Source organism: Talpa occidentalis, unplaced genomic scaffold, assembly GCF_014898055.3.
Source record: "Talpa occidentalis isolate TD23 unplaced genomic scaffold, MPIMG_talOcc4v2.1 talOcc4.10, whole genome shotgun sequence".
Lineage (NCBI taxonomy): Eukaryota > Metazoa > Chordata > Mammalia > Eulipotyphla > Talpidae > Talpa > Talpa occidentalis.
The window spans coordinates 89,836,892-89,908,245 of NW_023600993.1; the positions used below are offsets into that span (position 1 = coordinate 89,836,892).

Genomic DNA, 71,354 nt, shown 5'->3' on the forward strand with positions numbered 1-71,354 from the left:
GAGCAGTCTCTGTCCCCCCTCCCCAGTGTCCATTCCTTCCATACCCCTCCATTCTACCCAAACTTTTCCTGCCAGATCAGAGCTCCCTGCTTTCCCATGGAACCCCCCTTCGGCTGGGTGCCCCCTTGGGTGTTCTCTCTCCCCTGAAAATAGGAAGGAAGCATGGCCTGTCTTCAGGCCCTGGGGCAGTTGTTAGAATAACAGTCCACCTGAACCTCAGTTGTCTCCATGGGACTCGAAATATTGTAAATGCCCAATAATCCAAAGTCTGCACAGCGGCCCGCAAGCCCCTGCCTCATGCCAGGGCTCACCACATGTCTCTCTCCTTGTTTCCCACTGCTCCCCCCCATTCACTTCCCTCTGGCCACATCAGCCTCCTGCATACTCCTGTCATGTCACCTTTGTACATACTGTTCCCTCTGACATAGAATGCTCTTCCAGTAATCTGCATTTGGCTGATGCTCTTACTTCCATCCGGTCTCTGCTCGAGAGTCACCTCCTTGGAGAGGTTCCCAAACTGTCTATTCTAAAATAGTACCTACTCCTTCCTTTGCTATCCTTTCACGCTTATTATCCTTGGTAGAAGTGATGTTGCTTGGACTCGCATGATTTCAGTGTCTATGGTTTTCTTTGTCTTCTCCTCATGGACAGGGGCCTACTAGGAAGGACTAAAGCATCACAACTTCATTCCCTTTTCTCTTCATTTCTTCTGTCACTAAATATTGAGCTCCAGTCACGAACACGGGACTGTCTGAGGGATGCTTGTGGATGGAGGCAGGTATGCTTGTGGACAGAGAAAGGTATGGAAAAAGGAAGTCTTGCCCTATGTGTTCACAAAAACTTACCTTGGGGAGGGCTGAGCTAGATATAGTGGTGTGAAGACCCTGGGGCCCCTTCAAATCCTGTGTGTGCAGGGTGACTAAAATGACTGTTCTTTTAGTACCTCTGGTTCTATGAAGGATTGGAATATTTCAGTTGTCAAATTTCCCGTATTATTAGAACATCATGGACACAGCCTGTTCCTCTTTCCTGAATTACTAGAGACTTTTTCAAGCCATATTATCCTTTGTAACTATATGTAGAATTATTTTAATATTATTTTTATTTAAGCAATTGAAGTGAAACTTCTTTAAGTTAAAAAAATTCCTAGCATGCAACTTCCTCCCTCAGTCTTTTCATGTGTAAAATAGGGCTAATGATAATGAATTACCTCCGCAGGTGGGCATGAGGTTGCTTTATTAATTCCTGTGCTTGACAGAAAATTTTAATAAAAGTTGGCTAATATTAATAGTTATAAGGGGAATAGGTGATGTCCATAACTTAAGAAAAAACAAAATAAAGAAAAAATGGGTTAAGTCATAACAGTTTTTCAAGTAGCCTGGCCTTTCTCAGTGTACAAATGGATTTACACCTCTTGTGGTTCTCTTAGAATTTCAGATCCGGTCTCTCTTAAAATACTCCAAATGGATTAAAGAATTAGATATGAGACCTGCAATAATAAAATACATAGAAGAAAACACTAGTGATGTATTTTACGATAACAAAGATAAAGATGTCCTTGGTGAGTTGATTCCTGTGGCAAGGAAAATAAAACTAAATAATTGGGATTACATCAAGTTAAAAAGCCTTTACACAGCAAAAGAAAATACAAGAGGATTAAAAAGGCACCCCATCAAATGGGAGAAAATAGTCACACAATATATAACTGATGAAGGATTAATATCCAAGATATATATAAAAAACTCACACAATTCAATAATTAAAAAACCAAACAACCCAATTAATAACTGGGCAGCAGATATGAAAGGGCAAACCATCAAAGAAGATATCTAGAAGGCTAGTAGACATAAAAAAATGTTCATCGTTCACCTACAATGAGAGATGCAAACTAAAACTGTTATAGGGACATTCTTTTCCCCCTAACAAAACCACAATGAGATGCCATATCATATCGGTGAGAATGGGCTATATTTAAAAAACCTGCAACCAGTGCTGGAGGATGCAGAGAAACAGGTGGGGCTGTAAACTGGTGTAATTGTAACAGGGTGGTCCCCAGGAAAGGGGGAGGTTCCAGGTTTTCTGCCCCTCCCAAAGGAGGGTGGAGATGAACAGGGAGAGAAGAAGCTGCAGAGGAGACTGAGGAAGGAAGGAAGCAGGGTGGAGCCAGAAGGAGACCTGGAGGAGGCACATAGAGCCGAGAGACACGTGAAGAAACTGCGCTTGCCTTTTGGTCGTGGACTGGGTGATACAGATGTGGGTGAGACCCGTGGGGAGGTGACCATGGTGGTTTTTGCCTTGATTTTGATTTTGCACTTTTCCTTCCAAACTTGTCTGGTTGTTTCTGATGCTTTTCTGTGGGTCCCCACTGGAAGATGCTTTAGACTTATGACAGGCTTTGCGGCCTTGTTCTGGGCCAATCCTGCTTGGGTGGACTTTTACCCACGAGGGGACAGGTAACTTTGGGCGCTTGATTTAGAAACTATATTCTTTGCCTTTCCTGTATTGTTTCCTAATTGTATTAAAGTTCCTTCCCATTAAAGTCTCATATGTTTTGTGTTGATGCGGAGGATGGCAGACCTATTTAGAGCAGGCGGGTTTGGGGGGTCTGGGGTGCCCCTCTCCCTGCCCTTCAACATAAGCACTGTGTAAATCCATCTGGATTTACCTTAAAAAAGACTAGAAATAATGTATGACCCAGCAACCCCACTTTTGGGCATCTAAAGAAGAGTATGAAACCATCAGCACACAGGCACACAAATACATGTTCTACAGTGTTCATAGCAGTATTATGCACAATAACTAGGACGTGGAAGCTGCTGAAATCTGTCAATGGGCGATTAGTTCAAGAAGATGTGACATAAACTCCACATCTTGGAGTACTATTTGGCCATAAGAAGGGATGAAATGCAGCCATTTTCAGCAAAATGGAGGGAGTTTGAAAGAACTTATGTGTAGGAAAGCGTGTCAGAATAACAAAAACCAACACTGGAATTTTACATAGATAATGTAAAATACTTTCAAAAATCACTGAACATTAATCAGCACCGCCATGAGGGCTTGAGGCTAAGGGAGTAGGAGGGACATGGAGACATAAGGGATGATGGGGGGAAGTAAATCAAATATAGAAGGTTATAAATTAAAAAATAACAAAATTTGGGCAGGGAATCTAGCTGGAAGAGACTCCATAGGCCTTGCTTAACCCATGGGGCCAGCCAGCGCTCGCAGGAAGGGATCAGCTGCACCTGAACACAGTGCAGTCTTTCTTTCTTAGAAGCTCTAAGCAAAGACGTGGATATTCACAGCTGCAGGGCTTGGCTTGTTTTTTCATCTTCTCAATCAACTTTATGGTAGAATAATTTGCATAGAATAAAATCCCATCACCCATAAAACTCCCTGGTGCCCTTTAGCGGTCAAAGATAACCACTGAGGATTTCTGCCACCATCAATCAATGTTGCCTGACTTTATGTTAATAGAATCATATATAGTATGCTACCCCTCCCCACTTTTTACAGCTTTATTGAGGTAAAGCTGTAAAACTGATGTAAATAAGCTATACCTGCTTAAAGTGTATGGTTTGAAGTGTAACATATTCCTCCCTCGAAGTTATCACCACGGGATAATTTCAAGGTAACAGAGTCACCCCAAGGAGTTTCCATCTCCTCTTCCCCACCTCAACTATTGATTTGCTTCTGTCACTATAAATTAATTTGCATTTTCAAGAATTGGGCACAGAATCATTCAGCATGTACTCATTTGTCCCTGGCTTCTTCCACTCAGCCCAATTACTTTGATTCATCCATGTTATTACATCAATACTTCAATTCCTTCCTCCCCCCAACAGTTTTTCCTGGTATAAGAAGTGGGCTGCCCATTCATTTATGAATGAATATTGGAGTGTTTTCCAATTCGGCACAAGATGGAAAAAGCCACTATAAACATCCTTAATTAAGGGTATTTGTGAACATAAGTTTTCATTTATCTTGGGGAAATACCTAACACGGGATGGCTGGACCACAAGGTAGAGGTAAATTGAACTTTATAAGAAAATTTTTCCCAAAGTGGTTGTACCATTTTACATTCTCACCTGTTGGCTGAAGTTTAACATCAACCTTCCTATCTCATGGCTTTTGTGCTTGTTCCCTCTTCCTGAAATGCTTTCCCGCTAGTTTGATCACCGCCACTTTCAGGTCTCAGCTCAAATGTCATATTCCAAAGAAACTGTTCCAAGCTGAATTGTGTCCTTTCTAAATTCATATATTGAATTCACAACCCTCTATACCATAGAATGTAACATATTTGGCGATAAGCTCTTTAAAGGAGTGATTATGTTAAACTGACCCTTGCCTCCTACTACGGTGTCCTTATGAGAAGCAGAGGACTCTCACTCAGTGGAAGGATCTCATGAGGACAGAGCCAAAGTCTGTTGTCACAAGGCAAGGAGAGAGGTTTCAGGATAAACTAACAAGCCAACCTTTCAGTCTTGGACTTCTAGTCTCTGGGACCATGAGAAAATAAAGCGTGTTAAATCCTGGGGTCTGTGTGTTTTGTGATAGCAACCCCAGCAAATACTGGACTTTTCCAATGACCATTTAACAAATATTATTACAGCTTATGCATGTATGACATTATATATAATATATGCTTATAGATAAATACTATATTACATTATAATACCGTTTTACACAATAATATATCATGACATATTATAATATTTTATTATTAAATAATTGATCAGGTAAGAATCATCAGTGAATGCTAAAATCAGTAGTGAAAGTCTGATGAAGAACAGGCTAGTCTGGAAATGTCTTCCCACTGATACTAATAGTTACAAAGGAAACAATAGTAACTTTGGCAGATGCTGTCTGGACAAAATGATCAAAGGTAACAACACAATTGGGACAAGCCAATCCCATGTGCCTCCTCATGTGATACAATAAAGCCACAACTTTCTTGGAGTGGTGTACATTTCTGCCAAAAGTGAGTAATGGGAATTTAATCATGAGACAATATCAGACAAATCCATATTTAGGGACATCTACAAAATAACTCCACACATAAAAGAATGAAACTGGATTATATCCTAACTCCACACGTAATAAATAAACTCCAAATGGATTAAAGATACAAATATAACACCATCAACAATAAAATACAGAAAAGAAAAAACACTGGTGACATGCTATATGATATCAAAGGTGAAGATTTTTTGGTGAGTTGACTACTTTGGTAAGGAAAATAAAAACAAAACGAAACAATTGGGATTATAACTAAAGGGGACAAAAGGAAATTTAAGAGGCATGACAACTACGTACAGCATATGATTCCCCAACTGGATACTTAGGAATAGCTACTAAGGACATTATTGGTACAGTTAGCAAAATTTAAATAAAAGAATCTCATCTTTGTTAAGGTGTTTCCTGATGTTCATAATTGTACTGAGATTACCAAGAGAATGCACTTAATCTTAATAAATACACACAGAAGTACACAGGGAGAAGTACATGATGTTTGAAGCTTACTCGAAAGTGATTAGGAAAAACAGTCTATACACATATTATGTATTAGATACACATGAACACACACATATGCAAAAGAGAATATGAAGCAAATGTAGCAAAATATAACTTATTTTCTGGTTGAAAGTATGGGAACTCTTGCAATTTCTTTGTAAACTTGAAATTTTATCTAAAAAGTCAGTCTTTCAGGGCCACACTATAGAAGTGTCCTGTCCCCAACCCCTAGGCACTCTTTTTCTCCCACACTTAACATTGTCAAAAATTATCCTGTGTGCCTATGAAGCAGTCTGCAGCTACTGCAGCCTGAGTGGGATCCCACCTACCGCCCCAACCCCAGAGAGCTGACCCACATGGAGCAGCAGACCTCTGCCGTCTCAGCCAGTTGCTCCCCTCAGCAGTGTATTTCAGTCAATACCACCGTTCTGCTCCCCACTCTGTCTCTGGTGAATCCTCTCACCGCCCCCACCCCCCCACACCCCAGCTCTTGTATGCATAAATAAATAAATAAATCTTTTAAAAAAAATTATCCTGAGTGCTTATTGTGTGCCAAACCCTATCCTGTTCTGAGCGCCTCAGTGAATCTACCTACTGTTCTTCCCATCTTGCAGGTGAGAAACGGAGACAAAAAAGTTAATGAACTTGTCCAAAGAGCAGAGGTTGGCTTTGTCTTCTGCAGTGGCCCAGAACCTCAACCACAGTAGCTGGTCCTGAGCTCTGCTCCTTTCTCCAGCGATTCAGAATGGTGTCAAGCACATGTCAGGCCTTCAATAAACTGCAGCCACTTAACAAATATTGGGCCTCTACCAGGCACCGAAGCACAAAGCAGAAATCAAAATACTTAAAAATCCCTGCCTCCGCGGAGTTGACACTGAGCGTTAATTCTCAGACCCGCATCTACATATTTAGACTTTATATATACAAATACATAAAAATTACATCTAATCCCACCGACGCTGGAGGTTGGGCCCCGTAAGCCCATTTTGCAGAAGAGGAAACTGAAGCTCCCGGCGAGGCGGCGATTTGCCTGCAACCGAGCGGCTAGGCGGAGGCGGGCGCTTCCCAGGCAAATCCTATGAATCAATCAGACCGACCGATCCAATCAACCCGAGCACTTATGAGGCCTCGGGCCGGCAGCCGCGCTTCACTCCGAGCAGCGGGGGCGAGCGGAGGGCGCGGGGATTTGGCGCCCATTTTTTGTCGGCGGGTGGTTCTCGCCTGTGATTGGGCCCCGGCGCGGCGCGCCCGGTGCGCCCGGCGGCGGCGGCTCCGCCGACCTCGGCAGAAGCCCGGCGGCGCGGTCCCCGGCCGCCTCCCAGGGGATGGGCCACCGGGAGCCCCCGCCGGCCCCGGCGCCCGCGGGCGGTTATATAAAGCGGTTATGTAAGGGGCTCGGCTGGCGCGAGCACGTGGAGAGCCGCGGGGGCCCGGACGCCGGGCTCGCCCCCGCCGCTCGCAGGGCCCGCGACACCCACTCCCGCGCCGCCCGGGGCCCGAGGCAGCCCTGGCCCGGGGCGGGCCAGCCCCAGCCGGGGGCCTCCCGGGGGAGCGGGCCGCCCGGAAGTGGAGGGGCGCCGGCCAGGTAAGGGCGCGGACCGCGGGAGGAGGCCGCCGCAGGGGCGACCCCCGCCGGCTCGGGCGCTCGGGGAGGGCGGGCGGGCCCTGGCGTGGGCGCGCCCGGGAGGCCGAACTTCTGGGCCCGCCCGCTCCACCCGCCGCCCTCCGGGACTTGGGCCGGCCCGCGGGGCCCGGCGCACACTTAATTCAATGGACTGTTTACACCCGGGCGGGCGCACGGCGCCCTGCGGGAGGGGGGTCGCGGGGAGAGCAGAGCCGGGGAAAAGGACTCCCACCGTCCGAGTTGCCACTTAGGGCGGGTTTCACAAATTCGGACGGCTGCTGGCCCTTAGCTCTCTGTTCCTGGACGGTAAGTTGGCGGCGAAAGCAAGAAGATTTTGCTTTTCTTTCCGGCCCCCCCTCTGAACCCCTGCCCGGTGGTCTCGCCCTTCCCGCTTTCCCCTCCCCCGTTCAGTCAGCAGCAGTGGCTTCCGTCTTAAAGGGGCCGCGGCGGCCGGTGGAGGAGGAGGTGGGGCGCCCTGCGGCCTGCGCTCCTTCCTCCCCGCCTCGGCCTGGTCGTTTAACCGACTCTTTGGCTCGCAGGTCACCATCCAGGGTCCCGCTCCTCCGCGTCCCAGGGCCGGACGGAGGGATGAGGCAGGGGGAGCCCGGGCGGCGCCGTTGCTGCTCCCCCCGCCGCCCGCAGCCATGGAAACGGGGAAGGAGGACGGCGCCCGCCGAGGTACACAAAGCCCCGAGCGGAAAAGGCGAAGCCCAGTGCCGCGGGCGCCCAGCGCGAAGCTGAGGCCGGCGGCGGCGGCCCAGGCCATGGATCCGGTGACGGCCGAGGCCCCGGGCGAGGCCTACCTAGCGCGGCGGCGGCCGGAGGGCGGCGGCGGCTCGTCCCGGCCGCGCTACAGCCTCTTGGCGGAGATCGGGCGCGGCAGCTACGGCGTGGTTTACGAGGCAGTGGCCGGGCGCAGCGGGGCCCGGGTGGCGGTCAAGAAGATCCGATGCGACGCCCCCGAGAACGTGGAGCTGGCGCTGGCCGAATTTTGGGCCCTGACCAGCCTCAAGCGGCGCCACCAGAACGTCGTGCAGTTTGAGGAGTGCGTCCTGCAGCGCAACGGGCTGGCCCAGCGCATGAGCCACGGCAACAAGAGCTCGCAGCTCTACCTGCGCCTGGTGGAGACCTCGCTCAAAGGTAGGAAGGCCTTAGGCCGCCCGGCCCCCAGGGCCTGGACCCGCTGCTTAGACCGCTCGGCCCGCACTGAGCCCCGGGCCCCTAGGCCTTGGTCCTGGTCCTGTCACCCCGAACTCAGACACACCCTCCTTTCCTGGACCCAGGCTGGTGGCCCTTCTCTCATCTTTGGCTCCAGGATGGGCCCCGGGCACAAACGTTAGCTGATATTTTCATAACAAACGTTCTTTAAGTGCCCACCATTATCTTCGTAAGTGCTCAATGAATGTGAGCCATTATTATTAAAAGATCTAGCATTTTAAAGATCCGTTGGGGGAGTGGATGGGGTTGGGTTCAGAAGAACTGGTGGAAGAACTGCCAAGACCCCTGTTTCTAGGGCCTCTTTCCTCCCAAAGCAGAAAAGAGCCACCCCCACCTCCTCTCTGTCTAGTTCCAAATATACCAATACCCTCTAGTTCTCCTTCCACCGCCACCTCTTCCTAGTCTTCCTTTTATTCTGGGGCTCCCTCCCCCCCACCTCCCAGCCCTTCATCCCAGGCAGTCAAGCAAACTGGCAGTTTTCTAGCCAAGTCCTCTGGGGTCTGCATAATAATAACCCCACAGGTGGGCCTAGAAGCTGTCACTTAACATCTGACATCTTTTCCCCTTCAGTTTACATTCTGAACTTTTTTTCTTAACCCTTTGAGGCTGGTTTTGAAGAGGTTTTTATCTATAGGGAAAAGGGGAAACTATAGTCCTGGGCAGGTTAATCGTAGTTTTGAGGGTTTAGCCAGAGTTAGGGAGTGCTCAGTACTCACGTGTCTTGTTCAGATGATAAGTAGCCAAAGGATCTGTTCAGTGAGGTGAGGACCTATGGGCTAGAAATGTGTGTTGAAACTCCCTCAGGGAGAGGTCACCAGTCTGAATAGCTGTGGTCTGAACACTGCACTAGATTAGATGTCTTCTAGAGAAGTGACTTGAAGTAATAACTTTAAAAGTAAATTCTCTTCTTTCTGTAAATGGAGACACTAAGGATTAGAGGCAAGCAAATATAACTTGATCAAAGTTCATCAGGTCATAAGGAAAGTCAGGTGGTACTTTGATTTTTTTTTTTTCCTTCATTTTTACAGTTAAGTGATGTGAACCCAGACCTATCTTGATTTTAGGTCTAAATCCTTTCAAATGGATAATGGTGCCTTTGAGCCTGAACTTGAACTCAAACAGACCTTGAACAATGTTTGGGTTCTGGGTGGAGTTGAGTAGGACTTTTTTCTTTGCCTGGTGCTTCAAGAACCTATAAGCCCATGTAAAGAGACCGCCCTGTCCTGTTTCAAGTCAGTTGTTTGACAGTAGATTGAGAGGCCTGATCAATATCACCTGTTTCAAGTCAGTTGTTTGACAGTAGATTGAGAGGCCTGATCAGTATCACCTGAGGTCCTTTTTCAAAATAGAATTCCACTTTTTATGCCCATCTCTTCCCCATCCATCCTGAACAGCCTGCTTTCTCTGCAGGGTGAGTATATTTCTTTTGAAAAAGTTCCAAGAGACCCTTTTCACTTACCTGTATTCTATGAAGTCTGCTTCCATTCTCAGGCTCACTGTGGGGGAGAATGGCCTGGACTCCATAGTACAAGCCTGCCTAGGGATATGGGAGTTTGCGTCTACCCTCATTTCATTAAGGCCAGTCTTAAAAAAAACTTCAACCTGGGTTTGAAGTCTTTGCTTACTCTCCCTACATAGAAATACTGTTCAAACTTTGCTCACCTGTAGAATTTGTCAAACTGCACAGATTACAGTGGCAGCGTAGAGTAGTAGTCAGCACCATAGGCTTTGGAGTTAGACTCACTTTGTCATGGCTGGTCTGAGCTGACTGCAGGAGACCTGGGACAGTTGTTTAAAACCCAGGGGGAACAGTCCCTTTATTCATAAGATAGCACCTCTGTCAATAGGGTTGCAGCGCACAGCCTGGGAATGTCAACAAGTACTCCAGATTAAGGAGGAATTCACCCCTTAATAAGTTCAGGCTACATTTTGAATCCTCTTTCCTCCGTCATTTCTCAGGATTTACAACATTCTTGATCAGGTTTCGCAAACTTATTTGACCATGGAGCACATCTATTTCCTTTGTTGTCATCAGCACTTAGCTGACAGAAACACTAGTATTTTCTTCCCTTTTGTGCAACCTAAAGAAATGAAGTATTTTGCTTTAGGCCATGTATGCTCTCTTTCATCTAAGAGTCTTCCAAATATTTGAATCTCTGCTATGGGTCAGGGTAATGCTCTGGGCTGGGAGGCAGCAGTAAGGAGTAACATTGCTTGTGCTTTTGACCCTGACTTACCGATGTAAGTGTCAAGTCTTCTCTGGAAAACTTCACCTGGAGTAATTTGGGTGTTTGTTCTCCACTGTTAATCTTCTAAAATTTAGTAGCAGTCTTAATCTGCCCTAAAGTACTGGGTTTACACATACTGATATCATTCAGAAATGTTGGAGCTGGAAGGAATCTTAAGAGCTAATCTGCTTCAGCTCTGTCTTGAAGCAAAAAGTCCTTTGTAGTCACCTTTTGCCCAGTCTCCTGCAACTTAGAATCATTTTGAAATAGACCAGAAAGTGTTAATCAGTCTTGAAGTCTCTACTGACTCAAACCCACATAATTTTGCTGCGTCCCTATAGTGGTACTTGACGAAAAAAACAAAACACACTTTGCCCCCAAGGAACCTATATTTGAAAAGTTTGAGGACCAGTAGAAGAATTTAATACTAATCTAGGTCACAGGAGGAAAAGGCTTTGTTGGCTCATTAACAAGGACTTTGTAGTGTTACATGCGGTTAAGAGGAATGAGAATCAAATCAGCCCGAAGTTAGCAAAAGAGGTGGGCTTGAAAGTACCATGTTGTTGGACCACATGGGTTCGTAGAGAAGAGAAAATGGAGTTTATTTCACAATTTGGCCAAATAGAGAATTGTTTCCCCTTTGGTATCTCTGGTGAGTACTCAAAAGAAGGCAATTCTGTAGTATTAAGAAAATATTTGATGTTGAATTCACCAATATAAAAAAAGGGGGGGGGATCATCTTAATGTAGTTGGTGTTACCCAACTTTGAAAGATTTCTACATTCTTTCTCTCTGAACTTCAACTGGGCAAGCTCTACCCAGAAGCTTTATGTAGTGAACAGAAGTAAAAAGGGACAAACTTGCCCCCACTGAATTAGTGGTAGCGTTTCAACCAGCCTTCCCTGCTTTTAAAGCCAGATTAAACATCCTGTAAATCTTTTGGTTGATGGGTTGGTGTCTTTGTTTAACTTTTAAGTACTTTACATAAAAAGAGGAGTTTCCACAACAGCTTGCTTTTATCCCCTTGTTTCCATCGCTAAAGGGCTCTGTCCTGAATGCACTGGAAAGTAAATTGAAGATTCCTTCCTCTTAGAAGACTGCAGGTAGTCCCAAGGTCATTGTCAAGCTCAGAATCTGTGCATTCTCTAATACACCCTGTTGACAAATAGCAACAAGTGAGGACAAAAAGCAATATCTAGGACAAATCCTGAAAGCTCATGATAATCATTTTAGATGGTTGGAGAAGCTGGGAACCTAGTTACCCCAACTTGATAAGACACTAATTATTTTCTGCACTCAAAATACCTTAGGTGACTTGACCTGGGTGAGAATACTGGGCTTTGGGGTACTTAAGTAGTCTTATCTATGCTCAGATGCCTCGTGGTAATGGGGAGCCTGGCACTGCATTGGAAGGGATACCCAAAGTTTCCTCCCTCAGGCAAGCAAGGGACACATGCCCGAGTGACCGTGTGCAAAGTCATGAGTGGTGGTATCTCAGAAAACAACAAAGGAGTCTTCTGGGAGTACAGAATGGGGAAGCAGGGCTAGAGCAGGGAGATCAGGGTCATAGCAGTGGATCAGTTGTGGGCCTGCAAGTCTCTTGTCCCCGCCCCCCCCCCCCAATAGAATGCCTGTGGGAACTTAGGGGTTCACAACTTTGCTGCGTGGGCCCCTAAAGAGCTGATGGTGATCTTTGGTTACTCTGACATAGATAAAAGCCTGCATAAAAATAAAATCTCTGGAAATTTACAATACAATAGAATACTGGTATTGACTTCAAATCAGAACCTCTTAGTCTCAATTTCACTGTTAAAAGCTAAGCTTTACTGATTTTGACCTGCTAGATGCAGTAATGACTTTTGACTCACTAGATCCTCACAACCACCTTTTGAACTTGCTACCACAGGTAGCCCTATCGGTAAGGCAGCTGAGGCTCTGGCTCTGCATTTGTTGCCTGACTTGTAAAACAGCTAAGCAAATCACTGAGCCAGGATCCAAGCCTAGGCAGTCTAGCGTGAGTCTGCTTTGTTACCTGTTGCTGTGTTGCTGAGACAAGTAGCTTAAGTTCTGTGTTCTTCTGCTTGTCTTGGTTCTCAAATGGGCATAATCAGATTTAACTGAAACTAATGGATATATTTTTATTGTTTAATCAGTACTTGTGGCACTGCTGATTTCTCCTGCCTTTCCTGTGTTTTGGATGCTAAAGGCCCTCTGCCTCCTTTCTGATCTACCCTTAAATATCTTAAGACAGCCATTCAGACTTCTCTCTTGCTCCAGCCAACCGGCTGCCTTCTTGAGGTGTGCACAGGGAATTTTAGATCCCAACCCCAGGAGAGAGAAGAATAATTCTTAATCGAGAGCTTTGGGCTTGCATTGGCTTTTTATAGTGTAAACTCTAAAGGAGGGTTTAGCTTTCTAACAGAGTATCAGCGTATTTTCAACTTTGATTTGGCCTTTGTTGGTATTCTTAGGGCCAGGAACCTGCCTTGGTCTAGATACAAATTCTATATCCTTACCTGTATGTCTAATCTACATATTCTGTATGTCCTATGCTAGAACTTTCCCTGTTCCTACTCTCTCCAGCTCACAGTTCTCATCTTGATTCATTTCACCCAATGATTTGAGTACCTACTATGTGCAGAGTGCACTGTGGGGAACCAAGTGACTTGATTTCATTCCATTGTGGGTACCCAATCTAAGCAAGGTGGACACAGCACAGAGGTACTCCTCACTGCAGTCTTTGAGAGGCACTCTAGAGGGAATAGCTGTCTGGAATGTGGACTGACTTTAGAGGCAGGAAGGATGAGTTTTAAAAGGTAAATCAGAAACTGTCTGGCCAGTGGTAACCAGGCCTGTGGTAGGCTAGTTGCATGTGAAGAGAGAAAGAGCCAGGACTGCTGGGGGTCAGCCTCTCTCTGCCTGTCTGGTGGAGTCTGCATGCTAGCAAGACCCTGGTAATGTTTGTGGAGTAATAGCTCACCTTTCTTATTGTGGTGTTTTCGTGTTTGGTCTCACTTAATCCTCTCCCTAAATTGGTGTTTTTGTAATCCGGTTTTACACACAAAATCAGGATCCATAAGGTTGAGTAACTTGTCCTTACCACAACAAGTGAAGGGTCAGGGTTTAGATTTACATCCAGATGCTCTTTCCATTTTCCATGTTCTTGACATGCTGCCCCATGGCCATACTGGATGACTGCCAGTGGTGTCCAGACAGTAAAATAATTAATCCCCAGTAGTTGCTTTGTGTCCAGGCGCTTTGCAAGATATATGCACAATTAAGCCCTTAACATCTCATTGAGGTAGGTGTCTCTTGGCAATTTATGAAAAAATGAAACATGCTGGGTCTTAAGTCGTTCAGGGTCACATAGCCCTGGAAGTGGGATTGTGTCCCCCCACCCCCCAGCTGACGGGCTCCAAAACCCTTGTCCTTTGTGCTGGGCCTCCCGGTTCATAATTAGTCTCCTGGCTTCTGTAAGACACCGTATCTTGCCCTGGCTGTCACCCTAAGGCGTCAGTTCTCTAGTGCGCAGTGACTTTTATCTAATCTTATGAAGGACTTTGAATGCACTCTATAGTGTTGACAATGGACCCAGCCTTGTTACAGTGACAGAGGACAGCCCGAGGCCCCTGAGTTGGGGACCCGGGCTGGGTTCATGTCCAGCTTTCCTCAGACATGCTGGATGACTTTGGCTTCTCAGGACTGGTCTTCAGCTGAGCCACTTCTAAAAAAATAAGTAATGTATAGTTCTTAACTAATCAAACTAGGGGTGATTATAATCAAAGGAGTTCAAACTTTGTTTTTCTAGTTTCCTTTCTAATATTTTCCTAAACATAACTTTATAATTTTAGATACTGTTTTTTCAATTCATTCAATTTGCTTATGGCATGTTATATGACCTTCTCTTTTGACTCTTTAAGTACATTTTGTTGAAGTAATAACATGGTCTTTTAAAGCATCCAGCCAACTGGCAATGCCATAATTAACATCAACTGTTTTTTAAAAACAAACCATTCTTCAGTTTCCGGTTCTTCACTTTTACTATGCTGTGTGGAATACCAGCTCTGGGCGGTTTGGGTGCATGGCGTGCCTTCTTTTGCTCTTAAGTAGTAGGTTTTTGTTTTGCTTTTGGCTTGTTGGTACTCTTAGAATAAATTCCTAGAGTGGAGTTTTTATGTCAGATGGCTTGAGCGTTTTTAAGACTTGTGATCGTCATTACTGAATTGTTTTCTCGGTGCATTTATGTTAATCATAATGAATTCTCTACTGAAAAATGAACCAACCAAAATGTTGTATGCTTGGCCTCATCACTAGGGTTTTGAGCATTAAATTCTGGCGGCGTGCACGAGAGTGTACTTGTGTCAGTGTGGAAGTGCAACATCTAGGTGTTAAATTCTGCTGCTGGCATTAAAAGGCAATGTAGACCATCACAGTAAGGAATCCATGCCATGCAGACACTGGAGCCTGCCCTTCACTAGCTGTGAGACCATGAATAAGTTATTTATCTTCTGAACCTCAATTTCCTCACCTGTGAAAGGGGATGTAATTAATCATTTATGTAGATGGAGCTTAGAGTAAGAGAGGGCTGGCTAGCGTACTCTGGATTCTTCCGTTTAGCCATCACATGTGACTTGAGAAGTTACTGAATTGATTCTAAACATCCAAGACCTTTCTCATCCCCTCTCACCTCCTTTCCCAGCCCTCACTCTGGGTTTCAGAACCTTCTGAGGAGTCTCTTAGCCTCATGTCTTCCTGAGTCTGTCTCCCATCTTTAGTTATCTCTAACTCTGGAGGACACTTGGGAATCAGCTAATATAATCCTGGGTATTCTGCATCCCTTTCTAGAAGGTGATTGAAGTTTTTGAATAGTCACATTTGTTGGTTGAGCTACTTCAGTACTGCTTACTCTCATGAGTAATAAGGAGATGTGAAGCACCTTTTTCCACCCCTTCATTTTTCTGTGTCTAAATTGTGGCATAGGATATGTTTTTGAAATCATTTATTTCGTGGCCTCCTGCTATTGGACTTAAGGGGAAAGTAATAAAACTATCCTGAAAGTGGGGCTGACTCTCTTGAATAAAAGCTGTGGTTTTTTTGCCCACTGTGACCTGAGACATTGTCTGGTGAGGGCTGACTGGAGACTCAGCCCATTCAGCAAGCCCTGGCAGTGGTCTTGAACAAGTTACTTAAGGTCCTCAGCCTTAGCTTCCGCACCTGTAACTGTCCAGTGGGGCGAGACAGCTCACGTAATGAGCCTTTAAAATTGTCCCGGGGGGCCTCCCTGGTGGCGCAGTGGTTGAGCACTGGGCTGCCGGGCTTCCTGCAGCCTCTGCAGCGCTGGTTCAATCCCCAGCGGGCAGTCGCCCGCGAGGGTCCCACATAGCGCACATACCTCTCCTGCTGCGTCTGCTGCTCCCCTCAGCTTTGCACTTCGTCAGTCTGCCTGTTCTGTTACCCCGCTCTGGCTCTGGTGAATTCTCTCACCCTCCTGTGCTTATGACTGTACCCAATGCTTGTATAAATAAATAAATAAATCTTTTTTTAAAAAAATAAAATTGACCCGGTTGGGGGGGGGGAATAAAATTGTCCCTGGGACCCAGTGAGCTTTCAAGGTTCATTTACCTCAAATATCACCTCTAAATAACATTCTCTTCTCCCCTAAAATTTTAACTCTATTAATCTTATAAATTAATAGATTATATCAAATAAGGTAATTATAAAATCTTACAAATTTCCTGTTAGTTCAAAAAACTGTATTTTATGGGGGGGATTCTACGAGTTCTGCACATGTCTCTGCCAGCTGTCCCTTCTGCAACTGGGGAGGGAGTAGCCCCAGACTGGTGTGGGGCTGAACTAACTCCTGAACCCAGACCTGAGGGCATCAGCGGCCAGGACGGGAGGGTCTGGCATGAAGCCCCATTGATCTCCTAACCTACTTCAGCCCAACTCTGACTGGTGGGCAGCTGTGTTTTGGGTCTCCAGGAAATCAGGTTATTCAGAACAGGTGTTGGTAACCCCTGCAGATTTGACAGTTTTCCTTCCTCTTTGCACAGTCACCTTGAGGAGTTAGAAGATTAGGACCTTGACTGGTCAGGAGAGGAAAGTAACCTAGGAAATGAGGCAGGTGTCAGGTAGGTTGCTCTTCAGCCTGGGCCTTAAGGTGCACATTCAGTTACACTTGTAGAGATTTGATCTTTTTATGCAGTGAGATCACCTCAAAGAGTAAGTCTGGTCTGGCTAGAACATGGGTTTTAGCTCTTACTCTTACATCTGAGAAATGTGATGGGATCTCCCACTTACATTTTCTGATTTGTTTCTGTGGCCTGCAACACTGGGGTTATTAGAAATCAGTGACTTCCCAGTATTCGGCTCTTGTCTGGTGGAAATGTTAGTGATGTGATTCCTCCAAGGTATCTTCCACTCTGCAAAACGTATTTGCCACCTGTGACTTAACTCACAATGTGTAAATGTCTCTCTCATTGGGGGATGAGAAGACTGAGAGTTCAGAGACTTGGCTGAGGATCTAGTCATCTTTCCAACACACTTAAGTCCAGAAACCACCCAGCAAACCCATGGCAGAGTTGGCATCTTTACCCAGACTCTGTGCCTTCTGGCCTGTGCTCGTCCTGATTACTTCACCCTGCCTGGCTTCTCAATAGACGTATCTTGCGCCACATCCCTTCCCCATCTTGCTGCGAGGTAGCCAAGAGGCCCTGGTGGGCAGTCTTTCTGAGGTGAGGGACTGGGATTCTAACGTGCCTCTCCAGGTTTTTAGTGGGTAGCTGGGGTTTCCTGCATGAAAGCACATGCTGCAGTTCTCTTGAAGTAGGCCCAAGACCCTCATCCGCGCAAAGAAGTGCTTTTTGTCTCAGGATACATAGCTGTGTTCCCCAGTTTCCATTCTGTCATGCTAACTGATGTGGTGTCTGCTAAGAAAGTTGTTTCCTGTCCAGAATTTTCCTCTCAATAAACAGCCCCCTACGGTAGCATCTCCTGAGCTGAGCTCATCCCCAGTGCATGCCCCTCCCTCCCAGGTCTCATCAGCCCAACCCACTCACTAATTCAGGGCATTTTTTTTACCCTTTTTTTCTGTCCCTGGATTCTCATAACCTGGACTTACATTGTAGTGTGTTTTGCAGGCTTGTTTTCTTTTTACTTCAGTTGCTGTAGTTACCAACTTTGTATATAAAGTAATCATCGTTCCCCACCCTTTATTTCCCCACTACAAGTTTCACTGTTTTCTGATGTTGCCTTTGCAGAAGGAATTTGATGACTTTTTAATCATTTCCTTTCTGGCTCTATCACCAGCAAAATTTCTTGCTCTCTTTTTTATGGCTCTTTACTCCAGAGTCCAGATTGGTTTGCTCTTAAGATGATGGCTTCATTTTGTGGTCTTTTTAGATAAAGAATCTCAACCCTGTAGAACTGATGACCTAGAAGGAGGAGTATGAGATGGGAAAGAATTGATTTTTAAAAACCCATCTGCCCTAAACTGGTTCTACCTGCATTACTTTGATTGTGAGTAATATAAACAAACAAATTACATAATTACGGGGGAAATGAAGCCTGTCCGATCATGGTAGAAAAAGCTTGCCTTGTCCATCTAGTCATCCTGCCTCAACCTAGAATTCCCATACCGCTGAATTCGGCAGACTGCGTGTCTTGGTAATTTCCAGGCATTTGTGTTAGTGGGGTATCATACTCTCAAGAGAGTAAATGACTGGTAAAAGGAACCCTTTAGTAGAGGCAATAGGACAAGATGCATCCTTTGTTTTTGGTCAACAGGAGACACTGTCCAGGGACTCAGAGGACTTGTCTTTAGGCCACGGCTCGGTCACGAACAATTCATGTTACCACCTAGGGCAGGGTCAGATGCATCAGCTAGGAAGGACTTCTGCCCTCTTAGACTTAGCTTTTGGGGCAATTGTTGTCATCAAAGAACTTCCATGGAAGGGCTCAAAGTCAGTGTGCCATTAATTGCTCTATTGGGATTTGCTGGTAGATGTCAACCATCAGCTTTCCTAGAGTATCTCGGGGTTCAAAAGGAAAGGCTTTTTGGAAAGGCACAGTGTTTATATACCCACTGTGGACTACTGTTCCACCAGACTTACCATTTTAGATTTCTCCTGTTTCATTTTCCATTCCATCTCAACCTAGAATCTCCTCCTTCTCTGCTGATTGCTCCCTGTCCTTTAAGGGTAACCCACTTCTTCCCCTTCTTGCTGCTTCAGATCTGGTGACACCTGCTAACCCTTCCCTGTTATGAAAGCTGGGCCAGATGCAGATGCACGGCTTGTGACAATTGCTGTCATGATACCTGTTGTCTCCCTGAAACAAAGCTTCATGGAGACAGGGCGCATTATGTATCTGACTTGTGCCAGGCCTGTGGTGAGCAAGCAGGAAACACTGCTGACTTGGAGTGTGCCTCTGAAAAAAAAATTTGTAGTGCCTTTCTGGATACACTGACCCAGACTCATCATACCAGTCAGGAAAGAAGGGGGGAAGGGCATTTGCTTGGCGTGGAGCAACCCAGACACTTGACAGCCTTCTCATGCTTTCCCGCATCTCCGGGAGGTGTGCTGGTGTCTTTTGGGATGCAGTATAATGAAACAGCGGCTTTGCCATCGAGTGGATTTGAGTCTCAACTCTAAGTCTCTGAGCCTCAGGTTAACTTTATAAGATGGGACTATGTCCTCCTCCCTCCTAGAGTGGTGGTGAATTCTAAATTGAATGCCATGTGCTATTGAAGCACTCCTGTAAGTGCTTATATGGGACTGTTTACTGGAGAAGCAGCAGCAGTAGAAATCTGGAAAGGTGAGCTAAGTTGCCTCCTGGCTGTCCAACCAGTCAGTGGTCCGTAGTCAGCCAGAGTCACTACCCAGCGCACGGGGCTCCGAACCCAGGTGCTTCACACCAGTCCCTGCAGCCTCTCCCGCCTGGACTCCCCCAGTGTGAGTAGGGACGGGGCTGCATGTGCAGAGTTGGCCCCGTGCCAGCACTGGTCCTCCTGGATTGGAGCAGTTGTCACCACTGTTCCTCTTTAATGTGCTGCCGTCCTTAGTCTGAAGGTGGTGTGAACTGTCCGTCTCACTCAAGCTCTTTCCGGTCTTCCTTTGATTCAGGAGAAAGGATCCTGGGTTATGCTGAGGAGCCTTGCTATCTCTGGTTTGTCATGGAGTTCTGTGAAGGTGGAGACCTGAATCAGTACGTCCTGTCCCGGAGGCCAGACCCAGCCACCAACAAAAGCTTCATGCTACAGCTCACGAGCGCCATTGCCTTCCTGCACAAAAACCACATCGTGCACAGGGACCTAAAGCCAGACAACATCCTCATCACAGAGCGGTCTGGCACCCCCATCCTCAAGGTGGCAGACTTTGGACTAAGCAAGGTCTGTGCTGGCTTGGCCCCCCGAGGCAAAGAGGGCAATCAAGACAACAAAAATGTGAATGTGAATAAATACTGGCTGTCCTCAGCCTGCGGCTCAGACTTCTACATGGCCCCTGAAGTCTGGGAGGGACACTACACAGCCAAGGCAGACATCTTTGCCCTGGGCATTATCATCTGGGCAATGATAGAAAGAATCACTTTCATTGACTCTGAGACCAAGAAGGAGCTCCTGGGGACTTATATCAAACAGGGGACCGAGATCGTCCCTGTTGGTGAGGCGCTGCTAGAAAACCCAAAGATGGAGTTGCACATCCCCCAGAAACGCAGGACTTCCATGTCTGAGGGGATCAAGCAGCTCTTGAAAGATATGTTAGCTGCTAACCCACAGGACCGGCCTGATGCCTTTGAACTTGAAACCAGAATGGACCAGGTCACATGTGCTGCTTAAAATTCAGGGCAAAGCATCTTGGGTGTTTTTTAAACTAGGTGAGTGTCCTTTTTGTTCTGCATGCACACTTACTGGACTGGATTCTTCATCTTGGGCCCTGCCTTAGGCCCCATGGATTGGGGAGAAATGAGGGGTGAACTAAGTACTTGTTGTCAAAGACTCCCCACCCCAATCTTGAGAAGGAGATAGGTGGAATTATTTGAGTACAAGTACAAAGTCTAGTGGAAATTGGAAAGTTTTCTGAGTAGGGAGTGTATTTTAGCTGAGTCTCTTAAGGTTTTAGAAACACTTTCTCATCCATTAATAAATGCTTATTGTAGAAAATACAAAAGCGGTCTGGACAGCTTTTTTCAGAGAGTGGACATCATCCCTAGCATATCTCTCCTCATTCCAGTTCCACGTTCAGATCATACGGAGTGTAGTCTTGTTTCTTTCTCTTGTCACTCAGCACTAACCTGAGCATTTCCCCATGTGATGTTTCGAGTATGGCTTCGATGATTGTATGACATTCCATTATATGTACCACATATAATGTAACCTTTCGCCTGCTTTGATAGCACATGGTTTCTCCATTTAGGAGAATGTGCGAGGGAATATTCTTACGTGGAAGTCTTTGCTTATTTAATAGGTTTACTCTGGGTTTCATTTGTCAGGTACTGTGCTAGGTTCTGGGGTAACTGGTAAGCAGACACTTACCACAGCCTCATAAATTCTGCACCGAAGTTAGGAAAAGAAGGAAACTAATATTTATCATAATTATATGATGAAAAAGTTAAGGGAAATTGACCTCTCAGGGAATGGTGCCCAGAGCCAAGCCCAGCCGGGGGGGAGGCAGGGGCATTCCCAGACGCGGACAAGCCTCTGCAAAGGGCCTAAAGCCAGAAGAACGCTGGCACACTGGGGAGACCCCACAGTTCCACAGTTGGAGCCAGTGAAGGATGTAGACATGGAGTAAGCACAGAGCACAGTGACTTAGCAGGAGAGTGGGCAGAGCTGAGGCGGAAAACCCAAAAATGTGTGCTCACAGCAGCAGCAATAGTTGAGTTTGGCCAGAGCAAGGAAGCTAGGATCAGAAATTGGCTGAAATATGGGGCCCTGGAATTTGATGACCTTGACTTAGGCATTTGGGAGCCATCTGCAGACCAGAGCAGAACAACCAGCATCAAGAACTTAAGCATGTGCAAGCTGAAATGAGGAAAATACTGGAAACTGGGAAACCAGTTGGACCAATTATTTTATTCACACTCATAAGGGATGTGGTTAAACCGGAAACTGAGCAGCACTGATGGGGGAGTACCTGGATCGTCCAGAGCAGAGATTTGACAGGACAGTTGGCCAGATGTGGAAGTAAAAGATAGAAAGTGATAGGTATTGGGAGGTTAATAGTAGTAGGCACGAGTGCTGACCCTGTGTATGGGGCAGATTTCAATTGTTTTCCTAAACAGAAACCTTTGGACTTGTTTTGTGGGAAGGAAAAGTAAAAAATACTGTGTATGTTACATATTTTCACATTTGGTTTCACCTTTGCAGCCTGTAAGGGGTTAAGTCGCTTATCCAATATCCTAATTTAAGGGCCCCTCCCCCTTTTATCTTAAGATTACAGGTAGCAAGCTGCAAATAAGTTACTGTTGTACTTTGCTGAGGCCTGAGATGAGGTGATGGGGATGGTGCTGACCCCAGTGATCATAGAAGGAGCCTCAGCACATCCAGCACAGTGCCCCTTGCCACCTGGGTGGGTCCTTAGTCACTTCCTTCCCTTGTCACCTCAGGTTTTTAGTTGGAATGGGTTAATAGTGGTTGCTTCTGCAGTGTTCTCAGTGAACTTCTGGAGTGAGTCAGCTGGTCTAATCCTTCCATTCTATCAAGTTATTGAGTTATTGAGATGCCAGGTCAGTTTGTCCTGCCCAATGAGTAAGAGAATTGTGTTCCTTAAAGAGAGGCTTGGGGGGAATACATTGGAGCCCCCGGAACACTTGGCTAGACACTTGTTAGTTCGAACTGTCACTTCCCATTTGCATCTCCGCTTTTCAGCTTTTAAAAAACCTCTTAGAATTCGAGTTTGCCCAGGGGTAGGAAGAAGGTTGTCACTGGAAGCGGGACCTGAACATGGGTTAGGATTATGGGGCTGTCACAACTAATTGAGATCTAGGCTCCCATTTGGACATCCACATTTGAATTTGTGTTATTTTTCAGGACTAAATTGGAGTGAATCAGGTAGGAGAAATAGGTGACCTTGGGATGAGAAAAGATTAGGAGGAGCACGGGTACTGCTGAGTGTCCCAGCCTCTGCCAGCTTATGAGATAGTACCGGGCCAGTTGGTGCCTGCCTGACAGTAGCTACCTCCCCTGTGCAAGCCAGGCCCCATCTGTGACCAGGAGCAGAGCCTTGTGGTGCCAGAGGCTTTGAGTACTTGTATAAATGAGCTCTGTCTGGCTGGATTTAGGAGGAACTGTTCAATCAAGCTCCCCTCCCCCTTCCCTCAAACTTTACAGAAAGTGAGCTAATTCCATGTATTCATTTCATCTTTATTGGGAAACTACTTGCCAGGGACTGTTTTAGGCACAGAAGATATGTTAGTGATCAAAACAGACAAAACTCCGGCAGTTGTGGAGTTTACCTTCTTTTGGGTTTACCTTCTTTTTGGTAAACATAGGTGCTACCTAAGTAAGTTCTGTGGGGGGCAGGGGGACAGCAGAATGCTGGCGGGTGGGGAAGGGAGTGGTAGAGATCAGGGTGTATCTCCTTTAGACAGTGACATTTGCACAAAGGTTAGAAGGAGTTAAGGGTGTGAGTCAGGAGGGTTTCTGGAGAAAGCCTTCCAAAGGGAGCCAACCAGCCAGGGTAAAGGCCTGGTAGTGAGCAAGGAGAGAGTGTAGGGGAAGAAGTTGGGGAGGTATCTAGGAGTCACTTGAGTTGGGCTGGAAGGCCACTGTAAGGATTTAGACCTTTATTCTTAGGTGAGATGAAAGCTACTGGTGTGTTTTCCGCTGCGTGTTAATATCTCATCTTTTAAAAGGATAGCCGGCTGCTTGCTAACAGTGAACCGTAGGGGAGAAAGTGAGAGGATAAGATGGAAGACCCTGTAGTAATCCACGTGTGAGAGAGAAATAGTGGCTTTGAGCAAAGAAGTAGAGGAGGTGGTGATTGGATTTTGGGTGAATTTTCAAGTCAGCCAACAGGATTTCCTGCTGGATTAAATCTGAGGTGTGAGAGAAAGGAATTAAGGATGTCTCCAAGGTTTTGGTCTTGGAAGCCACTGCAAGGATAGAGTTGCCACTAAATGAGATGGGGAAGGCACTGGGAGGAACAGGTTTGGCTAGAAAAGGTCAGGTTTTAGTCATCTGAAAGTAAGAATGCCAATTTAGACACGTATAGCGGCGGAGCCTGCAGTTGGGTTAGTTTGAGTTTAGGGAAGAGATCTGGTGTAGAAGTAGAAATTCAAAGGTGGCCAAGACACTGGAGTATGGAGAAATGTTTATTTTTTTTTAAAGATTTATTTATGCATACAAGAGCTGGGATGCAGGCCAGAGGTGCAGGGGGTGAGAGGATTCACCAGAGACAGAGTGGGGAACAGAACAGGCAGATTGACTGAAATACACTGGTGAGGGGAGCAGCGGGTGACACAGGTCTGCTGTGCCATGTGGGTTAGCTCCCTGCCTGGGGTTCGAACTGGTGCTGCAGTAGCCGCTGATAGCTTCATAGTGCTGATGCTTAAGCCTTGCGCCACCAGGGGGGCCCCTGGAGAAATGTGTAAAGAATGACTGAGCTCTGGACCATCCAACACTGAGATGGTGGGGATGGTGTGCTCTCCTGGAAGCCAAATGAAGGCATTCTGGAGAGGATGTGGTGAGCCATGGTGTGCACAGTGTGCTGGGTGAAGGGGCACTTCTTTCTGCCTGCTGGGCATCGTTCCTGGGGAGTCAGCAGTGCTCATGAGCAATTCAGGTGGCACATAATGGTGGGAACCCCATTCTGGAGTGGGTGTGAGCAGGAATACAAGGAAAGGAAATGGAGACAGTGAAAGAATAGACTGATTTTCAATTTTTGGTCTGAAAGTCCCACTGCATCTTTGAAATTGAGGACTCCAGGGGGCTTTCTTTTTGGGTTATATTTATGGATATTTGCAGTATTAAAAATCAAAATTAAGAAGAGCTTTAAATGTTCCTCTTGAATGAGTGAATAAACAAGTTTCATGTTAACTATCAGGATTTATGAAAAATTACTTCAAAAATAAAAAATTTCAGTAAGTAGCTTGGAGGTATTTGGGATTTTTATAACTCTTTCATATCTGCCTTAATAAGAGCTAGGTTCTCATATTTGCCTCTGCCTTATACACTGCTACCATATCATTCATGAAACATCTAGAAAACTCCACTGTACCCATAGGAAAGAATGAAAGTGAAAAGGGCAGCTTAGTATTATGGAAGGGTTAGTTTCATGGGTTCCTAAACTGAAATCCGTACTGTGAGAACTAATGGTACAGGTTGCTGTGAAGGGGAGCTGAGAAGTAGGGGGCAGCTTGGCAGCCTGCCAAGCTGATGTTGCAGGTGCCACCATGCACGTGTTTCCAGGGAGGTGGTTGTGGGATGGGGACTCTGCTTCCATGGCTAAGTTTGCTGTCTGGCAGGGCGTACCTGGAGATCTAGAGAGAAGGGAATTATTCAAGGTTCCAAGTGAAAGGACAGAACTTGATGTCCCAGTTCCTAGCCACCATTCCTATTAGACTTATTGGTGGGCTCAAATTCTGTATCAGAAACACGCTTGTCCCAGTACCAGCAGGATAAAGAGAAACCTCTATAGTCTAAGGTCTTAGATTTCAAAGTGGCACTTAAACCAAAGCTACATGGTTTTCACTTTTTGCAGCAATGAACTGGAAATGTGCTTTGGGTTGGAAACATGGGGTTCCCCTGCAAGGAGTGTTGCTTAGTGGGCTGTCCAGGATTGAGGCCCATTTCTGTGGTTTACTGGTTATGTGACTTCAGGCTTATTAATTCACCTCTCTCAGTTTTATTATCCATAAAATGGAGTAGACCACATTTATCTTCTTAAGGTTGTCAGGAGAATCATAGGAGGTTGTGAAAATGCTCTCTATAAACTGTCTAAATTTAAATGCTAAATGGTAGAATTTTGGATATACACTTTGGCCGGGGGTAGAAGTATTGTCTCAGCTTCCATCCCCCTCTGAAGATGGTGGCTTTTAGTAGCCATGCTTAGGAGAATTAGCAAATGCCTTTTAAAAAAAAAAAAAAAAAGCTGTACTCAAGGCAACTCTGTCCCAATTGGTTGTTCCCAAAAAGTGTATCTATTTTTAAAAATTACTCAATGATGGGTCCTATTTCTCCCTTATTTGTCACTTTGGAAGATGTTTAGTAATCTCTGACGGTTGCTATCAGCCAACCACGGGCCTTATCCAAGCGGGAAGCCTGCCAAGCCGATGTTGCAGGTGCCACCACGCACGTGTTTCCAGGGAGGTGGTTGTGGGATGGGGACTCTGCATCCATGGCTAAGTTTGCTGTCTGGTAGACAAACCTTGGTTACTAGGGCCTTCTGAAGCCAGGGCCCTTGAATGACGTTTATTTGGAGTGGGCTGCTCAGGCCTGCTGAAGGAAATCAGATGTTGGTGTGACCTGAGGGGTCATAGAAAATATTCTTGCTTCATATGCAATATTGGTGCTTGCCTAACGCCAGAGAAGGAAATCAGGCCGAATTTTTTATTGAAGTAATAAATGACAAATTTATCCCTGACTGGGATCCAAAGATGTGCCTGGGTGTCCTGGGTCAGCCCCATGACCCGGACTTCAGGTTTTGCTTTTGTTTTATGAGATCTGAGGGTTTTTAATCTGGGGGTCCAGAACTCTGGTTGCCTCCCTGGCAGTCTGAGGTGGATTCATAGGCCTTTTCGGCTCATCTGCTAGTCAGTAGCATGTTAGTTGATCGGGAAGCTGTAGAAGCCAGTTCAGATCATGCACTTCTTTTTGGCTAGTGTGATGCCCAATTGATCACATCCTACGTATCAAGTTAAGCGGAAGTGATACTGAAAACTGAAACATGGAAAACAAACACTTAATGTGGCTTTAAGCAGCATCATCTTCAAAACGGGCCCTGGAGGGTGTAAATTAAAAGGTTTTGGGGTGAGAAGTTAGAAACCCACAGGTACATAGGTCTCCAGTCCCCTCTTGTTAAGTGTGACTTCTGGCCCAGCTGTCCGGCCTGTCCATGAACTAACGCAGGAGCACATGAGGCATCCCTTTCCTGTCAGAATTGACAGATGAGACTTAGCCTCTGGGGCGTGCAGTCCCTGCCTGAAGCGTCACCTGGTGAGTGTAGAGGGAGAAGGGGTAGGCTGTGAAGGCGGGCAAAGTGTCCAAAAATATCACTGATGATGTTTAATGAGTGGTGGTGGTGGTGAGTAATGAGCGTTCCTGGCCTGGGTGCTTTTTGACTGTTATTTCACTTTCGAGTACTTCTAAATGTTACAGAACTAATGGCAAAACCGATGTTTGAACCGAGATCTTATATCCTTAGTTGTAACCAGTGTGATACATTGCTTCGTTGAAACATCTATAAACTCCAAGTGTTTTCATGATTGAATTCAATTGAGCATCAGTTGAATTTCCTGCCCTTCTAGCCCAGCACACTTGCGATAACATGGACGTGAGTACCTGACACTGCCTGGCACTTAGGGAGGTTCGAGTTAAGTGTGCGCTGGTATATAACTAGATAGCCCAAAGGAAAGTTAAGCAAGGGGACTTCATGGAGCAGGTGTCATTATAGAAGGGACTAAAGTGTTGATTTGATTCTTACACCTCAGGCTCATCTTGCTTCATCTCTGAAGACTTGAACTGCCCAAAGCGGGGGGAGGGGGGAATGCCAACCATACCTGAAGAGCCATAAAGAGGGAGGGTTTACTTAAAGAGAGCATGAGGAAAGGGAGTTTAACCAGTGATGAATGGTTCTTTGATCCATGCTGATTCTAGACCCTCATACCCTTTTCCAAGTCTGAGTCCCTGTCTGTGTAGTGGCCTTGGCTTACCCTGTCTCTGGAACTTGACAGCAGGCGCCCTGGAGGGCTTGTGAGAGAACAATCTAAGGCTGAGCCCTCACTGCAAGGACTGTAGCCCTAGGGGCTGGTATACAAAGGGACCTTGGGACCTTATCTGTCTACTGGTGTTTTCTGGGAGTTTCCCCCAGGTGGGGACGGCTGATATTTGTGAGGCCAGTAAGCTCCCTAAAGGGGGCCTTCGCCCCTGCTGTTGCCAGCATGACACTGATGCTCAGCCAGGAAGCTAAGCTGTTGGTTGTGTCACGGGGCTGGCGGCCCCCAGGGATAATCCATCCCTGGAACCTCAGCAGAACATCAAAGCACCCTTGAGGGGACAGGCCTGCCCCGAGGCTGCTACTGTTCACATCCTCCTCCCTGGCATTCTGGCCCCACCTAACCTAGATAGTATCTCTTTGGGCAAATCAAAATAGTCCTGTAATCATCCAGTGTGAGTGCGGGATGACTGGGATCCTTCCAACTCCAACTTCCTCTGGCCCCAGAGACACAAAGACACTCCCATCGGCAGCTCCTGGTTATTAAAACCTGCTGTGAGCCTGCCTCTGACCTACAGGGCATGGCTCTCCCCTTCTAGAGCTAGCCCTGAATTCAGCATTTTACATAAATTATTATCACATCTGCATGACTTTTGTTTTGCTATTATTTTGCAGATGAAGAAGGTGGGAGTTATTTTCCTGAGGTTTTGAGACTAGGGTTTGAAACAAGGCGTCTGACAGGAAGTTCCATTGTTCCATTCTGCCTCTTAAGAAACTTTGATGAATTCATATTTTGAGGCCTGTGATGGTTTCCCCCCAGATAGCGTCACCCAGGTGTCCCCTTAGGTGTTCATGTCCAGTGCTGAGCCTGGGTGCCCAGTTGTGGGGCTCCCATCTGCCTCTGCAGCTGAGGTTGGCTTGTGTGGGGGTTCCTGTGTCACTGATGCAGCCCCAAACATGGGCAAGTGAGGCATGCCTTGGATAGTGAGGCACCCACTTAACCAGGGGTTGGGCAACAGTGAGCCGAGCCGCACAGGCAGGCAGAGGTCCCAAAGCGCGCCCCGCCTGAGCACTGGGACGGCTCCGCACCGAGGAAGTGCTGACAGTGGATCAGCCTGTGGCTCCAGTGTAAGGGAAGGGGCTGGCAGGACCCAAAGGCCGCCTAGTGGCTCCACCTGGTCCCCTGGTCCCCGGGCTGAAGTCTGTTCCAAGTGAATTTAGTCTGGGCATTTGAGATTGATGAGGGCCCAAAGCAAAATGGTGCTTGCTGGGCTTCTCCCTGACATATCTTTTAGCTCATTCATTGAATCTTGAGGGGATTCGAGGGGTTTTATGCGTGCCAAGCATTGGTGTGGCCGCCTGCCAAGATTTGGTCAGCTGGAGTCCTCTGGCTCATGGCAGGCACTTAGCGTGGAGGTTGCTTCCTTGACCCTAGTGGTGTTCTTTGGAGCTCACAGTGCAGCAGTGGGGTAAGAGGTGGACACTGGTTGTAGTAGCTTGTGGCGCAGGAGAGATGGAGAGCAGAGGACACTTTTTGGAGGAGGTGCTGGGGCTGGCTCTTCATGGTAGGTTTAGGGGTGCTCTAAGCCAGGTGAGGAGTGAGGTCCCAACTCAGGGGTTGTCATAATCTCAGGCTTGGCACACTGTCTTCGATGCAGGGCTCTCAGCTGGCAAGGGGAAAGGGCACGGATCTGGTAGGGAGATTCCCAACTGGAGGTGCTTCCAGACCCCGGGCCCAGGAGAAGGCCATGGTTCTATGTTGGAAAATGTAGAGCAGCAGCTCCAGCCCCTTTGCTCATTTCCACTAGCACGTCCTCGGAGGTAGTACAAAATGAAAGCAAATGGAGACCTCCTCCAGCATTTGTAGGATTCAGAGGCAGGGCAGGCCTTAAAACTGCCAGCCAAGTTTAAAATAAATCAATACCATAAAATAGTGCAATGAATTTCCCAAGTCTAAGGGAATTTCACTTTCAGTTAGAGGTGCCAGGGGAAAGCTATAACTCAGCCTGCATCATACACAGGTCAGAATTCTGTATTTTGATTCTTTGTAAAAGAAAGTGATGTCTAGGGATTCAGAGGGATGGATTAGAGCCACCCAGGCGCACCGTTGAGCAGAGTGGGGAAGATGAAAATGCGTCCATTTTCCTAGCTGCAAAAAGCTGTGTGGTGAAGCTTATTAGGCAGGTAACCTCAGGAGGGTGGCCTTGGTTTTCAAAATTCACTCACGCCGGGGGGGCATGGTGCTAGAGCAGTCGTGGAAGGCAGGTTGGTTGGATTGTGGTGTTGACCATCTGTCCCAGGGACAGTCAGTGATGATGCGAGCCCGTTGACTCATTCTGCGTGGCTTCCACCCTTTGGGGGAAAGGAAACCCTTAAATCTCATGTACAGGACTATTTTGTTTTTATCTTTTCTGCTTTTTTCAGACATGTCTAAGACATGTCCTCCAGAAAGTTCCCAGTCTAGGGCAAATCTAAGGCCTGGGCTAGAGCTCTAGTGCTGTCAGATCTTGGCAGAATGCACGAGTCTTACCAGCACCACCCAACCCTGTACCAGACGTAGAGAACTGGGAGTCGCAAGGAAAGACTCATTTGTTGTTAGTAACCAGATTGCATACTTGGATTTGATGACTGTTTTGGACAGAACCCTGGGTTTGCATGGGGCAGTAGAAATGAAAATACCACACCCCAGACAGACAACAGGGTGACTTCTGCCTTTTTCAAAAGAAAAAAAAAAGAAAAAAAAAAACAGTAACAACAAAGAAGGTCAGCATTTAGGCCAATTGCCCAAACTGAAATCCAGACGTCACCACTGACCTGGTCCTGAGGTCCTCTTCCCTCCTGCCCCCACCACGAGCATCCCAGGCATGAACACCAACCAGGTGTGGCACAGAAAGCCTTTGGGGAGCGCATGTCATTCCAGCTCACTGTCTTGCAGGCCCTGGAGAAACGAGATAACTGCCCCAGACTCCAGTTTCCTACCCGGAATTTTATAAGTGGAGGGAACCAAGGATGTCATGAGAAGTTTCTACTTAATAGATGGAGGTTCTGTCCCATGATCCTGGAGATAGCCGCACGCTGTCACCCCTCCTCCCTGCTGCTCCTCACGAGCTCCCACCCCCAGCACACACGGTATCCATGAGAAACCTGAGCGTGGTGCTTCTCAGGGGTCCCCAGACTGGCAGCATCCCCTGGAAACTTGTTAGAAATGGGTGTTTCTGAGCCACTCACCCCCATGATGCTGGTGTTCGCTAGAGTTTGAAAACTGCCCAAGCAAAAGAAGGTAAAGACAGCCGCCCCCTTCCCCTGCGTTAAGCGCACGGCTGTCTGCCTCACCTCTCTCCCCTTTGCACTCAAGAAGTTTGGCTCTAGGCCCAGAGCTGGGAGGGCATGCTGGGTTCCAGTGCTGGCTCTGTCTCCTATAACTACCTGGCACTCAGGCCGTCGTGCACCGTGGGCTGTGGTTTCCTCATCCAGAAACCAGGGTGCCTGAAGACCACTCCCCTCAGACCTGGCACCTTCACAGTTCTGTGGCAGTTGGGGTTCTGGGGCCCGGGACTGGCTCTTGCTCCATTCCCCCCTCAGCCAGCATTTTAGTCTTTAAGAAGCAGAAAACAATTGAGCTTCTCCACGGGCTTCCCTGAGCCGGGGACTGGACTTCTGAGCCCTGACAACAGTGAGCATTGTGGATGGTCTGAGGGAAGTGCCGTCTATGGAATAACTGATCCTTTAGGCCTTTATGGTGGAAGGGGGCGTCATCCTCAGAAAGGGGAATTGAGAGGTGGTGGGGGAAGTAGCAGGAGGCAGAGGTGGAGCTCAGGTCTCTTGGTGGTGTTCTTAGACACGACTCCGAGTCCCAACTGAGCAAACTCACTTGTCCACTCCGTAAACCTCTGTGCCGGCCTTGCAGCCTGGGAATGGAGAGCCTGACTTCGTTCCATCTAAAGCGTAGGCATCTCTCTGAGCCTTGGAGCCCATGTGTAAAAGAGAGTCACTCACACTTACCCTGAGGATTCACATTAACATGAAGTTGGCAATGGACGCTGGGCACGCAGTGGACACTAAGGCTGGGAGTCCTGCTGTCCTCTAAATCGGGTCTTGACCACACCAGTCAGAGCTAAAATTAGCAGAATGTATAGAAGTTCTGTGCTGCCGCTCCTCCCCCACCAATAGAAAGGCTAGCACCCACCGCCCCAACACAGTTTTTAATTCATTGCTTATATATGTTCCAGGCACTGTGCTAGGTGCTTGTGTTACATCAGTGACTCCAGATGCGATCCCATCCTTGGGGTACTGACACCTTGGATCTCAAGGTCCATGTCATACGGGGAAACAACAGATCCAGCGTCAAGGGTGTGTGGCTGAAGGAAAGAGCAGAAATAGCAGGATGACCTGCCCATGGCTGGCAGAGAATGTAACTGCAAAGGTGACACTGGAGCAGACCCCTCAGCTGCTAAGCTGAGGGGCAAGGTAACCAGTGGGCGCATGGTGGCCCAGGTGGAGGGAGGTTGGGAGGAGACCAGGGCCCATGCACGCCAGACCTTTGTAGGTCATGGTATGTCATTGAGTGGTGGGCGTAACTCTCCGATTTGCATGTTTGCAAAGAGCCCTGTGGCTCTGTGGCTGCGAGAATTGCAGAGGCAGGTGTGGAAGCAGAGGGCCTGTTGGGAAGCTGTGGTTTCCTGCTTAGTGTGCCTGGTGCGGCGGATGGAGAAGAGTAGATTTAAGGTGCATTTTGGAGGTTTATAAAGGACTTGCAGGTGGACCGAATCAAGGAGGTGACTTGGGAGGGAGGGTCTCAACAGGGACTCTTAGTCCTGTGCCTCAAGTCACCAGGCAGGGGGGGCTAGTGAACACCGCAGGGGTAGGGTATAAATGTGCCTGGGATATATGCACTTGGGGGCATCCTTTCTCCTCGGGTCGGAGTTTGTGGTGAATTGTGAGTGATCGGGTCTTCTGAGGCTGCTGAGTGGAGTTTGGGGCTGAGCTCAGACACCGAGTAACCTCCTGAGACCAGCGCTGCCTTCCCAGCCCTTACTTGGTGCTGGGCCGAGCTGTATTCTTCCCTTTATAATCAGCTTCTCATTAGGTGATGATGTGTCTGGCTCTTCTGTGTCTTTATTTGCATATGTGCTCTACTATAAGTCTCCAGAACACAGGGTTTTGTTGCTTTTTGTGTTTACTTTTGCTTTTCAGAGCTGAGAACCTGTGCAGTGTCCTGTCACATGGGCAGGCTGGTGGTTCTGCCAGGGAGCAGCTTTCCAGCACACGCATCTTTGTGTGTGTGTGTGGTTTTTAAATAGTTATATAACATCAGGACCGTGATTGCTGACTATAAAATTGATTTTGAGAGCCACTTTAGCTTGTAAATTAGGAAATACTTTCTATTTTGGGTTAAGGAAAGGAGTTCAGGGGAAGGAGGAGAGGGGAACAGACTTTTCTGATCTCAGCTGCTTTCGGGTTTCTAAGTTGCAAGGCCCTGCAGCCTTAACCTGACATCCAGCGCGCAGGGAGGTTATGCAGTGACCATCATTTCCCGTCGGTGCTCACGGGAAGGTGTTGTGCGAGGTGTAGAAAGTGCCCGGTGCCATTCCTCGCCTGCAGCGAGGGTTCAGTAAATGGTGACTCTGTGGATTGCCCTCATCCTGTTTGTTTTTGCCAAATCCTCATAGGCTAATCATTCTTTTTCTTCACTTCTCACTAACAGTTTGCAGAGCCCTTTTTTCCTAAGAGAACGCCAAACCCTGTAGAAAGTGGCCCCAGTGCGTTCCCCTTGGCACCCGGGGCTTTGGACTGGCTGTTGTAACCAGAAGCCCATATGTTCTCCCTTTGCCCAGGCCTCATTGGGCGTGACCTCGTTTGAGTCTTTCCTTTTATAACCACAGATTGTCCTGGGCCCATATGGAAGAGCGACCTCTCCCCTGAGCTGTAGCGGCCCTGCAGACATCTTCCTTCTGGCGACGCGCCGGAAGGAGAACTCTCTCAGGAGCCCATCCTCTCCCAGAGCCGTTTCTCTACTAATCACAGCAGCCGCAGCTGAACCTCAGTCTCTTTGGGGGCCAATTGAGGCAGTCGGGCTCCTTTCATTTTATCCCCACGCTTAATAAGTTGAAGGGATTAGTTAGGGTATCCCCCTGTCCCCATAGGCGACTGCCAATTACCAGAGTTGTTTCTGGAAACCAAAAGTTCCCCTTAGTTGATCTTGAGTGAGTTCCACCCAGCTCCTGTTTACCTGCTAAGGTGCTCAGGGAAACCAGCTTCAGTGCCCTACTGGCCTCATGACTTCCCCGGGCCAGAAACATCTGCTTACAGGTATCCCCAGACCCAGGTGGGATGACACAGTGTGTCTTGTGCTGATTTCAAGTCACCAGATGTCTCCAAGATCTCAGACTCTTAGACGTCCCCCCAGTGATGCTTCTTCTTGGCAAGCTTTATTAGCATTTTTGGCAGCATTCTCCAAAAGATCAAAAGTTTTAAACAGTATTAAGCAGGGTAGCAGTGGTGGCAGCAGCAGCACTGCTGACACGTGACCAACTGTCTGCCTGAGAGCTTCCACGGTAACTGCCACTGCACTTTGCAGAGAACCAGCTTTCCACACACATGAGATAAAGGTGACATCTGTTGCGTCAGCATGCCCTCTGGGCTTGGAGCTCTGCTCATCCCCCTTCTCTCTGTGAGCCGGGCCTGCCAGGGCTTGCTGCAATTGTGTGTCCTCCTGTAGTGAGTGGGCCGTGATTGGAGCCCTCCTGGCATAGCGCTAAGCGCATCTCTTCTCAGTAGTGCCTCAGTGGCACTGAAAGGGAGTCTCAGGTTCAGCTTGAAAATCTGGTAGGAAAACACCATTGTGTCCTTAGAAGGGGCTCCGCGCCCCGAGCAGAAAGCTTGGCTCTCTGGCCTCAGTCCCTCTGACAGATTGGAATAGACGGTAGTGCCGGGGCCACTGAGCCTCCAGGGCCGAAAGCTGAGAGCGGAGTATGAAGCCAGCTGCTCTGGTGTGTTAAATAAGTAAAGAATGACTCGTTTGGAAGCTAATCCTACTTAGTAGGAAAGACCTGCCCCCTGTGACCCCAAGCTTGCCTTGCCTGTGCCCCCACAGCCTGATATGCTGAAAAGTACTATATCTGGGCCACAGTTTGCGTGTTTGCAAAATGGGAATAATTCCTACATAGTCCTTTGTCTGGGCAAAGGAGGCATTGCATTCAGCCTCTTGTGGCGCCTGGCATCTGAAATGTTTCTTTAGCCACAGCAATGATCCTCCAGATGGGACTACAGGGAGAATTTGGGTAAGAGTGAGTTCTTGGCTCCCCCCACCCCAATACCATAGTTTGCATTGAGGCAGTGCTGTGGTTTCTGAGCATGCCAACCAGGGGTCTTTCTTTTCTGTTAAGTAGATGAGAAGTAGAAAGCGACAAAGAAAGCTGGACTTGGGGTTTGAATCCCACTATTTACTAGTTATTTAAACTTTTGAACTTACTAAGTAACATCCAAGACTGAACTTCCCCATCTGTAGAGAGGCCCTTTTTCCTGGATGAATGTGCACATGGAGAGTGAGGGGGGTGTGCGAGAGGACTCCCTCAGCTTCAGAATGCTCCGCTTAGCGTAACAGGCAGCACAGACTCGTGTGCTGTGCTGCTGGCTGCCCGGCTCTGGAGGCCTCCTGCAGGGTACGTCACTGGGGATGCCAGCCGGCGCTTCATGGAGCAGCTGGGACATTTTTATACAATACACCAAAAACAGATCCTAGCAGCCAACCAGGTTATATTTCAGATGTCTAGGTCCCTGGGCTTCAGAAGTCCATCTGTGGGGTCAGCACGTCAGATAGTTCCGAGGGTACCACTTCCCACCCTCTGGCTGTCCCTGGGGCGTGACAGAAGCATACATGATTCAGAGTCAGGATTGGAGAACTCCACTCCCCCTTCACCACCTCCACTGTCTTTCATCTGTACTGAAAATATAGGACTAAAAGTTCCTGAATTAAGCCTTGGCTCTAGGTAGGTTACAGGTAAAAGGCCAATCATCCTAAGAATCAAAGCGACCAAGGACACAGCAAGAAGAGCATACTCAAAGTGCCCGCCGGGCGCCGGGGTGGACCCTGCTCTCAAGTCCCCATGCCTTACAGCAGATCCCACAGGGTAGCGAGCAATGCCGCCCTTCTTTGACAAGGAGGCTCAGAGAGTGTCGATAGCTAGTTAAGGGACCGAGCTCAAATTTGAACTCAGGACTGTCCACCATGGTCCGTGCCGTCTCCCTGCTAGAGCGCTGGTAGGAAGATGCCTAAGTAAACCGTAGTTGTGACTTCCAGAAGATTTAACTTCTGCAGTTGCCAGGCTTACGCATTTCCAGATGTGTAGAGGGGGTGGGGGTGGGGCGTAGAGAAATGGGGACTAGTTTTTTAAACTCTTCATATTTATTTTCATGAAATAAATGACATTTTGACACCAACAAAGTAAGAGGGCCATACTTTTGTAATAAAGGATAATCTTACTCAGCCAGGTGTTCTGTGTGTGCAGGTTGAAGACCAGGGGAAGGAGATGGAACATGTGAGCCCTTTGGGCCACCCCCCTCCTTGCTTGTTTCCTCTGGCTCTCCCCAACTTCTGGTCTCCAAACTGCTCATGACCGTGGTGGGGCAGTTCAGTTCCCAAGTCTCCTTGGAGAGACCAGACAACTGTGTGCCTGGCAGAGGAACTTGCCAGAAGCTGCTTCCTGCCTGCTTGGTTGGCACTATATCCCCCTTTGTGCTTTGGACACCAGACCTGTGCAGAGGTTCCCAAACCAAGCCTGCCAGGAGTCTCTCTGAGTGAGTCTATTTATAAATGAAGGGATTAAATGGGTTTTAAACTCCCCTTAAGCCCTTCTTGTCTGTCTAGGAAAGGGTTGTACATGACAGAGTTTCATGTTGAAAGCAAGAGCTTGGAGTGGTAGACCTGGGGCTGATCCCTTTTCTCTACCGCATATTAACCCTGCAGGTCTCTCTGAGCTTCAGCGTCCTATCTCTAAAACAGGGTGACAGTCGCTTGTGCCTCGTAGGGGTTTGTTAGTGAGAAGAGGTAGTAGGTGTAAAACACTAGGCGCATTCTATGCCTCAGCAGACGGAAAGCAGTGTGGGCGGGTTGGGGGCTGCCTCATTAAGTTGTGGCATAGAAAGTAGTCTGCTTCTATGGAACCCGCCTGGGCGCCCTTCGGTACTGAGGAAGTAGCTGTTCCGAGAATTAGTGCATTAAGAAGTCTGGTGTGATGAGGGGAATTAGTACAAGAGTTGAAAGAAAAGGAAGGATGTGCCAGCATACTCCCCGGGTCACTGATGCCTTTCCCCCCAGACCCCCTGCACTCGGGCTATGACAGCACCAAGGAAGGCTGTCATTGCGGGGAGACTTTGGTACTGACTCTGGAAAAGTCCGTGGATTAAGTGTTGGCTCCCCTGGTAAACAGCTCTGCCATGTGGGCAAGTCGCTCCATCTCTGGGCCTGTTCCCTGTTCACATAGAGCAGCTGCATCCCATGCGCAGGCGTGCTGAGCAGTGAAGGAGGCTTGCACCTCACCACTCTTCACTGTGCTCAGCAGCTGTGGCTTTGCCTGCCAGGAGGACTCCGGTCCTGGTTGAGACTAGAGTCCCCACAGCTGAGGTGGTCAGGGAGCTGGGTGTGGTGTCTGCCATGATGAGTAGTGAGGACCCCTAGACCCAGGGCCCACACCCTTTACTCTTCCAAGTACAGGGGACGGGGTGCTGCTGCTTCAGCCAGACTGTGTGCTCCCAACTCTTTCTCTTCCCAGCTTAAAGAGGGCCCCACTAGCTTCCAGGGAGGGGACTGCCATTGGCTCCCTGAGGAGAATGTGCCTTCTCTGGTGATAGATGTGAGAAATCGAGAGCCTTCTGAATTTCCCTAACCCTGCTCTCAAGGGAGAAACAGACTCAGAACTGTGGGCTGTCCTGGCGCCTCTGACTAGGAGGGCCAGAGCCAGGGCCAAAGCTGGCAGGAGGTTGGAGGAGCCTAAGAGAAATGTCAGCCTCGCCTCCTGGCAGGGGCCCTGGTGATGGCAACAGTCTGCAAGCTGGTGTCTCGGGAGCCTCTGCAGAGCACAGTGGTTTGACCCTTCGCAGTCACACTCTGTTCCACTGGCCGCTTACATAAAAAGGGTCTTCTGGCTTCTGACTCTTCCTGCTTCCTGACACCTCGGCTACCTTCCTGCTGATGGGCGTCCTTTTGAGGAGGCCATCCTCAGCTTGGGTCCTACTAGGGCAGGGAGGGAAAAAATACTGGGAAGGTCATGACTGGTCCCCCAGATTATCTTAACAGATCACGCAAAACATGCGTGATTTCCAGACCTTTCTTGTCATGTTTTCCCAAGGACTTGGAGTGTCTTGGATGATGAAATAACCCTCATCACCCCCTACTCCTCCCAATCTTCTGCCTGCTCTGCTTCCTTTATGGACAGCATGCGAGAAGGGCATGGGCATGCTAAGTAAAGCTAAACCAGGAGATGGAGATGGCTGCTGGGTCATCACAGGACATATATATGCAGATTTTATTTTTCCAAAACAAAAACTGGGATGCTGGACCCACCACCAGGCTTGTGTTGAGGGGAATTCACAGGCAAAGGACAAGGCTACACCTGAGAAATCCAGTATTTTCTTTCCAGTGCCTTATCATCCATCGCCACGTCACCCCATCACCATGCACTGGAGGAGGGGCTCACACAGGGGGCCTCACACCTGTCAGGTGGGGAATCCCCCACCATCTGCTGTGTGGGGAAGCCCAAGGAGGCCCGGCCTGGCCAGGGACTGCGCATTACTCCAGGCACCTCCTTCAACTTTTCTCTTTCATGAAAGTATACTACTTTTCCCATTACAAAGTAAAGCAGGGCAGCATGTGTGTTCAGTATGAAAAATACAAACTGAAATGGGGACAAGAAGAAAATACACCCGCAGGCAGTGCAGCATTTCCGTGTATTTCTTGCCAGAGTTGCCTGTGCTTGGAACTTTTGCTTTTTATGTAGTTATGGCCATACTAGATACCACAGAACTTCATAACCAACTTTTTCCCCGTAGCCCAGGTGAGTCTTCCTCATAATGCTGTTCAAAACACCACACAGCCTTCTCATTTCCTCTGTATACATCATTGAGTAGATGGATCATTTGCTTAAATCGCTTATTTTTGGATTTGTTGTTGTAGTCTCATCGTTTGAATAACACTTCAGTGGCCATCTTTATTCATAAAGCTTCTTTCATATTTAGGATTATCGGCTAAGCTAGATTTCCAGAAGTGGAATTATAGGGTCTACAGGTCTAAACACATCTGAAGCTCTGAAAACACTTTGCCACGTTGCTTTCCAGAAGGCTCTGTCACACTCCTCCAGCTGTGTGTGTCCTTCCATGGCACCCCCACCCAGCGAGAAGCTGGTGAAGTGATGAGGGCACGGCCCTTTCAGTCTAACTCGTTCATAAGTCCTGGCGAGACGCGTGGCTGGGAGAGGATAGGCTTGTCGAGTATGTCCGCTTCCTGCTGCGGGCCAGGTCCCTGAGAGTCGTCACCCCACTCAAACCTCACAAAAGAGCCCCCTGTTTTTCTGGAGGAAACTGAGGCTGACAGGAGGCAAACTGTCCAGTGTCACCATACCTGACAGGACTGCGCGAGTGACATGGTGGTGGGAGCACGCCCTTCTCAGGTACAGAGAGCTTACAGGGCTCTGAAGCCAGTGGGGGGACTTCAGGCCCTCGGTGAGAGGCTCGCTGATTCGGTTGTTCAGGGTGAGAGCAGACACTTGACATTCTTGGGTAAGTCCCGCAGCCTCGGCTGCTGTGGAGGGACTGCCCTCAGCTCTGACCAGGTTTAGACCGGGAAAGGGAGGCCGGAGGTGGCAGCCGCCCCAAGACTGATCTCCATGGGATCTAGTCTCCAGGACCTCCTACTACAGGTGCCTGAGGGCCAAGCAGCTGGACTGCTCTGTTCTGACGCCTACACCAGGGCTCTTCCCAGATGGTAGTGGTGGTTATGGCGAGGCAGGTTTACCCCATAGCAGGCATTCAGGGGGTGCTCCCCTGGCCCCAGCACAGCTGCTGAGTTCATCTGGGTCAGGTGCTGGCCCCTGGTGGGGGATCAGGAGCCCTCTGACTCTGTGCCCACTCCTTTCCTGCCTTGTGTCTTCCAGGTTGCTCCTCGGGACCCACAGTCTCATCGTGCGCCACACGGAGGATGGCAGAGGGTACATACAGGTGGTGGCTTGGCTGGTTGTCGACCTCCCGACCGCTAGAGCTCCAGCAATGTGAAGCTTTTGTTTGGGTTCCCCCACCCTTTAGCTTTGTTTAATTTTTTTTTATTTTACTTTTTTGTCTTTTTCTTTTCCTTCCCCTCCCCCCCCCCCGCCCCAAATTTAAACAGTTAAGACATCAGAGGACAGGAAGTTATACTATGGACAGGCACCAGTTTCTTTAAAGAAATTCAATATGGACAAAGCCTATGTATAAATTTCATTTTTAATTTTTATAAGGGGCTAGGGAGCGATTTTGTTTTTGTCCTTTATGTTCCCTGTCTTCTTTCTTTTACCCATCTCAGTCTTCTTATAACACCTCACTTCCCCAGAGAAGGCCTGCCTCTCCATGAGAATTTGGGGATTTCTCCTGGAATGGGGGGCATGAAGACACAAAGAGGCTGGGCCACCTCCCACCAGATGCAGGAACTGCTGGACTCTGGTGAGCTGCTCCTGATCAGCTCCTGGGCCTTGGAAATGATCAAAGGCAAAGAACCGCCTGGAAGAGGAAGAAGACCAGTGCTGCTGGTCTCAAGAAAGAAGGGTTTGTTCTCTTTAAGCTGTTGGAGGCCCAGGGCCGCATCAGGACTTACAGTAGTGGGAATCGGTTCCCTCTTCTGCCCTTTGCACCTGGGAGCTCCGTGGCGGGAGGGACAGAAGGGGGCCATCTCCGACTCCCTGGTGGCTGAGCACTGCCCTGCCCAGCTCTGCAGGCCTACCTTTCTGTTAGTGAGTGATCTTCCTCCCAGAGGAATATCCCCAGGAACAAACTGTCGTGCCAAACCTCTGCCTGGGACACAGCTTGGTCTTCAGCAGGCACCTGTCACTCATGTGCGGTCCTCACCTGTCACCTATTGCCTCTTGGATCATCTTCCCAGATGTGCCCACCAAGTGTCCAGGGTGTCACAGAGACTGCCTGAGTCCCCGGGGTCCACTTGTGACCATTGCCACAAGGACCGGGTGTCCTGAACTGGCTGCCACCATCGTCTTCTCACAGTGAAGGGGGTGTGCTGTGCCGGGGCCCTTGGTGTCGCATGGTGACGTGTCAAGCGCCATCTCCCTCAACCCGGGACTTCTGTTAGGTGCTCGCCCTCGGTGTAAACGTGTCTGATGGGACACAAGCAGCGGGCTCGTCACCATAAAGCTTCCCAGCCGTGACCCTGCAGCGGCGCCGCCCGTCTGTAGTGTTCTCCGTGCTCTACCGATGCTCTTGCCGCCCTCATGGGCTTCTGCGCCGGGGCGTTCGCTCCCCGGTGACGAGAAGGAATCACTCCTGTGTTGTCCCTTTTCCCTGGAGCTACTTTGGGTGCTGTCAAGGCTTTTCACTCCCCTAGGGCCAAATTGGAAAGGGTCTTTGAGGAAGGGAAAGACTCTTTCAGTTGTGATTATTTCTGGTGTTTTTTGTTTTCTCTCAACCAGCATAGGATCCATAGGGGCGGTAGTTGAGGGCATTTAAGGTGGTGTGTGACCAACGGGGCGCCCCCCAAGGCAGCAGTCCCCCAGCCCTGAGAGTGGGAGAGGCCAGCGGGCCTCAGAGTGACCTGGGCAAGATGTCTGTGCACACGCTCTAGCCTTTGCTCTGGAGCCTCAGACCCAAGCTTGCTTCCTCCCCTGGGCAGACAGCAGCTGTGCAGCAGGGCCCAGTGAGGCTGCAGCCCTGACCAGCCTCCTTCCTTACTAGAAGCCTCTGCTGTCCCCTGTCTCCTACTCAACCACCTCCCAAGTGCAGTCTCTGTGGCATCTGGGAGAGCAGCACCCCTAATTGCAGTGTGCACGGCCCCACCATCCTGCCTTCCCTTGAGAGCAGCGCATCTCTGTACATGAACAAATGGGAAAAACAGTCCCCAAACTCAACACCCCCCATTCTCCCTGGCTGCCACCCACACTGTAAAGTCCCCAGTGAGGGGACTTTACCCTTTGCTTATCCTTCCCTTTGCCCGCTACAGGTCTCTTAGCTGTTGAGCTGCCCTGCTGCCCCTTGTTCTTGACATCAGATATCCCCTATAGGTCACAAGATGCCCGTATTTGGGGGGAGGTGGCGCCTGGGAGGGGTAGCCAGCTTCTGCACACCTTAGCTGGCAGGCTTCTCCCTGCTGGTTCTTGCTGGTGGGGGAACCTCCTGCCCCGGCTCACGAGGGTCAGCTCATATCCCCAAGTGCCTGCCTTTCCTCCCTTCCTCGCCTCCCCAGTTCACCCCTCTTGGCCCACTTCAGGCCCCCAGCCAGCAGGTGGGAGTCAGCCCTAAGGACAGCGACTCTGCCATGGTCAGCAGACTGGGCTTGGGCCCCAGCGGCTCCTGTGTGATTTGCGGAGCCACTGTCCACCTGTAGCCATCGCGGGTCAGCTCCCAGCCTTTCCTTCTTCCTCTCCACCTGGGTCGCACATCATCCCAGCACCACCAAGTTCGTCGGGCCTGTCTGAGTTTTGGGGGTTTCCAGACCTCAAGATAGCAGTTACTCTTTTCTTGGGTCCATGAAAAGAAGAGCCTGTTGGAGGAAGTTTCTGGGCCTTGGCCCTTGTTCCCCCTCAGTGAGAGAAATCAGCAAGACAGATCATAGTGCCTTATTTCTTTGTCCCTGTGACCAGGCCTCTGGTGCAGTTGGAAGTGTGTGGCTCCTTCCTTCTCCCTGTGTGTCCATCTGTCACTTCAGCTCCCACTCCGAGTTAGCCATGTGGAGGACTAGCCCCCCGCCTTTGCCCTCCCCCACCCTTTTTGAGGGTTGTAACCAGGCATCTGTCTCCCCACCCACCCCCAGGGCACTTACTAGCAGCTTTAGCTGAGGACAGAAAAACTGCTTCAGACATGGGCGCACTCTCTGCCTCTTACCTCTAGCCAGGAGGATGCTGCAGTCTGTTCATTCAAGGCTGGCTCCATCAGGCCCTCTTCTGGGCTCCGGGGACTGAGGTCGCAGGCCTTAGCCTCGTCTCATCCCAGAGGCATTGGGACAGGAGAGTGGGAACTCTCCTCCCACCCAGACGTGGTTTGCCCCATGGCTGCCTTTCTGAGGGAGTGTATTAAATGTTTACTTAAGAAATACCCTGTTTACAGCTGGAGGAGAAACGTGCCCAACACGCGAGGAGATCTGACGCTGCACAGGGCCTGCCTCCTTCGTGGCACTATGAAGGCCAAGGTGCCAGGGCTGGGCACGCGCCTGCACTCCCTCTGCTCCCTGACCCTGCGGTGCTAAGACCACTCGCCACCTTCCTCACAGCCTCCTCACCCTGGACATTCCCCGCTCTCATTCCTTCCCCCAGATGCCCACCCAGCTCCTTAACAAATCACTTATCTCCTAGAAAACCAGTGTTTGGAGCAATAAGATTATTTTTGCTGGAGTCTTTTTCTAAGAAAAGGAAAAGAGCTGGCATCGTGGAATCTTCTGTTGATGCTATTGGCTGTTTACCTTTTTAGAAGACATCTTAATAGGATGAGTGTCTGGGTTTCAGCCTCAGGGTACTTAGGGAAGTTTGGAAAAGCAGGAGTTAGCTCCCCATCCCCAGGGAGGGGACCCTAACTCTACCCTCATTTTGCTCCATCCTACCTGGGCTTCCACCCATGCCCCCCAACCCCCAGCTCCTGCTCTGCCCCCCTCGCACGCCTGGGAGCACAGGTGGTTTAACTCTTAAGTGGGGCTCTTGGGTTATTGCCTGCTTGACACCATTTCTCTTCTAGGCCTGTCTGGTGGCCCCAGAGAGATGCAGCTGCTGGAGTCTCCTAGAAACTGGCCAAGCTCACACTATTCCACTCTCTGGGCTCCCAGGCTTGGGGCTGAGACCCAAAGACACTGGGCTTGAATCACCCCCACCCCACCCCCACACACACACTAAGCGGAGGCGTGGCCTTCGGGACAGTGCTGGCCGGCTCTGGCTCCCTGCTGGAGCTGGGAGGGCAGAGAGCTCCTGCCTGGAGAGCTGCCCTCAGAGGGAAACCAGCAGGTGTGACGTGAAGTGGGCTGGCATGTGCCTCGCAGCCACCCTCCAGAGATGACTCACTCCACTGCCGCTGCTTGCCCAAGCCCCCCAAGACTGCAGGGGTTTACAGAAAGGAGGCCTTAACCTCCTGTGGAGAAACCACAGGAGGAAGGGAGGTTATTTAGGGACATTTTAAATCTTATGTGCCCCAGGGGCCTCTTTCCACCTAAGCAAGGGAGTACTTGCAGTGATTTAGCAATCTTGGGGGGCCGACTTGGGTGTGAGGAGGTTTTAACCCAGGCACAAAGTTAGTTTCAAATACTAGTTAATAAATCTATTTTTCTTTATTTTCTTTTTTGCACAGAAGCTGGTAATCTAGGACCTACGTGTGAACAACTTTATATGACTATTTTTTGTACTTGGTTTACTTGGGTTGGTATGATACATTCTATTTAAGTTCCTTGAACACTGTGGATCCCTATTGTGTATGAATGACTGCGGCTTTGTAAATTAAGGGACGTTTGTGTGAATAAAGTTATTTGATGGGGTCAAAGAAGCCATAACTCATTTGAAAACGAGTGCTTTGTGGTTTTGTCACCACCCGTTTGGGAGGGGGGACATCAGCTGGCCCACAGCGCCTGGCTCCAGGCGGGCAAGAAGGCCACTCAGCTGCTGGATGCGGCCTTGACTGTCTCCCCGCTGCACCTGGGGAGCCGGAGCCCGCACCAAGCCAGGCCGCCCTTCCGAGGGCCCAGGACCTCCGCATCACTGCCAGCCCAGACATACCAGTGGCCTTCAGCTGTGCTCCTGTAGTCCTCCTTCGGAGGTCTTTACTACAGCAGTAAGAGGGGTCTTGTGACGATAACGGGAGGGGACTTTCTTGAAAAGCTAAGCAAGGAGCTAGGTTCTCAAGCAGGGTGACGACTCTGGGCTGAGGGGGTGGCACCCATGTCTGCAGTGCCAGGCCAGAGTAGTTGGCCTGGGGGTGGGAAGAAGCTCTTCAGTCCCTAAGGGATGAGAACCGGCATCTACTAAAGACTTCTGGTCCCTTCTCCCTGGGCTCTTTGTGCACCGTTTTCGCAGATGAGAGAGCTAGAGCCAGGAGGAGCCCAAGCTGCTGGGGGGCAGCTTGCTGGCTGGGAAGAAGGAACAGCCCCGTGCCAGCCAGGACAGGCGACTTCATCTCTCTGCACCTCTCCTGTGTGAAAGGAGGTGTGATGTAGTCTCCTCCTGAGCAGCTTATGAGCTCAATTCCTAAAGTTGAATATGAACCTTACTATTGGGTCTGGCACAAGGTGGGCTCTCAACAAATGGTTCTGTAGATTCCTTTTCCCAAGAGCCTGCTGGATGCTGTCCTGACTCAGCACCTCACAGCTCAGCAAACAAAGCTCATCAGACTGGTGAGGGCTGATGTCTGACACGGAGCCCACCACTCAGGCTTTTCCTGAGGAGACCTGTGAGCCCGGGAATAATAAAACTGGGAGGACAGTCAGGACTTTGGAATGTGTGTGAGAGGAAAAGATAAGTCCGGCTTCCTGCCTAATCTGCATTCCAGGCCTGGGCCTGGTGTCCATTGGCTGCTGGTGAAGCGTCTTCCAAAAGAGACTTCTGTGCTTGGCCTGCACAGCGGCCCGGGGCTGAGGACAAGCCCGCAAGTTTGTTTTTGTGTTAGCTTTGTTGAGATAATTCACCCATTTGAAGTGTACACGTCAGAGCTTTTAAGAGTATTCAGTCATGCAGCCGTCACCACTATCTGCTTCCGGAACATTTTTACCACCACAGAAGAGAACCCCATGCCCATGAGCCACCCCTTCCCACCCCTCCCAAACACACTCAGCTCCAGGTGGCCCCTCACCTACCTTTTGTCTCTGGATCGGCCTGGGCCACATCACCGCCTGTCAGCGGGATCATACAGCTGAGTGAGGCCTTTTGTGTTCTCAGGGCTCATCCATGTCCTGGAAAATCATCTTCCTGACGCCTTCATTTTCTCATCTGCAAAGTAGTAAACACCCACCCTCCCGGAGGGTTGGCAGGACTAAAGGTTCTCATGCGAAATACAAAGGGTGAGCAGCTCCCTGTCTTGTGACCCCTTCCTGCGAGTTCACTGGGGTAGGAAAAGGCCGGGGCACTCACAGCTTTGGGCTTGGGCCACATGAGGAGGACACAGGGCACCTCACTTCTGAGTGCCGGACCGCACAGGGGAGGTGTAAGCAGGGTCTGGTGCCCAGGACCGGGCCAGTGCCCACTCCAGTGGAAGAGGTCAGGCAGCCAGCCCCTCCCAACCTGCTCCAAACATTCCTTCCAGCGCTCATGAGCCAGACAGGCCAGGTGCAGGGGAAGAACTCAAAGACCTGCAGGGCCTCATGGTGTGCCAGATCTGAGAGCAAAGCTCTGGGGCCTTGCGGAGACTTGCAGGAGGAGGGGAGGTCTGATGGCCGCACAGGCCCAACCCTCTGTCGGACCTGAGCTCTGGCTCTCCAGGCCTGGAGGCTGCACCCTAACAAAAAGTAATGGGCGTGACACCCTCAGCCTATTGCTTGCCTTTCAAATGGAAAGTAGCAGTATCTCCCTCTCCCCAGGAGGTCTTTGCCTCATCAGGTCCCACCTGAGGGATCCAAAGGAGGGTCTGTGCCCCACCCTTCAATCCAGCCTCCACACACCACCACAACAGGCCATGGAGCCAAGCCCTCGCAGGCTGTCATTGCACCGAGTGTGTTAACCAGACTCTCCTCGTGGCTTCCAAGGTCACCTGTCTCCTGCTCACTCCTTAGACCCGCCAGCACCTCCTCAGGCTCCATCCTGTGTGTTCCTGCCCTTGTTGCTTTCTTGAAGCACAGAGAACATTCCACCTCCTGGCCTTTGTGCTTGCTGTTCCCTCTGCCTCTCATGTTTTTCTTTGTGCCTTCATCCAAGGACTCTGCTTATGTTCCCAGAGCTTTCCTGTCCCCGTATTTCAAGAAGCAATGCTTCACATTCACCATCTCTTCAATATGCTTTCTCCTCAGCACTAGCAGGTTTTATGCAATACACATGCAAGTGTGTGTATCTACAGGTAGATAAATTCTCTATACCCTTAAGCAGAGCCTGACATGGCCTTAGTAGGCATTCAGCACACATGGATTAGGTAGATGGAGAAGAGGGCTGACATCAATAGGAGGTGTTTATAGTGACATAAACTTGCTCAGGAACCTTCGGGTAGAGGCAGCCCAGGCATGAACCCAGGCTCCAGGGGGCACACCCTCTGCCTGGCGGGCAGTTTCTCCATTCCCGAGGTTTATCTACACTGCATTTCATTTCTGCCAACCCCTGAGACGTAGGAATAAACCAGCTACTTGAGAAGTTGCCAGATGTAAATGATGATACTGTCGAGGTTGGATTTCATTCATCTGGAACAGGGATGGGCAAACTTCTGTCGCAAGTCCAGAAGTAAATATTTCAGGCTATGTAGCCATCGGGCCCCTGTCGCAGCTTTTCAACTCCAGCGGCCATAGACAGTATACAAACAAGCACGTGTGGCTGTGCGCCAGTAAAACTTCACAGACACTGAAATTTGCATTTCAGATCATTTTCATCAGTGTCACAAAATACTATTCTTTTTTATTTGTCCTCAGCCATTAAAGAATGTGAAAACCAAAAAAAAAAAAAAAAAAAGAATGTGAAAACCAAACCCCCTGAGCAGCCGGGGTCTTGCTCCCAGGAGATGCCCCTGGCGGTCAGGGTGCCCCAGGATCCAGCTGGGTGTGTCCCTCCACACTTGCACTTACAGCTCCCTGGCTAGAACTCAGCACATGGCCACATCTGGTGCTGAGGAACTTGGATGAAGGGGGAGTGGCCTTGTGCCTAAGGCAGAAGGGAGAGGAGCTTCAGGTGGGCTGCAGTCTCCTGGCTCCATGAGTGCGCCTCTGGCTGCTTCTAGTAAAGGTTAAGTGTTACCATTTTTTTTTTTTTTTAAAGATTTATTTATTTATTTATACAAGCACTGGGTACAGTCAGAAGCGTGGGAGGGTGAGAGAATTCACCAGAGCCAGAGCAGGGAGCAGAGCAGGCAAAAGGACCGAAGTACACTGCTGAGGGGAGCAGCGGGCGGCAGGAGAGGTCTGCGCGCCATGCGGGACCCTCCTCCGGTGGCCGGGAGCAGCCGGGGATCGAACCGGTACTGCAGAGGCTGCGGGCAGCTTCGCAACCAGCGCTCAACCGCTGCGCCACCAGGGAGAGGCCCCAAGTGTTACCATTGTTATAACAGCTCTCAGGCCTGATTCTGAAAAGAAAAGGCCAAGTTAGCCAGAGGGATGCAGTTTCCTTCTTCAGAACTGGGCCGAGGACAACCTGTGTGTGCAGGCGGCAGGCCCGCTGCTGCCAGGACCAGTGTAGACTTGGACTCTTGTCAAGTCGTTTGCTCAGTGACTACATGCTGAGTGCCACCTGCACGTCAGTGCCCTGCTCAGGCTGGGGGGATAGAGGAGATGGGCAGAGAGGCCGCATTTTGTGGTGATTAAGAGAGTGGAGCCTGAGGTGGTACCTGGGTTAGAATCCCAGGCCTTCCACTTCCCATGTGGTTCTGGGCTCTTTGCCTCTGCGTTTTGTTTCCTTTGCCTGTAAAATGGAGAAAGTAATAAACACCACAGGGTTATTCTGAGGGTTAAGTGAACTAATACAAATAAAGTGCTGTGAACTCTTAAAAAAATAGCTCTGATCTTGTTATAGGACAGGGAGAGGGGCAGCCCAAACCCCGCAAACCTGCCTATTCTAAATGGGTTCTGCCATCCGCCGCATCAACACAAAACACATGAGAGTAATGGGAAGGATCTTTAATAAAACTAGGAAACAATACAGGAAAGGCAAAGAGTCTAGTTTCTAAATGAAGCACCCAAAGTTACCCGTCCCCTCGTGGGTAAAAGTCCATCCATATGGGATCGGCCCAGAACAAGGCCCCAAAGCCTGCTACAAGTCTAAAGCATCTTCCAGTGGGGACCCACAGAAAAGGGTCACAAACAACCGGACAAGCCCGGAAGGAAAAGAGCAAAATCAACATCAAGATAAAAGCTGCCATGGTCACCTCCCCATGGGTCTCACCCACATCTGTGTCACCCAGTCCACGACCAAAAGACAAGCGCAGTTTCTTCACGTGTCTCTAGGCTCCATGCGCCTCCTCCAGGTCTCCTGGCTCCATCCTGCTTCCTTCCTCAGTCTCTTCTGCAGCTTCTCCTCTTCCTGCTCAGCTCCACCCTCCCTTGGGTGGGGCAGGGAACCTCCCCCTTTCCTGGGGACCACCCTGTTGCAATCTCTTCAATGGACTCTTGGAGCTCCCAGTACCCACTTGGCTTTCTTCCTGCCCTCTTGGAATATTCATTAGCACCTACTCTGCTGGGCACTGGAGATTCGAGATGAAATTCATCTAGACCTGCACTCCTGAGTCCTACCGTGTGCCAAGCTTTGTGTTATAAGCTGACAGGACAACGGAGACTAGACAGAGGTGTGGGGTACACAGAAGACAGATGCTGAGAACTTGGTTCAGGCCAGCAGAGTTCAAGGGCTAAGGGTCTTGGGGTTTGGTCCCAGTGCTGTTAGTGGGATGCAGCCTGTGTGATCTGTGCCCCACAATTCTTAGCAGACAGCCATGACACGTGTGTGGCCGGGAGCTGGGAGAGGGGAAAACCCAGTTCTAGCACAGAAAAGTAGTCCTTTATTTTCCTGGGTCATCAAATCAGCAGTAATCTGGGAACAAAAGATCTGAGCTGAGGAGGTCACCCTCACCCCAGAGTCACTCCACTTCCCTGCTCTTGGGGAAGCCTGCTTCCCATAAATATGCCTGTGACCCCTTCCCAACTCTACTTTATTTCTGAGACCCTTAGGCCCCTTCTCCAGCCACTTCGGAGAGCAATGAAGTAGTAGTTTCTGCCCAGTTATGTCAGTATTCATCGATCGCTTCTAGTTCTGAATTCAGTGCACTCTCTTATAAGCAACAGAATTCCTTTAAGCATTTCTCCTTTAAAGTGAGATCAATGTGAAAAGACCTCTGGAGGGACATCACAGGAAGAAAAGGCTTCCTGCCATTCCCAGCTGGGGTGTGTGGTCTGCAGTGGGGGTGCCCCTATCCCAGCCACAGGCATAGAATCCACTCCACAGGTGAATAATTGGAAATTGAAAAAGGAAAAAAATATATTTACAATATCATCCAAAAGTATGAGCTACATAGGGATAAATTTGGGAAAAGTCATCAAAGATTTTGTACGTGAGAACTATAAAACTCAAGGAAACCTGAATAAATGAAGAGATAGCTGCATCACATTGTTTGTGGATCCTGCACCCGTGAATTCACATCCCAGCAAAAATTTATGTCTACACCCAAGTCAACAACATTGGTGCTGCCGCAAGCCATTCACAGACTTGCACAGGGCAGCAAAAACGTGACAACCCCGGGCGCCCCCCAGCCGAGGCACTCAGGTGACGCCTGCGGCCCTGTTTCTGCTCTCACACCGAGTGCCCAAAAGTAGGGTCCTTTCAGGAGTCTATTTATTGCCACATTTTTCACATTGGTGAGTTTTTGGGAGGAGGGATTTTGAGGTGGTCCCAGACATAATGCGGAAGGACGTCGAGTGTGCCTTTGTGTGAGGAGGCTGTGATGTGCCTTATTGAGAAATCACTGTGTTGGAGAGATCCCGTCCAGGCATGAACTTAGTGCCCAAGTCAGTGTTAGTAAATCAGTCATGGATGCTCCATGGAGGGTCTTTCTGCAGAAGCACAAGTGAAACCAGAGTGTGTACTGGGCGGGCAATGAGAAGGTGCCCAGAGGCTCTTAGGAACCTGTCCTGTTTCCCACTAGGAGCCATGGCTGGGCATTCACTGTCCAGTGTCTATGGCGATTGGAAACGGTGCGCATGGACTGTCCTTGCTCATGGGTCACAAAACTCAGTTTCGTTAAGGGGGCCAGTCTCCCCAAACTGATCTCTCAATTCAAGGCAATGCCAATCAAAATCCCAGGAGGCTAATCATGGTAGAAATTGATAAACTGATTTTCAAATTCATGTGGAAATAAAGGATCTGAAATAGTCAAGACAACTCTGGTAAAGAGCAAGGTTAGAGGGCTAATTCCACCTGATTTCCAAAATTATCATACAGTGATAGCAATCAGAACAGCACGGTGTTGGCATGATAATAGACATAGATCTATAGAACAGGAGAGTCTAAAAATAGACCCGCACTTATTTAGACAACAGATATTTGACAAAGTTATGAAGGTGATGCAGTGGAGAAAGAATCTTTTTAAATAAGTGGATGAAAATATGAAAGGAAAAAAATGAACTTCAATTTATGCCTCACACTGTGTACAAAACTTAACTCAAAAGGGACCATAAACCTGAATGTAAAATCTGAAAGAATAAAACTTCTAGAAGAAAACATAGGAGAAAAACATTTGTGGTCTAGATTTAGGCAAATATCTCTTAGATATGCCACCAAAAACACAACCCATAAAAGAACAAAGAAGTAAATTGAGCTACATTAAAATGTAAAATCTCTGTACTTCAAAAAAGACACTAAAGACAAAACAAAGCCTGGGAGAAAATCCTCACAAAGCACATATTTAATAAAGGACTTGTATACAGTGTGTATTTAAAGAACTCTCAAAACTGAACAGTAAGAAAACAAACAACCCAATAAAAGTTTGGCAAGTGATTCAAATAGACAGATCACCAGAAAAAAGAGTTGTATGTTGTAAACATACAGCAGGCCACACCCAAGAAGATGCCCAACACCCTTTGACATTAAAAATTTTTAATTAAAATCCCAAATACCTCAATCTACCAAATAGAACAGCTGAAATTTACAAGACTGACCAACACAATCTTGGCAAGCACATGGAGGAACTGGAACTTACGGAACCACCTTAGAAGCCCTGTGACAACTTTTTTTTTAAAGATTTATTTATTTACACAAGAACCTGGGTACAGGCCAGATGTGCGGGAGGGTGAGAGGATTCACCAGAGACAGAGTGGGGACCAGAACAGGCAGACTGACGAAATACACTGTTGAGGGGAGCAGCGGGCGAGGCAAGAGAGGTCTGCCTCGCCATGTGGGGTTCTCGCCGACCGGCCAGGATCGAACCCGCACTGCAGAGGCTGTGGACAGCTTCTCAGTGTAGCGCTCAACCGCCTGTGCCACCAGGAAGGCCCCCCTGTGACAAATTTCTTAAAAATTAAACATATGCCTCCCATATGCCCCAGGCATTCCACTCCAGGTATTTACCTACGAGGAAAGTAAATATAGGTCCATACAAAAACTTGCACAAATGTATGTAGCAGCTTTGTTTGTAATCACCCCAAACCAGAAACAAACCCAAATATCCATCAACATAGCAAATATGTGGATAAACAAAATGTGATAGTCCATACGATAGGTGCTACTCAGCAACAAAAAAGCAATGGGCTCCTGATACACACAAAAACAAGGATGAAACCCCACATGATTCTGCTGAGTAAAAGGAACTAGACACAAAAGAGTATGTGCCACGAGGTTCTCTTGCTATAAAGCTCTAGAAAAAGCAAACTCGTCTGTAATTAACTGGAAGCAGGCAGTGGTTGCCTGGGGTGGTAAAGAGCTAGAAGGAGGATCACAAAGGTACAGGAGGACATTTTGGGGTGATAGACATGTTCATTATTGTGAATATAGTGATGGTTTCACGGGGTATATTCATATATCAAAACTCATTCAATTGCACACGTGCAATTTATTCTGTGTCAACCTCATGCCTCAACAAAATTGTTTTTTAAGAAAGTCGGGAGATGGAGGAGTCAGCTTGATGGGACTCCCATCTGCCAAATGTGCAATAATTCGGGCATCAAGAAAATGATGATAATGAAATTGTGATGTATTGAGTGGTAGTAATAATAAAAGATTCCCTAAGTGTGTCGTGCTATAATTAAAAAAAGAAAGAAAGAAAGAGGGAGCAATGAGAGAGGAAAACTTCTTTATGGAAGAATGTGGACAGGATAATAGAATTAGGAAATTTCCATATTGCAGACACCGATCTGATAATTGATTCCGGCAAGATATCAATAGCTACTTAAATCCTGCGTGAACACTTGTGGGGGGCACAGGATATTCACACAGTCGCAGACATCAAGATTCATTACACAGATGAATTATTATTCACAAAGGGAAGCGTTTGACAACGGAGAGATCTGTTGAAACCACTTTAATGGGATGGTCACACCGAGCCCCCGGCACACTCTTTACATAACGCCGCGGGGAGGACACGACCTCGCCTCCGCCTGTAATCGCCCAAAATGTTCCTCCCGAATCTAATCACGAGGAGGCAATCAGCTACGCCCAAATGGAGGGACATTCTGCGCGACAACTGGGCTGTCTCTTAAAAATGCCAGTGTCACAAAGGAAAAAAAAGACAGCGTTGGTGCTACGCGGCGACTGCATTCTAGATCAGACTCTAATGGAAAGCAACGACCGAATAAAAGGGTCTAATCCTTGATGGAATCCTGGATGGGAAAAAAGTCAAAATAAACCTCTCTAAAGGACATTATCAAGACATCTGGGGGCTCGTAATAGGCTCTGGGGTGACAGATGGTGTGCTGATTGCATTGCAACAACGTATGATGGGATTGTAATGATGTTAAACATTTTGGGTATTTTGTGTGTTTTGTTGTTCAGAAGAATGCGCTTGCTTTTAGGGGCCGCAGAGGTACATGCTAAAGTGTTTAAGCGTGAATGTTATGATAGCTGTTCTCTCTCTCTCTGTCTCTCTCTCTCTGTCTCTGTCTCTCTCTCTCAGAAGGAAGGGAGAGGGGAGAGAAAGCAGAGACACACCTGCACGATGCTAGCATGTGGTGAGTCCAGGTGAAGGCCATCTGGGTGTTCACTGCACATTTCTTCTAACTTTTCTGTGGGTGTGAAAATATTCAAGTTAAAATGGAGGCGGGGGGGTGGATGTCTTTCCAGCCTGGAGAGACAGGTTAGGCCCAGCCCTGTGACCACCAGCAGTGGTCACCTGCTGCCCTCTCACCTGAAGCCTGCAGCCAGCTTCCTCCCAGCAGCCACAGCCTGTCTGGCCAATCTGGTCTGTCCACTACTGGCTGACCCGTTGTCCCCTCCTGCCTGGCTCCTCCTCCTGCATCTTCCTTCTGGAAGCCCTGGAGTGACACTCAGAAATGAAGCACAGACGGGAGCCCGCCCAGAGGAGAGGTGCCAGGCCAGGGGCCCTGCAGTAGCTTCATCAGGTCCGCTGCCACCAGCGGCCACCAGCTCCAATCCTAGATGTCGCTCTGCTTACAGGGCCAGGCCGGTTCTCAGCTCTGCCGGCGGGACCCTGCAGGGGCTTCCATCTCCCCTGCTGACAGCTAAAGTCCTGCCCGTGGCCTGCAGTCACCGCTGTCCCTTGCAGCCTGGGCGCTCCTCCTCACTCTTGCTGCCCCAGTCCAGCCAGCTGCTGTGCGGGCTCCAGGACTCCAGGACTCCCCCCGCCACGTATTCCTGCCCCGGGGGCCTTGTCACTCCCCACCCTGCCCTGACACTGCCACCACCCCCTCCTCCAGTCTTCCTCGCTGCCTTTGTTTTCACTTTCCTCCTGAGCATCATCCTCTCATAGGCGTCTGTTGGTCTGTTTGTGGTGCATCGCGCCTACTCAGCGGCACTTCCCCAGGGCAGGCGTTCGCGTCTGTCTTGTTGGTGCTGAGTTCCCAGTGCCCAGAAGAGCCCGCCACAGGGTAGTGCCCCCTGGGGAGCATCCAGTCACCAGCTCCAAAGCCAGGTCCTGGCTCTCGCTGGGCTGACTGTGCACGTGTGTGTGCACGTGTGCACAGCTGTGTGCATGAGTGTACATGGGTGTGCGTGTGCATGTGTGCACATGTGTGGGTGCATGCTGGGCAGATTGGGGGTGGTGACCAGCTGGATTGTCTCCTGAGACTCATTTTCCGGGTGCGGGAAGGCTGGGCAGATGCAGCGTCAACACATTACATAACCTGGCACTGGGCAGGGGTGAGTGGGGCAGCAGGGCCTTTGTCCTGTGTTTGCCTAGAGAAGTTCTCCCAGCCACATCCTGAGCTGCCAGCCCTCAGCTTTGTGCTCCCTCATCGCCCTGACAGGGCCCCTACCCATTCACCCTGCCCACTGGCTCTGAAAGAGCTGGCTGGCACTGGGGCCCGGGTGGAGCTCCAGCCCTGGTCTGTCCCGGACTCTGTTGCCTGAGGCCCTGGCCTTGTCTGGGCAGTGGTGACCCTGGGAGGCTGAGCTCATCTGTTCTCCTGTCCACAAAAGCCCATAACCGCCCGCTGATGTCTTCTGCACTGGGATTTGGGGCCAACCCAGTGCCCCAGGCCCCTCTCTTACCCACAGAGTGACCAGATTATAGGACTGCCAACCTGAGCATCCCCCTCTGTCTACCAGGAACCAGTACTGAGAACTGACCTCACAGGCCGATGGGACACAGTGCCTGTCGGGGGCCTGGCCCTTCTCGGTGTCAGCACATGAGAGCTGCTGTTGTGTCCCAGCCACAGAGGGGCCACTCTGAGCCAGGCCCACTGTGACTGCCAGGACTCAGGGTGCCCCAGGCATCCCACTTCTGCTTTCTTGGCCCTGAGAACCCAGCACAGGGAGACAGCCACGAACACACAAACACACATGTGCTGTGGGCCATGAGTGCTTTGAAGGAGAAAAACGAGGGCAGTGGGATAGAGGGGGTCAGACTTCCCCACAGAGGTGACACTGGAGCTCGGTGGATGCCTAAGGAGGGCCATCAGCATGTGCAAAGGCCCCGTGTGGAGCTGGGTGGTTTGGAAGGCAGGGCGGCTGCAGCAGAGTGGGGGAGGGTGAGAAGAGGCTAGAGTCCTGCCAGCCTTGGCAATGTCTTCGGGTATTCCTCCGACTTATAGGGAAGACTTTGAAGAATTTGAGATGATTGACAGGACCCAGTTTCCATTTTCAAAGTGTCCATGTTGTCTTCCATGTTGTGGACAGATTTGTGACGGGGGCAGAAGGAGAAGCAGGGAGCTGGGCCCAGGCCAACACTGTGATCCTGGGAGAGGAGCCAGGTCAAGCTGTGCAGGCCTCGGAGGTGTGAGGGGCTCCAGAGGCCAGGGCAATCCTGAAGGTGGGGCCCCGGAGAGGCCGACAGGAGGGACTTGGTGGAGGGAGAGCAGCACAGTGTGACAGTGTGCTGGCAGGAGAGAGACAGTGTGACGATGCTTGACCCCCTTATAGCTTCTCCTAGTCACCCCCGACATCAGGAAGCATCTCTCAGGACCACAGCACCCTGAAAGCTGCACGTTGTTGCCCCTGTTTTTAAGGCAAGGGAGCTGGGCCACAGGGAGACATGGTGACTTGAACCAGGACTGTCTGACTCATCCTGGAGCTGGACACCAAGGGCCATCCCTGCCTTTCCCAGCAGCCGCGGCCCAGGCCAGGCTCACCTCCCCTTCAGCATAGCAGACTCTGCCTTCCGGAGGCACCAGCACTGTCTCTGGGGGACACCGCCCAACACTGTTTCCCCCATCACAGGACAGGCCTTGTACCTGCTACCCACTGAGCCAGGGCCTCCCACCTCAGGCCTCAGGTCTGCATCCAAAAGTGCCCAAACCCACAGTCACCCCCGAAAGAGTGCCTCAGAGTCAACAGGCTGAAGGTGAAGCCGACCCCCTTCTTGTCTACCCCTCATTTTCTTCCTCCTACCTCTAGGGGTCAGGTCACCATGTGGCTCCTTGGGTGCCCCTCAAGTCTCCCAGGTGACACCATGGATAATAGATCCATTGTATGGATGAGAAAACGAAGGTACAAGAATCAAGTGACTTACTGAGGTCAACCAGCAGGTGAGTGGAGGAGCTGGGACTTGGACCCAGGCAGGCTCACGCAGCCTGGAGGAAGACAGCATCTGCAGCGCCCACTGAACGTGGGCGGGAGGGGCACAGGGATAGGCACTCTCAGGATCCTGGACACACAAGCAGAAGGAGGGCAGAGGACCTGGGCACAGGATGGAGAAACCCAGCCCCAGGCGTGGGGCACACCTTGGGGCTTTTTTTCTGGAGGAAAAAGCAGTCCTTAATGAGCTGGCCTCTGCGTCCCGCCTCCTAAACCGCCGATTCCAGAGGTAATGGGGGGCCTCTGTCTGGCCTGTTGGTCCCTGAAAAAAATTTTCAGGTAGCTTTCAGCCAGGAGCGCTGAAGTCTACTTAGAATGTAAAATGCATCTGTGAAGTGTTTTCTCTGAAGTGGGAATAGGTAATTGATTTTTTAAAGAAGGCGACCTTTCTGGGCTCTGGAAAACGCTTTCAGGTCCCTTCCTTATTTTTCTGTGCATAAAGGCAATTATCCCAGGTCAGCACTCCACACAGGAAATGGGACTCACTAATTTTGCACAACAAATGTTTCACTGTAGCTTTTCCTTATTGCAAGAAGGATTATTGTATCAGCTTGTTTCACATCAGAGAGAAAACCCAGGCCCTGCCTTAACAAATGGACAGAGGCAAGAGATTCCACAGGCTCTGGAAGGTTCCAGCTCGGCCTCCCCTCACCATGCACCTTCCTCTCTGTGCAATAGGGGTCGTCACAGCCCCCACCTCGACTAATCCCTCTTGTGGTAAATGGTGACAATAGCCACACCTCGCCCCTCCCTCCAGCCACACCCGGGGGGTTCCCCCCATCTCCACGGATGTGACTTGCTTTTGGCCAATGGGACGATAGCAAAGGAGATGCCACCAGAGGTTTGCAAAGCACTTGCTGCTGCTCTTGGGGACGCCGAGGCAGCCATGTGCAGGAGCCCGCCTGCTGGGGTGGGGGGGGGCTGGAGGGGACATGAGACTGGTGAGCTGTCCCAGCTGAGGACACCAGGCCAAGCAGCCAGCCGCTGCCAGCAGGCACGTGAGGCCATCCCACCTGCCCAGCCCCAGGTGAGCTGGTCCAGACCAGAAGAGCTTCCCAGTGGCCCCCTCATTGCTTGAACCACTAATTTGGGGGTATTTGGCTCAGAGTAGCAGCTCACTGATAAATCACCTATTTGTCTTGGATTCCTAAGGTCCTTTGGTATTTGGGCAAGTGGAGAATTTACTGGAAACTTATTGGGGATCACAGAATTGAGGTTGAAGGCTGGAGAGCAGGAACCACACTAGTCGCTGCCGAATGGCCAGGGCCCTCCCTATGGAATGGACATTCCATCAGTTCTCCATCCTGGCATCGTGCCATTCCGGAGTTAAAGGCCCGGGGGGCTGGCTGAGGTCGCGTGTCCAGCCCCGGTTGTACCAGAGTGGTGAGAAGAGGGCCTGGGGAAGAACACCCCGAGACCGTCATGATCAAGCAGGAGGCCCCGGAGCCTGCCGGCCGCAGTTCAACTCCCAGTCTGCTCCTTGCAAACAGGCCCTGCCCAAGCTTGGCGGGGCTGTCTGGGCCGGGAGCTGCATGTGTGTTCTGGGGTAGCTGCAAAGATGAAGTGAAGCGATGTGTGTAAAGTGCTGCGAGCGGTACCTGGCGTTCAGAGAGGCCGAAGGAACATTCGCCAGCGTCCTGAGCATCATCGCCATGATGATATTCTGCAGCGGGCGGGCAAAAACAGAAATGATCCTGGGGGGTTTGTCAGCTCACTAAGATTTCCACCACGTGGGAAAGGTAACCCCACAAGAGGATATCAGGGCACTGTTAGGAAGGGGGGGTGGAGACAGTGATCAAAGATGACCAGTGTCCCCACCAGCGTCGTCATTCCTGTTTCTGAGTCACGCGCTTGCAGGGAGAAGAGACAGTTGCCAAATGGACCTTGTCCTGCCCCCTGGGGCTGGCTTCTCACTGAGGGGAGGCTGGCGCTGAATCAGTGGGTTGATAAATAACACACCAAGTGCCAAGGTGTATGGAAAGGAAGGGGCAGGCGCTGCCTGGGAGGTGCAATAGGATGCCGGGAAATGAGCGTGGCGCTGCCGTCCACGCTGGGAGTGGGTGAGGGTCTTACTGGCCTCTGCCATGTAGCCACGAAGTCCCTGTGTCCAAGGAGACGGCAACACAGAGGCACCCTGTACAGGTTCCTTCCCGACCTCTCCCCTGTGTGAAGGGGAGCAGCGGGGTTCTTGGGCGAGGGCCAGGAGCCCTGGTTCCCAGTCCTTGCTGCGTTCCTTGGGCAAGACCCTTCCCCTCTGTAAGCCCCAGTTTTCATGTTGACATGACTGAGGAACCGAACGGGTCAGCAACTTTTCAAAAGCACTTTAGCCTTCCTTTGTTCCTTGTGAGACCCAAAGAAAATGGATGACAGTGGGGGAGAGTGTCAGAGTCCCGCTTGTGAACTCAGCTTCTCTATCACCTCCCCTCTGAGGCCCCTGAGACTCTTACAGACACTCGAAGCTCCAAGGAATCCCGCCTGCTAACCACAAGCACACACAAATGGTGTACGGTATCTTGGACTAAACAGGTGAGGCTGGATCCTCTCTTTGCCCCTTAGCAGCTGTGTGATCTTGGGCTAGTCACTTGACATCCCTGAATCATCTACATCCTCTCTGGTGGGGGTGGGAATAGCAGATAGATCTGTGTCTACAGCCCACGTTCCACCACTGACTGACGTATCTTGGCAAGCCCCTTCCCTTGGCTGATGCTCAAGTTGACAACAGATTGGGATTCCACAATCCAGCCTCTCCTGGATCTGCCTCTCCAGGGGCATGGTAATTTATGGAGTTCCCAAAGCACAGCCCTCCATCCCCCCCTCAGGGTAGAAGGAAGAGGGAAATGTAGGAAGCTACCGGCAACTTCCCCAGGCCCCTGGCCCAGAAATAGCAGGCCAGCTGGTGGGCCGCTGACCTCAGAGCTGTCAACAGGCAGCGCTACACACTGTGGGTGACCACGGGTTCAGTGTTGGTCCACATCACCAGCCCAAAACAGAAATGCCTGGGTGCTCCCAAGGGGACCGTCCCACCTCCAGCCTTCTAGAACCTTCTAAGAGCATACAAGTTTTACTGTGTAATCATTATCTTTAATCCTGAAAAGACTCTGCAAATAGGTATCAGCATCCCCTTTTCACAGGGAAGGAAACTGAGGCTCAGCCTGGCAATGTCTTGCCCAGAACCAAGTGCTGGGTCTGATACGTCTATCATTGTGTCCTGAAGTGAGGAAGGCCAGGGGCTGGAGGTCCAGCTGGGTTTCAGAATAGGTTTGGTGGGAGAGGTGGGAAATGAGGTGAACAAAGATTGTGTTTGTGGACCTGGTGCCTTTGCTGGGGATGATCTCTCACATTTCTGCGTGACTGATTTTTTCTTGTCCTTCTGGTCCAGCTCCAAGATCATGTCCTTGGAGAGATGCTCTCTGACCACCTGGCTAAGAGCCCCCACCCCCCACCTGAAGTCAGTCATCACCTGTGACTCCAGTCTGTTGGTTGCCTGGCTTTTCTCTTCTTTTCCCCTCTGTCCACCCCTGGCCTCACAAGAGTGAGGCCACATCCACCTGGCTCACTGCTGAGTCCTAGGCACGTGGAACAGGGCTTGGTGAAGATAAATTAATAAGTACTTGCAAATGAGTGAGGGTTGAATGAATAAATGCATCCATAAACACACACCTTCTCATGCCAGGCACTCAATTACATGCTCAGACCCTCTCCCACACTTGCAAACCCACACACTCATCCCCACCTGCCTCACTTCACAAGCTTCTAGACTCATTCTACCAAGAAGCTCCAAGATGCGCTGAGCTCAGGTGCCTGTTACCAGGGGCACTGCTGCCCCCTCCTGGATAGACCAGGAAAGTGCAAGTAGGTCTTGCCACCCACCTGGGGCCAATCCTAACTCTCCTTCCCTGCAGATACCTGGTCAACGCCTACCTGCTGTTCCCTTCCAGGCGGGGTTTCTGTATCACTCCTGAGCCTTCCCACCCTCATATCTGTTCCAGGACCTGGGCGTCAGGAAGTCCTAACCAAGTGTGCAGAAGGAAGGGGGAAGGGGAAATGGGAAACCGCGTGACTCAGTCAGAATGGCTGACACCAACCAGGTTTCTGGGTCCCTGTCACAGGCCTGGCAAGATAGTATGTGATCAGTGCAGATCCTCTCAGGTTTGTGATGAGACCTGAAAGGCTTTGAATGCCAGGATAAAGCCCTGGATTTTATCCTATAGCTCATAGGGAACCCCCCAAGTGTCTGAGGAAGGGAGGGGCAGGATCAGAACTCTGGAAAGACAAACCAGACCACATGGATTCATTTGTTCACTCATTCATCAAACAGGCTCTGGGAACCCAGAAGTGACCTTCATAGAGCTCATAGTCTGGGGTGATAACATTTGGATGCCTTTGCATCCAAATTCCAGGCATGGGCAATTCTGGGGTGAGGGGACCCTCACAAAGAGTCTTAGCTCCTGCCATGTCAAACCTGTGGACAGAGCAGAGGTGAGAATCTGGCCAACCCCAGATTATGTGCAGATTCCCGGGGCCGGGTGGGGGTGGACAACTTGGCTCTCTTCGGACCCCCTGTCTAGCCCAGCTGACTCAAGAGCTGCATCTGTTGATATTTTTTCCAGTTTAATCAAATAGATGCAAATGACACGCAAATATATGCAAGAGGTACTAACTCAAGGTATGTTAAATAAATGTATTATGGTCTGCCTGCTGCAATAATAGTCAAACTCAGCATTTAGGATGTGACCGACATGAAATACTGCACCGATTTTAGCATCAGACAACATAATCACTTTGGAGACAAGATGAGCGGAGACCAGGGGCCCAGAGGCGCCGTAGATGCACCAGAGGCAGGTGTTTGTAGCAGATTCACTGCCCTCAGGAGGAGAGAGAAGAGAGCGGGACACAGTTCGTCTCCACCCAGCTTCAGTCCATCTTTTGAAGGTACATGGAGAGAGCGTGAGAAGCCCTTGGTTCTAGCCCGGCTCACAGGTACTCGGCCGTTTCCAATTAGTCACTCCCCATGGCTCATCTGATTGTGGGTTGAGTGACAGAGAAGCATGAAGGAGGCCATGGAGGATGTCATAGGATGGGCTCCCCAGATGTTGGCTGGGAGACAGGGGTTCCTGTGAAAGTGAAGAATATTATAATATAGTGTAACATAACTTAATTACCTTCCCGCGAACATTCCTGGCAGAGAATGTGTAATCACATCGGGAGGCACAACTGCCGAGCAAAAGGTGTCACCTCAGAGTCCCACTTTGTCTCGATCATGCCGCAGCGCCCGGAGGACACGTCGGCTGCATCTCAGGACTGTCCCATCTGGGGGCATAGGAACTGGAGGATTTCCCATACCCATGGGTGACTGGAGGAAGTAGATGGAACCTGGGTTCTTATAAATGCATCAGGCCACTGAAATAACCAACCCTGGGACCTCCTGTTTGGGGATAACAAACATCTTTACTGCTTCAGGCTGTGGTCCCCAAACTTACACAGGCATTAACATCACCTGTTAAAATGCAGATGGCCGGATCCTATCCCCAGAGATTCTGCTTCAGCAGACAAAGCCAAAAATGTGTATTTCTAATAAGTTCCCATGGGAGGCTGATGCTAGCTGGTCTGCGGACCACTCTTTGGAAACTACTGCTTAAAGCACTTTGAGTTAAGGTTTTTTTGTTGCTGTTCCTTGAAGCCAAAGGCACCCATGACCTGGAGCTCTGTGCCTCTGAAACCCTCTGGGGGAAGGGAGGCAACGTGGGCACTAGAACATGCTCCAAATGGGGGTCAGGAGCCCGGATGCTCCATCCTCACTTGTGACCTTGATCAATTTGTTTTCCCTGCAGGGTCAGTTTCCTGTCTATTTGGGAAGGAGACAGGGGCGAGATGGTGGCTGACGTTCCTTCTGACTTTGACACACCGGGCTCCAGGCTCTACCGGAATGAAACAGTCTGACCTTGGGCCTCAGCTGTATGGAGTCCAGTGCTCTATTGTTCCCTCAGCCCTCGGTCCCTCTCTCACCGGGGAGGATGAGGTACTGGAGGGCAAAGGCAGGCTCCGCAGTCATTTTTAACATATTAAAGTTCCAGGCAGAAAGCTCATTTGGAGCCAATGTTTGAACTGGGAGAAGAAAAGCTGGAGCCAAGCCTCTCCCACAAGAGTTTCGCCTCCCCCAGCTTGAACTGGGAGCTGCCACAGCCAGCATTGGAGGGGCGCGAAGCCCAGGCTGTGGAAGCCGCTCCCCAGGGGTTCTCAATTTGTTGGTGTAGGGTAAACACAGGCTTTGGCACAGTCCCTCCCTCCATATCCAATCAGTCACCAAGTGCTGGCTTCCACCTCCTAAAAGTCATTCAAATCTGCGGGTTTTCCATGCCTCTGCCCTGCATTATTGGAAGCAGCCTGCAAGTGCTCTCTCTGCCTCCGGCATCACCCCTTCCCTACACTCCTGCCCCACAATTAACTCCTCACATGACCCCTGGCTCAAGTCTAAGTTTCATCCCTGGGGACATGGTACTTAACATCCTCACCCCTCAAGCAGCCCTTCGGGTGTCAGTGAGGACCCTCACATCCCAAGTACCAGGCCCATGGTGCACCGTGCCCCATGTAAAACCAAAAGGTGGGGCCTTCCCTGGTTCAAAAATCTATTAGGAGTTTCAAAATGGCAACAGCTCGTATTAAACCAAGTTTGGCGCCTTCGAAGGTGTGACTGCGTGTTTCATACACCCCAAAGCTGACCCCACTCCAGGCCATGCACCTCCAGAGGCCGCTGTAGGCCCCAAGCCCTCTGTGTCCTCATCTCTAGAACAGTCTCTGGGGGCAATTATCCATTTTCCTCCTCCCACTAGACTCTGACCATCAGGGAGCAGGACTGGTGTCTGTCTGGTTCCCAGAATGTTCCTGACCCCTGGCACAGACCTCAGGGGGGCAGGTACTATATAAGCCACATAGGGAAGCAAAACAGCAGGTAATGGCTGTGGGACTCTGGGGTTCAACTCCCAGGGGGGCTTGAGAGGGCAGTGTCACAGTTGAGGGGTGAAGAAGACAGGGGGAATTTCTCTACCAATGCCCATTCTCCAGCTGCCGAGAGCTGCTCCTGGGGCCAACCAGGCCAGCTGTTGCTGGCAGGCCCAGCCACTCCTGAGGCAGGGTCACAGGAGCTTGCAGCTGGCAGCCACTAGCAGGAGGGGGTGCCAGTGGTACATGGGCAATAAGTGATCACTGCCTGAGTGTATGGCAGGTGAGAAGGTGGAGCAGAATGAGGGAGTTGTGCACGTGGGAGTTCTGCAGTACCCACTCATCTGGACCCAAACCTCCACACCTTCAGCCCTTAGCAGCAACCGGCACTCTCTTGGCACCCCCTGTCCCCACCATCAGTCCCACGCCATAGTGTTTTTCATTTAGCCCTTCATTTGGACCATGTATTACAATTTCACAGGAATGGATGGGATGAGAGATGAGGACCCAAATTGCCAGAGACTTGTAATTCAACTTCTGACAGTGTGTCTGCTGGCAGCTGAGCTGGGAGTCGAGCTGCCCCTCCCTCTGTGCCTGCAGCCTGGAGTTGAGGTCTCGTTGCTTCCCAGGAACGACCTCCCATCTTCATAACTGGCAGCTGATGAAGCGAGGGGAGGAGGTGCTGGTGCCTTCTCCTTGCCCCAGGTGTTGCAGAGGGACGGCCACTAAGGGCTGAGACATCCGCTGGCAGCGGCAGCCCACAGAGAAGGAAGACTGTGCCCTGTGAAATCATCTTTGATTTTTGCCTTGATTTGCCGCCCTGGGCAGAAATAGGTTTCTGAAGCCCAGTGCTAGACCAGCTTTCTGATTTACTTCTGGGAGAGGCTGGGTCACCAATTGCCATTTGAGTCAACACTACTCCTCTCCCCCCACAATCTTCACAATAAGAGAATTAGGAGCAGTCACCTGGGGAGCACTTACCCCACATGCCTGTTCAATGTTCTTTCACTCCCAAAACCTCATTCACCCCCAAAACAATCTTATGGACTATAGAGGTGTTAATATTAATAGTCCCCTTTCCAAAATTTGGCAGGTTAAGACAAGGTGATGAGCTGGGTTAGAACCCCACTTTCCTGAGCCTTAACTCGGGGCCTTGTCTGGGTCTGCCCTCCACAGCCCTCTAGTGAGGCTGAGATCTTGAGGAAGCTTTTTCAACTGTAATATGGCATAGATTAAAAAACCAAAGGAACACAGCTCACAAGCACACAACTCATTGAGGTTCACCAAGTGAAACCATACAACACCTAGATCATTGAGACACAGGTAGATGCAACACCTAGATCAAGAAAGAACTTTCCCAGGAGCTGCGAACTTTGGTGTCCTCAACTAGCCACTGTCCCTGGGGAAATGCTTGGGTTTGTAGTGTATCTTTACCCCCAGGACACAACCCTGCAAGAATTTCCCTGGAGGAAGAGGAGGCACTAGTCCCAGCAATTACCACCTGAATGTGACTCAATGGTGAGGGGTTTGGGTTCTAGTCTTGCCTTGTCTGCAGACTCACTGTGTGGCTTTGGTTGCTTCAACTTCTCTTCCTGAACCTCAATTTTCCCTTCTGAGATACTCAGTGACTCCTCAGACCTCTCTGCTCGGAACCCCAGCTGGAGGCCCTGGCTGTAGGCCTCGCATTGTTAGCATCCTTGGTTTCAGGTTTTCTATGGAGTTACAGAGTAAGAAGTGGTTTCTAGAATTACTGGAAAGATTAAAGAAACAGCCTCTGGACTCACCTCCTAGGAGTGATCCTCAAAGCCACACCACAAACTGGGCCACCAAGTGGGCCACGGTGCCTCCACATGGAGAAGCTGCCTCCTGAGGTGAGAAACAGCTGCCCTGCTTGCTAGCTCCAGAAGCACAATGCCGCTGCTGTGAACCCCAGGGCCAGTCAGCGCCCCCACAAACTCACTTCACAGGCTTCTGATAGGTGAAAGGGAATTACATCCAGGCCCCCGGCTGCACAAGGGTCTGAGGAACGTGTTGCTCACTCGCCAATTTCTATGGGCCAAGAAGCACCTCTGAGTAGGCTCCACTACATGGTACCAGATGTCACCGGTGAAGCCACCCAGACCTGGCCAGACCTGGCCTCTGCAGGGAGGTTTGTGATAACAAACGCAACGTCTGACAGCCACGGGGGTTGGCATTTTTACTATATACTCTATAACATGTCTACACTCATCACCATCCATCACTGGGTGATGTGTAACTGCTAGAATATATTTATTCAGACATTCTGTTTCATTTTGTGGCCATTGAGCTGATTTTGTTCATTCTGGAATTTGTTCATATCATCTAAACTGTTGAATTTGTTGGCTAGCCGAGAGTGTATTAAACCAATCGACTAAATCCACTGTGCATGAGTAAACTTTGTTGTCGGAGCTGGGAGGTTTGAGGATGGCTCCACAGGTTAGGCCCAGAGCCAGGCCAGCTGCCTAGGTGTTGACAGCAACCAAGATAAGGGGACACCCCCAGGCCTCTTTGTAGCCAGGCCTGCACCAGCTACTTGGGAGGGGAAGAAAGCCCCAGCATTACAGTGTCCTGACATGTATGTCAGTTTGCTGGAAAGGAAGACAACAAGCAGAGGCAAACAGCAGGTGACATGGGAAGAAAGTCTCTTGGGGGCCTTCTGGATCCCAAATCTGTACTATTCCTTTGTCTTGAAGCTTTAGGAGACTTGTGTTCCTGTAATTCTTTTTCCCTAAATCTCCCTTGGAGGGGCCAGAGTGTCTGCTACCAGCAACCCACAATCCTGAAGTCATGTGCATAACAGAGAAAAATGGTGTTTTTTCTTTGGCATCAGTAAAATGGCATCAGAATTTCTCTGATGGGTAGTAGGTGTGGGGGCTGCTCTTTATTTAGAAAAATAACTTGATAAATCACTAAGGACTGGTGCTGATAAGGGTCAGGCCACCAAAGAGAAATGGTCTGAGGTTTGTTTTGCAGAGACTTGTGTCTCTCTCCAGGGAGGGAGCAGGATGGGAGAGTGAAGAAAGAGAGAAGGCAGAGAAGGGATGTGGCTGAGGGGATGGGATGGGCCTGCACTGCCTGCAGCAAAGGGTCCCAGGAAACCTCTGGTGCTGGGGGATGGATTTCGAGAACATGTTGGGCAATGCAGTTTGCTGTTGCTTGCAGAATGGTAGACAAGGCAATTCTTCCCCAAGCTCCCACATTTGATCAAAGTCTGCCATCTACACTGCTTTGTATGCATTGGTTTTCTTTTCTTTGGCCAGTGATGTTGATGGACAAGTGTGGGGACATAAGAAGGAACCCAGTGTGGAGCACAGATACCACTTGGGGAAACAGGAGTCCAAAGCTGGAATTGCTTCCTACCCCACCCTGGAATTCACTGTTACCTTAGGGAAATCTTTAACAGAGCTTGGAGAAAAAAGTTCTAGCCTATCTTATTTAGATCTTAAGAGGCACGGAGGCTCCAACTAACATCGGGGTTGGTTAAGAATCTAAAAGATCGCAATTCCAAGCACCATTACCCAAAGGAAACAGTAGCAGCATCTGAAGAAGCCTGACGTAGACATTGCCAGGAAAATGGTGTGCCCAGAAATGGGGCATGGACCACAATTGGCTTCAACCAATTTCAATAGTCCTGTTGTCCACTTTTGAAGTTAAGTGTGGTCTTCATGACCCAGTTCTGGCTGCCGAGACCTAAGCAGACATCTGCCAAGTTGGGTGTAGGGTGGGACTGGGATTCTGTAAGTTTTCGTTTTCTCCTGCTTTGAACACAGAAATGATGGTTGGTGTGATGGCAGCCATTTTGTTACCATGAGGGAAAGGTCAAGATGGTGGAGGTATGTGTCCTGACACAAGAGTTGCTGAACCAAAACCAGCAGCCACCTACCTCTGGTCTTATTATATTAGAAAAATAAAACTTTTTGGTTTATAGCCACTTGTCAGGTTTTCTGATTCTTGCACTAAACACATTTCTGACTGATATGGAGGTCGATGAAGGAAACTGCTCACCAAATGACTTGGTTTTACTCATGTTTGAGAGTTAAAGACAAATTCAGAGGACAATTTAATCAGATGTCTGGAACCAATAGACTCAGCTCCAGCCTCAGTAGAGACTAGAAGACAACTGCCAAATCTCATTACTGAAGGCACAGAACAGCCCTCCAGTGAAGCATCAAACTTAATAGTGTATCTCAATCTCATCCATAGGCAAAGCCAAGGCAGCAAAATGAAACCAGTGATGGATGCTGCCACATCAGCTGTTAGCTTGCTATGGTTTTAGTCCCTTAATCACCAACAGCTTCAGGATCCCACCGGAGAAATGGATGATCAAACAAGAGAGCTGGGATAAGGCATGCCATCTCTAGCTTGCAGGAGCAAGAGCAGGCATTCACGAGTAGGTAACACTAGTCCCTATTTCAAATGTGAGAAAGCAGACAGGATGAGTGTTTAAAAGGCTTTGTATTTAACTGAATAATTTATCAGACACTTATTGAGTACCTACTGCATACCAGGTCCCATGCTGGTTGTCTGTAAGATTCTCTGAGTGTCACAGGGACAATAAGACAAATAACTGCAACATAAACCAAAGGAAACTTGGGGTTCTTCACAGAGAAACAAAATATGCTGGAGTCTTGGGGAGTAACTTTGTATTTCCAGAGGACTGGAGGAAATGATTCATGTCAGCTGTACACTCACCATTGGGGCACATATAACTGAGCACAAAAAAATAAAAGGAAAAGAAAGGAAAGGATTTGTGACATGGGAAGCCTGTTCCTAATGAGTCCGCAGCAATTAAATGTTAAATGAGCAAATTTGTTAGTCACATGTAGGGTTTCAGAGGCGCTACGGTGGGCTCTTTTGGCGAGTAGGTGGAAGGTCTTGTGCCATTTTTCAGAATAGGACAGATACCCAGGAAAGGGAAAATATTGCCCATGGTCTCGCAGTAAATGAGTGCTAAGTCAGAATTTCAATCCAATCTAGACTAAATCCATATACTCTCCTGATTCCTACTGGTCAGGAGACATTTTCAGAAAATCCAACTGAAATTGTCTTAGACAAGGGGATGTACAGGACCATATGACAGCATGTAGATATAGGGTCAGGTAAGGGTTGATCCAGCTGCTCAAATGATGTCACCAAAGGCCTACTTTCTAGTGATCTGACAGTGCAATGTTGTTTAGCTTGTTCTTCTAGACTCTATAACTTCTACACTAGTGACCAAAGGAAAAGAGAAGATATGTTCTGGTAGCCCTTGTGGAAAGGAGAGGGGACTAGCTTCACCTTTCCAGAAATCCTGGTGAACATGTCTTCATTTCATTGACTGTTGGTCATGTACCCATCCCTGAAGTACCAATGTGGATCTCCCAAGGATGACTTTTATACACAGAAAAGGCTATTTTTGTTTAAGATTTGAATTTAATGTCAAATACATTAGGATTAGAAATTAAAAAGCTACTTCTTTAAACTTTGAAGTTCAACTTATAAATCTTCACTCTAGATCTAACAAACTTTAATAATCAAATTTAAGGGGCCCTTGTAATTAACTTAAACATCTTAAACTTCATTATTAAATTTAATATAGTTGATCTTATTTTTAGTATGTTAATTATCTGCCTAATAAATTGAAACTTTTAAACAATTAAGTAATGCTTGCAACATGGTGTCTCTCAAGGCATCTTGCATGTTCCACATCAGCTTACCAACTTAATGAAATCACATATGCTTTTTAATGTAAAATCATATATCTAACGCAATTACTCAATTAAACTTAATTGGAATCATAAGTTAATGCTCAGACACCCCAATATGCCGAATAATCTTAAACATTACAGGTAATTTAAAAATATCAAATATACACAAATTATTCCTAAACCAAGCACACAGAAAAATACTCAAATATGCATGATTTTCCGATTCTGTTAATGATGTTAAAATGTTTTTCTTTTTCTTTTTCTCGAGATAACATTATTTTACAACACTGTGTAGGTGCTAGGTGTATAGGTTTACAGCTCAGCAGCCCTATAGATCACCCCACAGCGACCACCAAATGTCCAGTCACCACCCACCACCAAGCAATGATCCTCCTAGTCGTTCTCCATCCTTGCCCTCCGGTAACCACCATTCTGTTTTCAGAATCTAAGGGTTTGTTTTTGCTTCTGTTTTGTTTGTTCAATTGCTTTTTTTCCCTTTATATCCCACAAATGAGTAAAATCATCTGGCGTTTGTCTTTCTCCTTCTGATTTATTTCAGTTAACATGATCCCCTCAAGGGCCATCCATGTTGTTACAAATGGCACAGTTTCATCTTTTTTTTCAATGACTGAGTAACATTCTTTTGCATATATATATATATATATATATATATATATATATATAAAATACATCTTCTTAATCCATTTATCTGTCCTTGGGCACTTGGGCTGATTCCAGAGACAGGGGTACATGTATTTTTGTGAGTTAGTGTTTTCAAACTCTTTGGGTGTAGACCCAGCAGTGGGATTGCTGGATCATAGGGTAGATCAATCTGTTTTTAATTTTTTGAGCAACCTACAAGTTGTTTTCCTTAGGGTCTACACTGATTTACCTTCCTATCAACAATGCACGAGGGATCCCTTTTCTCTACATCCTCACCAGCACTTGCTGTTTCCTACCTTTTTGATAACAGCCATTCCAAAAGTGTGATGAAATCTCACTGTGGCTCTGATTTGCATTTCCTTAACAATGAGTGAGACTGAACACCTTTCCATGTGTTATTGGCCGTCTGTTTGCGCACAGACTTAACCTCTCTGTACTATAGTTTTACATCTGATCAGCAGGGATAGCAATACCAGCCAACATTCAATTTCACTACAATAATAAGAATAACTGGCATTGGTGAAGGTGTACTGTGAGTCAGACGCTGTTCTAACAGTACATGCCTGCGTCTTTCTATGTACTAGCTAAAGGAATCTTCCCAACAACCTTATGAAGCCAATATTATTATTATTATCTCCATCTTATGCAAAGAAAACTAAGGCAGAGAGTCTGACTAATTTCCCCAAGGATACACAGGTAGTAAGTGGCAAAGCTGGCATTTAACCTAGATATCCTAGCTCCAGTTCTAGCCCAACACTTATTCCACACATAAAAAATATATGTGTGTATACACTGCACATACATACATTATCATTAGGAGTACAATATATGTTTTATATGCTTTCATATATTGTATAATGTACCAGAGAGATATTTTTAAAACAAAAATTGGATTATGTCACCTCCATCCATTCGTACTCCAGTTTAAAATGCCCCTAAGGTTTCACTCCTGGAGCAGGAAGTCCCCTGCTTGTGACCTACAAGCCTCCACTCCACCCCAGGCGCTCTCATATCGCCCTCCCTGTAGTCTCTGCTACAGCCACTTGGGCTCCTGGCTCCTCACACTCCCCAGGCTTCTCTGCGCCCCTCAGGATCTTTGCCCACATTCCCCAGCCTCATCCTTCCTCTTTGTAGCTTTTAACTTCTCCATCTTCACTTCCTCAGGGAAGGTCTCCCATCAGCTCAGCTCCTTCCATAAGCAGGATCTGGGACACCAGACACTTCCGGTTGTGCATTTGTGGCGTGTGTGATTACTTCATAGAATTTGGACCATGAGCTCCAGGACACCATGGGCTGTGCTTGGTTCTGCTGAGCTCTCTATCACCAGCACCAACTTTAGCATCTTGTACCTACTGGGTGTACTTAGCACATCTGAAATATTAATAAATGAATGAATGATTAAAAGTGCTCCTGATCTGGATAGGCATCGTCCTTGGCCCACGGTTGTGTCTGCACCTGCCCATGCAGCTGCTATGTCGCCAACCACGTCATGCACACCTCATCATTCATTCAGGAGGAATTTACTCCGTCCTGGTAACATGCTTGGTATTGTTCCAGTAGCTGCAATTCATGGGATTC

The 71,354-nt window shown here is 49.1% G+C and overlaps 1 protein-coding gene and 1 long non-coding RNA gene across 2 annotated transcripts; one reads left to right on the forward strand and one right to left on the reverse strand.

Moving 5' to 3' along the window:
- Positions 1-6,836: 6,836 nt before the first annotated feature.
- Positions 6,837-44,204, forward strand: STK35 (serine/threonine kinase 35). Its single transcript, XM_037497910.2, is given in 5 exon segments — positions 6,837-7,053; positions 7,056-7,096; positions 7,675-8,275; positions 19,703-20,453; positions 39,598-44,204. Coding segments are annotated over 4 exon segments (1,572 nt in total). The 3' UTR covers positions 20,416-20,453; positions 39,598-44,204.
- Positions 29,213-30,972, reverse strand: LOC129146105 (uncharacterized). Its single transcript, XR_008552592.1, has 3 exons — positions 30,785-30,972; positions 30,266-30,389; positions 29,213-29,803 (listed from the first exon to the last, which is right to left on the reverse strand). It is a non-coding gene; the product is annotated as an uncharacterized LOC129146105 (long non-coding RNA).
- Positions 44,205-71,354: the final 27,150 nt, after the last annotated feature.